This window comes from Pelodiscus sinensis, chromosome 4, assembly GCF_049634645.1.
Source record: "Pelodiscus sinensis isolate JC-2024 chromosome 4, ASM4963464v1, whole genome shotgun sequence".
NCBI lineage: Eukaryota > Metazoa > Chordata > Testudines > Trionychidae > Pelodiscus > Pelodiscus sinensis.
Genome location: NC_134714.1, coordinates 62,685,975 through 62,757,361, shown reverse-complemented (window position 1 = coordinate 62,757,361; position 71,387 = coordinate 62,685,975). Strand labels below are relative to the sequence as shown.

The 71,387-nt window shown below is 46.5% G+C and overlaps 2 protein-coding genes across 2 annotated transcripts; both read right to left on the bottom strand.

The window, feature by feature from the left end:
• Window positions 1-18,836: 18,836 nt before the first annotated feature.
• On the bottom strand, window positions 18,837-53,643 carry IVD (isovaleryl-CoA dehydrogenase). The gene is made up of 12 exons (XM_075927094.1): window positions 53,466-53,643; window positions 49,598-49,687; window positions 46,019-46,070; window positions 39,011-39,180; window positions 36,218-36,311; window positions 34,724-34,860; window positions 33,122-33,218; window positions 28,943-29,036; window positions 24,752-24,833; window positions 23,777-23,881; window positions 22,789-22,861; window positions 18,837-22,544 (listed from the first exon to the last, which is right to left on the bottom strand). The coding sequence occupies exons 1-12, from the start codon at window positions 53,607-53,609 to the stop codon at window positions 22,411-22,413; spliced, it is 1,272 nt and encodes a 423-aa protein (XP_075783209.1). The 5' UTR covers window positions 53,610-53,643; the 3' UTR covers window positions 18,837-22,410.
• Window positions 53,644-54,243: 600 nt separating this feature from the next.
• KNSTRN (kinetochore localized astrin (SPAG5) binding protein) lies at window positions 54,244-61,648 on the bottom strand. The gene is made up of 8 exons (XM_075927095.1): window positions 61,353-61,648; window positions 59,914-60,046; window positions 59,676-59,738; window positions 59,229-59,328; window positions 57,192-57,306; window positions 56,815-56,873; window positions 56,614-56,688; window positions 54,244-55,319 (listed from the first exon to the last, which is right to left on the bottom strand). Exons 1-8 carry the CDS (start codon window positions 61,633-61,635, stop codon window positions 55,188-55,190), a joined length of 960 nt encoding a protein of 319 aa, XP_075783210.1. The 5' UTR covers window positions 61,636-61,648; the 3' UTR covers window positions 54,244-55,187.
• Window positions 61,649-71,387: the final 9,739 nt, after the last annotated feature.

Genomic DNA, 71,387 nt, shown 5'->3' with positions numbered 1-71,387 from the left:
GGGGCCATCATGACTTGGTGCTCTTTCAATTCTGTCCTCTTCGTGGGACAATTCTTTGCTTGTGTGTGGTGTCAGCAGAAGTGCCATTTCTTGGAAGTCTGCCTATGTTTGTGCTTTTCTGCTGGGTTTTGGTACCTGTGGTTGGCAGCCAGCATTAGGGAATTGATGGTTTATTTACATCAGGAAAACGCAGAGTTGGGCACCTGACTGTGTCTCTGGCCCACCTCTGATTTATCAGGAGTGTCTTTCAGTCATTATGCTGAAACTTGAAAGTGAGGTATGTAATTATGATTTTTTTATTAGCCATAACTGGCCAGCAGTGCATCAGCCACACAGCACCCACTACGTTCCCTATCCTTGGAAATACTGGCTTCAAAGTAAAATGTGGGGCAATCCTTTTAGGGGCAGCTCTCTTTGGTTGTGCCACCATCCTCGTCAGGCATTGGGAGGGTTTTGCCCTGCACAATTCAAATATAAAATGGGAAGCCCAGGTTGGAACTGGGTCCTAACCCTAACTTCTCCTAAGTTCAAGGCTGTTACAGACCTGTGTTCCAGTTCAGGTCCCTATCAGTTATAGAGAAGTGTTAACACTGGTGCTTCAAAGAGTACCATTGCCACTTCTAGTCAGGCTGCTTTTCACCTCTCGTTCCTGCAGCTCTGTGTAGCTAAATGTTTCCCTTCCATGCTCGCTGCTTCTCCTGCTGCTGGTCCCTTCACTGAAAGTCTAATCCTGGGTTTATGACTTCCTAACCCGTTGCCAAGGGAACAGCCATAATGTCACATTCACCAGAATAACCCCACCGCCTGCTCAACAAGCAGAGCCTGGCTGGGAGTGGGTGTGTGCAAACCTACCCTTTTCACCACAAATATCCTTACCTACAAAAAAGGAAGTTCTTTAAAAGAAGGTGAAAGTCAATAGGAAAAAGATGCTTTAAATAGAACTGGAGCTGAACCAGGGCATTTGGGGAAGGGTCTGAAACTAACTTGTCCAAAGCTCAGGAACATTCAGACTTCATGTCTTAGTTTGGGCCTCTCTCTAATGCAAAGGTTTTTCAAAAAATGGCAGTTACACTTCAAGAGCTAGAAAGGTCTTTTGGCAGTTTGCCTGCTTGGCTCCTTATTGCTTTCCAACATCAAGCTCCTGGCTTCTAAGGACTCGATTAGCCACCTAAGACAGAAAGAGGGCTGAGTCTGCTTTCAGACCAGCAGGCTTTGCAGAACGACTAGTCTGAGAGCTGAGATGTGCTGCTTCAAACCTCTCACTGTGAATCCTCCATACTTGGGTTGGCCCTTAAGCAATCTCATCTGTGGCTGAGGGGAGATGGAGATAGGGAAAGCTCTGGTCCTTCAGTGGTTTGACCATACTGCTCTCTCACACAAGGCCATGCAGAGGCCTCCTCCTGTCTTTGGGTTGGCTAGGTTGCAGATTTTCATTATGTTCAGGCTGCTTGTGTCGACCATTTGCACTTTCCCCCACAGCCTGACTATTCCTTTTCCCCCCTCTGACACTGGTCATCTGCAGGCTATTTGATGAGGGAGAGTGACAACCAAACCAAACTTGTAGTCTCTTTTAATTTCTTATACTGAAACCCAAATGCCTTGGAAAGTGTTTAATAAATACAATGATTATAAATACAGTCCAGCTAGACACAAAGAAGTCTTTGCCACTGAGTGGATGTTATTGTATGCTCCATGTTCCGTCAGTGCATGCACAGAATGGCCTCTGATCTGGGATACTGTTGTCAACTTTAGATAAATACTTTATTATTAGAAGCAGGCCTGAAATCCAAATCCATGTTGATCTCAGAATTTGCTTTGCTCTGTATAATGCTGCTTCTCAAACCAATCCAAACACCCCAATACCCTGATTTTGTGGGGTGCTTGTATTTGGAGTTAGATTTTCATCCACAGGTATTAAGAGTATTTAGATTGATCCTGTCATTACTTAATGTGAATAAAGCTGCTCCTGTAAACTGATCTGCTCTTTCCCACCCTGTAAACTGATCTCTTTTTCCCCCCTTTTCCTACAGAATGCCAGATTCTGTTATCCATGCTGCAGTCCCTTACTCTACAAGCAGTCCCAGCAGAGCCTGTGGGTTTGGTCAGATTTCACCTACACCAGTTTAGCCTAGATCTAACCATACTGACTTCAGTGAGAGTCCACCAGCCTCTGGAAGATCAGAATGAGGCTGCCTGGAGCCGCTTGTAGAGCAAGGCACTAGTCAGTGTGAGGAAGGGTAGCAGAATCTGACTTACTCTCTTGAAAATGTCAACAGGAAGTAAGAATAGTGGTTTCTTTCTCTGACCACTGCACAAAAGGGATGGTGAGTCCCACTTAATAAGAAAGAGTTTCTGCATGTTTCCAGAGTTTCTCTGCTGTCACTGCTCAGTGAAGAAACTCTCCAGGGAGGAGATGACAAAAACAGTGAGCAAAATGACCCCAAAGTGCATCATTCTTAAGTAGTAGAGGTTGGTGGATTCGGCCACATACAGTTCTCAGCCCTTATTCTCTGGAAGGGAAAGGCATTCACAGGGAGAATACATTTATTTTAAAGGTAGAGGCAGCACAGCCAGCAGTTTCCATCAAAATGGGAGACGCCATTTCTTTGTTGGCACAGGAGTGACCTACACTGGCACAGCTCTGCTTCAGCGAGGAACAGACAGAAGAGCTTGTGGGCAGGATGTTTTCATGAAAGATTAAACAGCAGAGATGGATGGGGCAGTTTGTAGGAGCATTTACAGCAAGACAGAATGATCTAGAAATCTAACCCACTGACACAGGGATGGGATCGCACTACATTTTACACCTTGCAAGATGACAAGTCCAAAGAAAGGTGGGGAGTGAGGAGCTGCCTCAAGATCCCTCCAGCTGGACATATCTTAGAGTAGTGTTTCTCAGCCTTTTTTATATAAAGTACCCCCTATTAAAAAAAATTATAAGTATCCCAGTAGCTACAGTTTTCAGACACACAATTTTTTTTCCTACCATTGCAACACATTTGTTTAAACAACTTAATCATAGCCGGGCAGGCAGTGAAATTTTTGGGTGTAAAAAGTACAAAAATAATAAAGCGCTGTAAAATTAAAAACAAAAATTCCGTTTTCTCTAAATTTCAGTTGTGTTAACGTACCTCCCAGACTTCTCGAGTACCCCTAAGGGTACTCGTACCTCTGGTTGAGAAACACTGTCTTAGAGAATTCAGCCCGATAGGCGTTCATTGGCAATACCCTCCAGAGCAGAGCATTGCATTAATTCAGCCTCTGACATCAGGCTGCATCCTCTAGAAAACCTGGGCTGAGCTTTAGGCCAGGTGGATGCTCATCAGGGCAAAGGCTCAGCAGAATGAACGATAAGACATGGCAGGCAGTGAGTTTCCAGGGGATTGCTGCAGGCCTCAGGCAGTCTTACTACATCCTGTAGACTGCTCCAGGCTAAATAGCCTTAGCCACCCAAGAAATGAGCTGCACCAAGTGTCAGGTTTCCACTGGTAATGGGATTTGTAAATAAAGATATGGTGGTATCAGGCCATGGACATTCTGGCCATACCAGGAGGACTAGAGCACTAATTAGTGCTATCTTGGGTTCAAAGTTCATAATCCATGTTTAGCTGGTGGAGGAAACACTCAGAGTCACTCTGCTGCACATTCACACTGCACTGCAAACAAAAGACATGGCAGCAATTCTGCTAGAGACAGACTCTTCATGCAGGAGTTTTCCCAGAGACTGTAAGCCCAGAAGGGCCCATTATGACCATCCAATCTGGCCTGCAGTATAATACAGGGCAGAGCGGTCACCCAGAGAAATGGAACCATTTCCCAGTGACAGCCCTCAGCAGCAACCATGTGTGTTTTCAATATGATGGGAGCCATTCCCCTGTAAATGTTCATGAAGCAAAGCGGAGGGGAGCTGGAACTGCGCAAGAGGAGACAGCCACAGCACGAGCAGGAAAGTGCATAGGAAATAAACAAGGGCCACTAATGCACCACCAGTTCTACCTCAGGTGACCCTTTGCTATTGCTAAGGCTGCCTAAGGACCAAGACTCAATTGTTGTAACTCTGTGCCCCAGAGAGCAATGCCTGAGGCTGAAACATCAACCAATACTAGTCCGAGCCCCTAGGGATGCCAGGCTGCCCCATGGGAAGGCTCAGCTCAGGTAACACGTGATCAGAAAGGGCCACTTGATTGCAAAGGCTCAGCTGCTGCTGCCGGTCCCTGCCCTTGGGCTGTCCAGCCTGAAGGCACAGCTAACGGGGAGGGGAGTGGCTGGAGACTCCTGTCAGGAGGGGAGGCAGCGATTATTTGTGTCTGTAATCTCTCCCCGTCAGGTAGATTAGTCAGAGCCAAGCGAGGGAGGCGAAGGCCTCACTCTCCCGCTGCTCCTGAAAGGCCTCGTGCGATTCCTGTCGCTCCAGCCCAGCAGGACGCAGGGATTTTGACAGCAGTAAAGTGACTTCCTATGGAGATGGGCTGCTTGCCAGCTGCGCACGCTGCACAGCTCTCCTGCTGGGCTGGAGCCCCAAGCTCACGGCCTGGTGGGGCAGCAAGCCCCGCTCAGCATCTCGCTGCTTCAGTCACCGGCACTTCGTTCTGGCAAACGCAATGCCAGCAAACGGCTGGGGGAATTGACAGGGTAACGCCACCTCCACAATGACTCATGCAGCTCACTTTGGAGTCCTCTGCCAGCAGCTGCGCCTACTGAGGCTTCAGGGCTGGGTGTGTCATCCTCGCTGCTGGTTTTGCTTTGATGTTGCAGCTTCTTCCCTCTTACTCAGCACAGAGAGCAAAGGCAGCCGCCTTGGAAAGCGAGGGGCCAAGTAAAAGCTGCAATGCTTGTCAGAATGGTTAACCCACACAACACCCTACCACTCACACAGCAGCAGCAGCAGCTAATGGGAATGTATTTGGGATCTGCTCACCTGTAGCAAGGATCATTTCCATTCACCTCCTCTCCTGTCTGGTCTGCTCCGCTCCTCCCTGTGGCTGGGGGGGCAACAGGATTTAGAGGTTCAGGACAGGTCTCTAACTTCCTGCTCCTCTTCCTTCTGTGCACCTCTCTGACCAGAGTCTGGTACCAGGAGGCAGGCCAGGGGCCCTTGGCAATTTCCAGAGATGCCTGTTGATAAACTGTCTTCACTACAGCAGCTGGGGTGAGCCCCCATCATGCAGATCTCAGAAGGGAACAACCGTAAGCTGCTGTGCTGGTACTCCTGTCAAGTGCCATTAGAATTCAGAATGGAGGCTGGGAAGAGGTGCAGAATGGTATTCCTTCCCAGCACCCCTCATTGCACTCTCCCTTCTCTTTTCTGGAGGGAGCTTTAGTTTCTAAGCCCCTCCCATGCAGCTGAGGAGAAGCAAGCAAAGGTGGCTCCACAGAATCACTGCAATTCCCTGATCCCTGCAGCTGATGATGGCCACCTGGCATATATTACAGGATGTTCTGACATACCCACTACTGCCCTCAACCTTTATCCTGTAGGAGGTGAGGAGAGGGTTGGGTGGGGATAACATAGTACTGGCTGCATTTGCGCTACATTAGTCACAGAAATCCACAGCTGTCCCTTTCAGGGCTGTTTTACAACCCATTTGTGGTGTTGCAGCAGTCAAAAGGGTTTACAGAGGAAACCCAGACCTAATCTGGAGGATCTGATTTCTAAGAGAGCCTCAGTCCAGCCTTCTATTTTATAGATGCAGTTTTGCATTAGCAAATAACTCTGCCTTCAATTGGCACCTCATGTAATAAGGAGAGCAAAGTTGTGTCTGAAGACCAGGCCTGAAGGATTTTCCCTAAGCTGTCCATGCTACATACTGGCTATGTTGAGCTTTTCATCTGTCCAACAGGATTCTTACAGAGTAAATTCAGTGCTGGTAAAAGGTAGTGGGCTTACATCATGAGAGTCTGAAGTCTCCTGTTTATCTATGGCCCAGGCCTTACAGTAACTTAGAGTCCTTTAGACACCGATAAGGACTCAACTGGAGTATTGTGTCCAGTTCTGGGTGCCACATTTCAGGAAAGATGTGGACAAATTGAAGAGCAATAAAAATGAGTCAAGAGCTAAAAAACATGACCCATGAGCAAGGGTGAAAGCAGTACTGTTGTTGTTGCAGGCTTTTGGCAGGGAGCTGGGAGGGTTGCAATATGACAGTACGTATAAGAAATTTAAGTGTTGGGGGTGGGGGGCCCAGGGTAGGGGGTTGGGATGTGTGTGCTGGGGTGCAGGAGTCAGGGCAGGAGATGTCCATACCTCCTACAGTGCACCCCAGCCAGCCCCTGTAATCTGCTGCTTGCTGTTTAGTGTGGCATGCAGGGCCCCACCAGCACCAGCCTGCAGGCGAGCTCTGGAATCTAGTGAGAGCCCAGCTGGGAGCATGCTGCGCACTGCATCTCCTCCACCTGCAGTGGCTCGCTCCCGTGCTGGCCGGCTAGTTAGCAGAGCAGCACACCAGGGCGCGCTGTCTTACTGTCACCTCTGCCTATGACAGAAGATTAAAAAAAAAGTGTTAGTTTAATCTGGAGAAAACTGAGAGGGGACCCAACAGTTTTCACATAAAAGCTTGTTACCAAGAGAAGGGAGAAAAAATATGCTCCATAAACTCTGAGGATAGGGCAAAAGCAATAGGCTTAAATTAGAGCAAGGGAGGTTTAGTTGGACATTAGGAAAATCTTCCTGTCAGGGTGATTAAACCCTGGAATAAACTGCCTAGGAAATTGTGGAATCTCCAGCACTGGAGATTTTTAAGAGCAGGTTAGACAAACACCTGTCAAGGATGGTCTAGATAATACTTACTCCTGTTATGAGTGTAGGGGACTGGACAAGATGATGCCTCAAGGTCCCTTCCAAATCTATGCTTCTATGACTGCCAAATTTGGCCCACAACATATTATACAAGTACTTCAGCTATGCAAATTAGCAGCCTAGTGCAGGCGTAACAGAGAGGAGTACACAATTCTGTTGGTTCAATTTAATCAAAAGGGTTGTATCATCATTGTGGTGGTTATTAAAGACAGAACTATTACTGACTTGGCCAGCCAGACAGCTGGTGCTAAAAACAACCTCAGCTGGATCTGCCTGAGCCACGTCAGCAGATCAGGTTTGTCAGCTCTGAGCAACAGGCAAGGGTGGAATGGAGTTTATTTTATCTGGGTGTCAGTTTGACTCATGGGGGATTTGGTCTTATTTCCACAGATTTTGTGCATGAGAAAAAGGTTCCAAATTAGAAGCTGGCATCTTCTGTTTGCCCACACTCATTGGCTGCCTGAACACCCATATTGTAGGAAGGGTTTTATAACATGCTCATCTCTGTAGTAAGTGAACAGTGAGGGATCTCCAAAAGAGGCATTAGAATTAAAAAGGGTCAGTGAAAGGCAATAAAAGTGATTAGGGACATGGAACAGCTTCCATGCTAGGAGCAGAGCTGTCCTGTCCATGGGATGGTTTGGGACAAACATCCCAGGCCCTGTGAGGCCTAAGGGATTAGCAGGGGGCCTGGCATAGGCAGCGGGGGTTGGTAGTGGGGGGAAGTGGAGCAGCTCAGCCCCAGCCCTCTCCACTCTCCTTGCTCCCAGCCACATTGCTTGGGGTTGGGGGGGGGGGAGTTAGGGAAAAGGTTGGGACTGCCCCTGCACTCACCAGCATGGCAACAAGGAGTGGAGCAGCTGAGAGCTGACAGAGAGAGCTGGGTCTGGGTCACTCTACTTCTCACCACCAACGGTGAGTGCAGGGGCAGGCCCAGCTCCTGCTGCCCACACCAGCCCCACTCCCCCCACTATTCTCCATGCCATGTCGCTTGGGGGAAGGGTCTCAGAAGAAGAGGTGGAGTGAGGGTGGGGTCTCAGGCAGAGGGGAGGGGTGGCTCCTGCCCTGCACTCCCCTAGGGACAGCCTTGACTAGGAGACATTAAAAAGGCAAAGGTTCAGCTCAGAAAAGTGACAGCTTAAGAGAGGATATGATAAATCCAAAACCATGAATGATGTGGAGAAAGTGGATAGGGAAGAGTTATCTACCTCTTCACATAATACAAGAACCAGAGGAGGCACCTGAAATTAGCAGGCAGCAGGTTTAAAAGGAGAAGGAAGTACTTCTTCACACGGACACAGTTAACCTGTGAAACTCACTGCCAGGGGATGCTGTGAAGGCTAAAAACATAAGTGGGATCAAAACAGAATTAGAAAAGTTAATGGAGGACAGGCCGATCAATGGCTATTAGCCAAGCTGGTCAGGGATGCAACCTAATGCTCTGAGTGTCTCAAGCTCCAAGTGCTAGAAGCTGGGTCTGGATGATAGGAGAATGACCACTCTAAATTCCCTCTGAAGAATCTGGCACCGGCCACTTCTGGAAGCCAGGATATTGGGCTAGATGGACCATTGGTCTGACCCAGTACAGTCAATTTTAGGTTCTATTTGTCCATAAACAATGCACAACAAGTTAATTGGCACAACTGGCTGCCCAAGCATCCAAACTGTAGTAGTGTTTTACAGCACACTCATTTCTGTAGTGACTCAGCAGTCTCAGAAGTCTCAATCCACACCCGGAAGAACCAGTCCTAGGAGTGAGAGAGAGATTACATTTCCAAGGCTCAGTCAGGAAAAAGCGCCTGCCAATAAGAGCAGCGAGCCTGATAGTGCCTGGAACAACATGCCAACTGGGTAAAAGAAACCTAGCCTTAGCACTGGAATGAGGGTCATTTCCCACAGCAGTGACTTGTCATCACCACTGAACAGACCACATTGAAATCTGGCGAAAAGCTTTTTCTTACCAAACACTTGAGCCATCCACTAACCTAATTCCTTCGGCTCCTCTGAAGGGCAGTGTGGTGCAGTGACCCTAACCTCACACACATCCGCAAAAGGAAATGCTTCTAGTTGCCACCCGCAACAAACAGCCCTGATCAGAGGGGCAAGTCAGTAAAGCAAGAAAGAATTCTGCTAAGTTCCACTCCGACGGTTCCAGTACCCTCCATTGGAATCATCCTAAGGGATTTGTTCTGAGAAAGGGCCATTGCTGAACAAATACCAGGGAGTTTGAGTCAAATAGACAAGGCTCTGTGTGAGAACATGAAGGCCTAGGTGACTTGTGATAGTACTCAGGAGGTGTACCATGCTCCTCTGCTCTCCCTCTTAGTGCAGATGAGACGCCTGCCGTGGCCTTTGGTAAGTGCACTGATTAAAGGCGCCTTTTTTTTCCCCCATTCTGGCTGACAACTGGGCCTCAGCATCAGCTGCTTATGGCTCAGCATCAGCCTTTTCAGCAAACAGCAGGTGCAAGTGGCGAGACCCTGGCACTGCTACAGTAATCCCTGTTCTCCCTTTCACCCCCTACAATATTGTCCGTTCTGCTCAAGAATGTTTTTGTCTCCCCTTCACAGTTGCGAATTCTTTTATATTGAAAAGAAATCGCCTTCTAATCTTTCTGCCCAGCAATTCCTCGGGAAGAGCAGGCCCTGTCATTGTAACCAGGCCACGGGAGCACTGTCGGCACAGCTGTGCCAAGCACGGTCTGTCTCCTGAGCCAGGGATAGGCGCTGCTGCGTGCATGTCAGCTGCCACATTGTTCAACTGGTTTCCCTGGATTACGAGGCTTCACATAATAGAGAGAAGCAGTGTGAAAGTTTTGCCTTAAATGTAGGCTGCTCCTCTCTTTCCCTGCACCCGATGTTACTCTAGGGGCAGCTAGCTTGAGCATGCAGCTGGATGGCGTTTGCAAAACAGCTGCAGCGGTTTTTGGCGGCTCGCCTTCCCACTCAATATGTAGGCTGCATGATAGGCAAGAAGTTTAAAAATAAGCAACAGCTTTCTGCTGAGTTACCAATGTTTCACGCCATACCGGAGCCTTCTATCAGCGCCACTTAAATGGAAGCTAAAGCCAAAAGTCCAGACCACCAGAAACAAGCTGGATACAGAAAGCAAGGGCCCAAGTCTATAAACAGTACTGGACACATTACTTGCTATCGTGTGATAATCTCACCGAGCATGTTGGAGCTGTTCATGCAAATCTGTGCTCTGCGTGGTATTGAGGACAGGATCAAGGCCTAAACGAGACTCTTTCCCCCAGAGTTCCCACTATCCTGTGAAAACTAGCATCGATCATCCTTTCATTTTGTATCACGTTACATTTGAATTATGCAGTGAAATACCTTATCCACTACCACAAGCCCCTCCCTCCCCTTAATTTGCAGCTCAGCCTAGAAACCACATCCCTCACCACACACAGCTTACCCCACACAAGCCAACTGGAAGCATAGAATCATAGGGCTGGTAGAGACCTCAGGAGGTCACCGAGTCCAGCCCTTTGCCCAAAGCAGGACACCAACACTAACTAAACCATCCCAGCCAGGGCTTTGTCAAGCCGGAACTTAAAAACCTCTAGAGACGGGGATTCCATCACCTCCCTAGGTAACCCATCCCAGTGCTTCACCACCCTCCTAGTCAAATATATCAGAGGGGTCGCCGTGTTAGTCTGAATCTGCAAGAACAACAATAAGTCCTGTGGCACCTTATAGACTAACAGATTTATTGGAGCATGAGCTTTCGTGGGCAAAGACCCACTTCGTCATGCATCTGACAAAGTGGGTCTTTGCCCACAAAAGCTTATGCTCCAATAAATCTGTTAGTCTATAAAGTGCCACAGGATTTCTCATTGTTCTAGTGAAATAGTTTTTCCTAATATCCAACCTAGACTTCCCCCACTGTAACTTGAGCCCATTGCTCCTTGTTCTGCCATCCCTCACTACTGAGAACAGTTTCTCTTCCTTTCTCTTTTGAAGTTGAAAGCAACTATCAAATCCCCCTTCTCTTCTGCAGACTAAATAGCCCAAATCCTTCAGCCCCTCCTCGTAGGTCATGTGCTCCAGCCCCCTAATCATTTTGATTGCCCCCCACTGGACCCTCTCCAATGCGTCCACATCCTTTCTATAGTGGGGGGCCCAGAGCTGGATGCAATACTCCAGACGTGGTCTCACCAGAGCCGAATAAAGGGGAATAATCACTTCTATAGCTCTGCAGTCCTCCGTCCCTGGGGAGCATGCAGCAGGGATCTTTGGGAGTCCCGGCACTGCTGGTGGAGGATTAAAAAGGGGGTTGCAGCCAGAGAACTCTTAACCATGAGCAGGGGCAAGGCTTGCAAAAACTCTGTAGATCAAGAGTATCACAGGGCAGGAGGTGCACCAGTGAGGGCTCTCCAAAGGTGCATAGGAGAGGAAACAGCCTGCATGTCTGCCCAGACTCCATGGTGACAGAGCACCTAGAGTGCACCTTCAGGATCGCTTCTCCTGCCTGCCTTAGGAGCTCAGTGTGGAAACGGTGCCTGAACTGCTTTGTTCCCTCCAGCAGGACTCTGCAAAGCAAGCACCTGTGCCAAAAAGCCTCCCCTGCAACTGCCTATATTGTCTGTGGCCTCCTGGGCTGTTAGTAGGTCCAGTCTTCACCAACTATCCTGGTTGCCCATTTACAGAATGCAAAAAGGGTCAATGTGGCAGTTTTGCAAAGGGGAGAATTATGCAAGCATCTCTGTGGCCAAACAATGCCATAGTGACTGACCTCATGAAGGACCCATTTACAATCGGATAGATAGATGTATGGTTCAAGTTACAAACTGAATTAGCTTTGCTGTCATCTCCTGCCTGTGTGGTTCACGCAGTGGTTGCAAGCCCAGCTCCTGCCATGGACTGTGTGGTACTACAACACTTTGCTCAATGCACTCCCTGAATAGCCAGGCGGTAGCGGTTGGCAGGGATAGGACTCACACCTGCTGTGGAACTGACCTTACGGGCAGGAGCAGCTGCTCTGGCTTGCCCTGAGCCCAAGAGGGTCTGGTTATTTTCCCACCTAACATTTGTAGTTGAGTCCCATCTGGTTTGGTTTGGGTTGGAAGGCTCTATCTAGTGTGATCATGTCAATACAAATGGGACCAGTTCTTCCTATAGCCCCAAACCAGACCATAGCTGATGCACAGTTTGTAAATGCATGTCTGTAAAGCACAGAAACAATAAATATGGAGAGCTGGAAAGGACCTCAACAGGTCATCTAGTCCAGCCTCTCAGCAGAGGCACAACCAAATATATCAAGACCATCTTCGACAGGTGTTTGTCTAACCTGTTCTTAAATACCTCCAATGATGGTCATTCCACAACCTTCCTTGAAAGGCTGTTACAGAGCTTAAATATTAGACAATTTTCCTTACTATCTAATGTAAGTCTAGCTTGCTGCTGATTAAGCCCATTTCTTCTTGTCTTACTTTTGACAGACATGCAAAACAATGGCATGGCCCTCTTTACAACAGCTTTAATGTACTGGGCTACGTCTACACTGGCCCCTCTTCCGGAAGGGGCATGTAAATTTCACGAGTCGTCGTAGGGAAATCCGCGGGGGATTTAAATATCCCCCGCGGCATTTAAATAAAAATGTCCGCCGCTTTTTTCCGGCTTTTAAAAAAGCCGGAAAAGAGCGTCTAGACTGGCCCCGATCCTCCGGAAAAAGTGCCCTTTTCCGGAGGCTCTTATTCTTACTTTGAAGTAGGAATAAGAGCCTCCGGAAAAGGGCACTTTTTCCGGAGGATCGGGGCCAGTCTAGACGCTCTTTTCCGGCTTTTTTAAAAGCCGGAAAAAAGCGGCGGACATTTTTATTTAAATGCCGCGGGGGATATTTAAATCCCCCGCGGATTTCCCTACTACGACTAGTGAAATTTACATGCCCCTTCCGGAAAAGGGGCCAGTGTAGACGTAGCCCTGGTGTCTGTTACTGTGTCATTCCCCATCCCTCCCCGTCTTCTTTTCTCAAGACTGATCATTTGCAGATTCTTAACTTTTCCTCGTAGGTCAGATTTTCCAAATTTCTCACCATTTTTTTTGCTCTCCCTTGGGCTTTCTACAATGTCTGTATGTTTCTTAAAGTGTGGCTCCGAAAATTGGACACAGTACTCCAGCTGAGGCTTTACCAGTGTTGAGGACAGCAAGACATCTACCTCCTGTGTCTGATATACAACACTCTTGTAAACACCCCCTCAGAATGACAGTAAGTCTTTTTCATAACTGCATCATATTTTGGCTCCTATTCATTTATAATCCACTCTAACAACCAGATCCTATTCTGAAGTAGTATTGCCTCGCAGCCGCTGCCCATTAGTTCCCACTTCGTAGTTGTGCATTTGATTTTTTCCTTCCCAAAAATAGTACTTTACTGAATTTCATCTTGTTTATTTCAGACCAATTTTCCAATTTGGCAAAGCCCTTTTGAATTCTAACCTGTCCTCCAAAATGCTCCCCCTTTAGTGTCATCAGCAAATTTTATAAACATATTCTCAATTTGAAGTCATTCATGAAAATAATGAATAGTACCAGAGCATGGTACTGACATTTGTAGGTTCCTACTATATATGCCCGCTGTTTGACAGTGAGCCATTGACATTTACTCTTTCAGTATGTTCCCTCAACCAGCTATGGATCCAACCTTACAGTAATTTTATCTAGATCACATTCCTCTAGGCTACGTCTAGACAGCAGGGTGATTTTGGGATACCAGAAGTATCCCAAAATAGCAATTCCACATCTTTAAACATGCTCATTATTTCAAAATACATTTTGAAATAGCGGGCGCGCTATTCTGGCATACCTGTAACCCTTGTTCCACGAGGGTGAGGGGGCATTTCGGAATAGCACTTTATTTCAAAATTCCCTCAAAATAAGCTATGCAATTTGCGCAAAGGGTGCTGTGTAAATGCATTCCTAATGTGCTTATAAGAATGTCATGTGTCAAGTTCATTGCTTCCCCCCATCCAGTAGGCCAGTAGCCCTATCAAAGAAGGAGAACAGGTGGTATGGCATGCTTTGTTCTTGACAAATCCATGCTGGCTATTCCTTATAATCCTATTATCGTCTAGGTCCTTACAGACTGATTACTAAATAAATTGTTCCATTTAGTCTGACTGATCTAAGAGGCTACGTCTACACTGAGGCAGTTTTTCGGAAGAGGAAATGCAAATGAAATGCTCATTTGCATATCTCACGCTCTCATTTGCATATTCTCTTCCGATCCTTTTTGCTGAAGAGATTTTTGCAAGAAAAAGCCCCGTGTAGACAAGGCCATTTGTCGGAAAAACCTTGTTTTGTGCAAGATCCCTTATTCTTCACAAAAAAAGAGGTTTACAGGATCTTGCGCAAAACGGGGTTTTTCTGACAAATGGCCCTGTCTATACAGAGCTTTTTATCGCAGAATCTCTTCCGCAAAAAGCACTGGAAGAGAATACAGAAATGAGAGTGCAAGATTTGCAGATGAGAACTTCATCTGCATTTCTTCTTCTGAAAAACTGCCGCAGAGTAGACATAGCCTAATTTTTGGAATACTTTATAGTTCCCTTTTTAAAGAGAAGTACTATGTTTGTCCTTCTCCAGTCCTCTGGTCCCTCACTTCTTCAGGAGTTCTTAGAGGTAAGTATGAATGGGTCTGAGATTAAGGAACTAACTGAACCAAATACCCTAAGAATGGCAACTCATGGAAGGGACAGAAAGGGGAGTACAAGTGTGTGGGGGGGGGGCACACGACATCCCCACATGACTCCTTCCTGCCTGTAGCTTGGGACACCCCCCCTCCGCCCCCCACATGCTTTCCTCATCTCACATTACTGGGAGGAGGGGCTGGAGCTCTGTCCTCCCAGACACCCCCATACAATCAGCTCCTCCCACACAGCTGCCCTGTTCATGCCCTTCCATGCAGCTTCATCTCCTGTCTGGGGTCTGTTCAGCCCAGCTGGAGGAGCAGGACAGCCGTGTTGGAGAGTGGGTGTGCACTCTGGGGAGCAGCAGCCTCATCTTCTGCTCCTTTCACCACCATAGTTTCCTGCTGTATGTGTGCCCCAGACATCTTTGGGGGGGGGGGCGGAGAAGAGACCCTTCTTATTTCTCCCAGCTGTCATCTTGGAGCTAAATAGCCTTTAATCTGTTTTTTCCCCATTTTTTACCCCTTTTTATTAATATTGTGTTAAGCAACTGGTTACCTCTAAACTTTTTTGTGAAGACTGTAGCAAAATAGGCATTAAACAGTTCAGGCTTCTTGTTATCATCTGTTATTAGCTCTTTCCTGTATAAAACATCTTCGTGTTGCTTTTTATTTCCTTGCTGAGTGTAACTCTTTCTGTGCTTTAGCCTTTTTAATTTTGTCCCTACATGCTTGTGTAATTATTTTATATTCATCCTTAGCAAATCAGTCCATGTTTCCAATTTGAAATATTCCCTTTTGAGTTCCAGGTAATTAAAGAGCTCCTGATGGAGCCATACTGCCCTTTTATTAGTTTATCTTTCACATCAGGATAGGTTGCTGTTGGGCCCAGGGTCACTCCTAGGCGGGTGCAGGGTCTGGAGCAACCCGCTCCTGTGCCCCAGATGCAGGGCAACCCCCCAACCCTTTCCCCATGCCCTACCCCAGCTCCACCCCCTTGCTCAATGCCCCTACCTCCAAGTAAAATGAGCCAGGGTTACTGGGGACGAGGGAGGGTGGCTGCCCCTGCACTCACTGACACAGAAGGAGCCAAGCAACCTGGCATCCTGCTCCACTTAGCATTGTCTGCGCCTCCTAGCCCACTCCACTTCACCGTGGTGACAAGCGGCAAAGCACCCTGGGGCCAAGGTGCCCTGCTTTCTGGCACTGCAGCGAAGCAGAGCTCAGTGGAATGGGAGATGACAGGGCAGAGCAGGCTACTGCATCACTGGCTTTTGCCACTGCGGTGAGTGGGGGGAAGGCAACCCCTGCTGCTGCCCCCCCTTGTGCTTGGTCCCCCAAAATTCCTGGGCCACATCTATAGGACCGTAGAGACAGCTACCACCTGGTTCCCCAAAGCATAGGGCCTGGGGTGACTGTATAATGGAGAGGAAAGCTCTATGTAAGCAACCTTCAGCTCTCCTGAATTCCCCTTTCCCTTGGAATTTCTTCCCTTGGGACTTTAGCTACCTCTTTTCTGAGTTTGTTAAAAGCTATTTTTTGCAGTCAATTGTCCTTATGCTGCTGCTCTCACTACTTTCCCTTAGAATCATACAATTTATTCTTTCAGGACCATTTTAACCCAAATTATTTTCTATTTTCACATTCACTACCAATTCCTGACTCTTTTACCCTAGAACCAATGGGCTGTAGTCACTGCAATCTGCTCCTGGGTCATACTTGGAAGTACAGTATCACTAGTGCCAATGTGGAATAGCACCACAGAGTGGTAGTTACAGGGATGAATAAGCCTCAAGACCCTTCCATAATGTCTTAGATACAGGCTCTCAGCAGGCAACACCCATGCCTGTTGGCAGGTGAATGTGTTCACCCCCCTCTAAAAGGATGGTATTGGAGGAGGATCCCATGTTTCCTCTTGGATGTGATGATCCAAAGTTTCTTAGTCTTAAAGCACAGACAGATCTTCTTTGCCAGTGACTGGTGGCTGCTCCTCACCTCCTGTTGCCAGTAAGCACATAGTAGTTCTTGACCTGAATGGAAAAGGGACCTGAGTGGGGAATGAAGCACTGTCTACTGCTTGATGGGGCAGGAGCCATCTCTTCCCTGCAGAATGGCTGTGCTCAATTGATCTGTAGTGTACTCGCATCCCTTAATGCGAGCTTTATCCCACAGCAGAGAGCTAAACCAAACATCACATTACACCCCCCTCCCCTCCCACACACATGCTGTTTCCTAAAAGAGAGTGATTGGTTTTGTTTAAAGTCAGCTTTGTCTGAGGAACATGAGAGGAGTAGAGGTCCTATTAAACTCTCCATCCATGAGAAGTGGCAGGAGGCAGGTTATCATTCTGTCAGAACCACTCACATCTTCACTTTTTCTCTCCCCCACTCACTTAAGGCTTATTCTTTCTCACCCTTCTACCTTCCCTTCTGTGGCAGGATCTCCTGGGCACCAGGGTGGCCTAGTGGTTAAGACCGAGTTAGGTGGTGGTCCAGGATGTAAGCCCCTGTTGGCTGAGGTCTGGACCGAAGGGTTTGGCCTCTTATCACAGTCTGGTTCTTCAGTTTGGGGCATGGCCCCAAGAGTCCAATTTCTCCCTCCTCATCAAGGGCTCCTTCTGGTTCTTTCCCCATTGCACAGGGGAAGGGGTTGGAGGCTTACGTACTCCTGTGGCTGACCCAGTAGCCGGTTCCGGCTCAGGTCCTGAGGACAACAGAACCATCTTCTGTCTCTTCGTAGCCAGCCCCTGATTAGATTCCTCTCATATTCTCCCTCCAGGTCTGGCATCGGCTGCAGGTAAAAACCGAGTGGGGCTAGCTGGGCAAAAAGGCCTTGTTTAGCTCCTGCAGTGCCAGGCCCTCCTCTCATTTCCTCCAACAAGGTGTTCTGCATCAAATATGTCTCTGCATGTTCTCTTCTGTAGCACCACCTTCTAGCCACAGTTAATTAAACCGTGCACCGACACAGCTATTAACATAGCCAGCTTCTGGTCTAGAGGGAAAGTCCCAGTGGAGAGGAAGGGCTCTTAAAACAAAGGAGGATCAATCAGGGATAGAGAGAACAAGTTGCCTCCTACCGACAAGTGTTTATCACAATCCCGTTCTGACATTTAACAGCTGTAACTGCAACAGGCTGTGGGGCTTCAGTGTGGCTGGCAGGCAGATAGGAGTGCAGTACACTGGACTGGCTGCATGTCCAACATTTCAACATTCTGGTCCTTATTTTAAAACGCTAAGTGGGTTATAGCATTGGGTTGTGTCAAAGATGATCTCTCACTATATGATGAACTACAATCACAGCATTTGATTGAAACACTGAAGTTAGTACATCCTAGGTTCAAATTCGCCAAGAGTGGAGGTAGTGCAGTTTCAGCACAGAGCCCTCAGCTGCAAAATTCACCACTACCAGAAATTAATCTGAGCCAAGCCTTGCTACCTTTACAACCTGATGTCAGGACTCTTCTTTCATTGTTTTTACCTCAGGGACAAGGTTGCTGAACAGTCATTATCACACACTCAGATTATGTCTAGAGTATGGAGTTTTCCAGGGTACAAAACTCCTCCACCTCTAGGGAATGCATCTACAAAAAATGTTGGAAGAGCAGACACACTTTTTCAGAAGCCCTGTCTTCCTCATGCCACAAGGAAGAAGGGCTCTTCTGAAAGAGGTTTTTCTGAAATTTGTCCCAGTGTGCAATTTGAGTACTTTCTTCCGATAAACAGCAGCAGCATAGACATAAATAAGGCACCTGCTTTGCATTCCCCACAAGCAAGTAGCTTCAGTGAGGGGAGAGGGATGAGAGCTTGGCTTCTCTTCCTTGAAGAAATCGCTATACTTCTAAATGTGTGAAACCATACCCAGGTATTACAGGCATGCTTGCCTCAGGCAGACAGGCACTAATAACCACTGAAGTGTCTTGAAAACCATCTAGATTGCAGGTGCTGTTTCACTGTTGTCTCATCAATTCTTAATCCTTATTGCAGATCTACTTTTTCCTGACAGGATATTTCACTAATCCAGCTCCGGGATCAAGGGAACATCCCTTACTGGAGTAGAATGATTTCTATTACAAATTAAATGCAACAGATACCAGAAACAACATATGCTGGGGCACAGTGTCCTTCTACAATTTCTATTAGCTGTGCTCTCTGGAGGAGGCCAGAAGCTTCCGCACCTGCCACATCTACCACAAGCTTTTTAAAAAAACAATTAGAGGAAAAAGTGGTTAGTGGAGAAGAGGAGGGAGGGGAATAAAAGGCAACATCCGCTCCCAGACACACAAGCTCGAATCACACAGGATGTGCACATTGGGAGGAGTCCAGTTTTCTATTTAGGTTGTAAGTTAAGAACCAAACAAAGTCTATACCTGCCCCCTGCTGGGCAAAATCCAAGCAGCTGAACTGGCATGTGTGTGGAGAGTAGATATCTTTATTGGCATTGTACAGGTTAAAAAAAATCCAAAACCCTAATCATAGACCCATCACCACTTAGCCAGGAGATCCCCTGTCATTCACCACTGTGAGAATTGCTCAGTATGGGGAAAGAGCTCTTTGACCGATGCTTTTCGCAAGACAGATCACTCAGTATTCACCAGTGATGTATGGAAGTGTATGGAATTTGATTAACATAACCCTAAGATTTATGGATCTCTCCTCCCACCCTATCTAATGGTGCATTAGACACCAATTCATTTTGCCTTAACCTTGCGGTGCTGATCAGCCTAGAAAGTGGGATGTTATTTATTATTTGTATTAAAACAGGAAATGGCAGGGTCAGGAGGCAGGTTTAGAAGCCATATACACAGGTTCCATTCTGACTCAGAACATGAATTCTTAATTCTAGTCACTTGCAAGATCTAGAGGTTGTTTTGACATTCATTTCAGCGTGGTTCCTTTGGACTAAGACAGATTACAAAGCTATGATTCGATGCCAATGTGGGGTTTTGATTTTATTTTTAAATGAGTTTTCAAGGAAAACTCAAGGAAATTCATTCCCCTATCAAAAGAACATATCTGTAAAACTGAATTTTCAATTATTTTAAAAGTACCATGCATGCTCTCTGCACCTTCATTGCCACAAGTGATGCTATTGGCTTGCTCTTTGAGGAGGTGCCATTTTACTGATGCACCATAGGACTGGGCTAAGATGTTCAAAGCTGCCTACAGGATTTAGACACCCAATTCTTCATAAACCGCATTGGGAACTGTACATCCAATCTTTTAGGTCAGTGGTTCTCAACTCACTTCAGTCCATGGAACACTAGGCCAAACAACAAATTTTTGTGGACCACCACCTTTTTGAGACATGATAAAAAGGAGCAGACAACGAACATTTTGGTTTGAAATTTGTTATTTACTAACAGATTTTTGGATTCTCTTCTCATGGACAAGCTTTTAAGTGTTTGGAGTGGTACTTGATAATGCACAACAAATATCGCTTTCCACTGCAAGCCGATTCGTCTGTTTGACTTAACGTGCAACAAACACGAAAATCCAGTCTCACACATATAAGTTGATGCAAATGGCAAAAAATCTGACTGCGTGTGCTGACAGAGTTGGGTAACTCCCGGTCACGCTGGCCCAAAATTTCTCTATGGTAGGCTACTGGTACACATCTTGAGCTGCAAAAATCATTTTTCAGATCCAAGAATTCCTCCTGCAGGTGACGCTATGGATGACGCGCCGCGTGCTTGTAAACACAGCGTAAAACAGCCTAGTGGCAGCGCCTGCTCACTGTGTGTGACTTTGGACAATGTTCCTGTGGACCACTGAAAAAGGCACCAGGGTGGTCCATGGACCACTAGTTGAGAACCACAGTTTTAGGTAGTGTTGAATAATCCCATCCAAGAGCTTTCTTGAGACAGCAGGTGGCACTGCAGTGAATGCAGTTTGAATGTAGGAGAGAGGATGCCATTCATGATTATTCTGGGATAACATTTAAGTAATACTCTCATCTAAATAAATAAGAACATATTACATTTCTATTCTCAAACTCAGTACATAAAATATACTGGTGTTTCACAATTGCAGCATATTTCACCTGTAACTCCAAAGTTTGCCCTGGATTCCAAGTTACATTCAAGGTGTCAGCCTTGATCAGTAAAGCCCTTTGTGCTTTGAGCCCAAGGTATCTCAGGGTACATCTAGACTACAGAGCTTTTCCAGGATACTGGAGATATCCCGGAAAAGCGCTGCCATGGCCAAGGTACGCATCTGCTTTTCCGAAAAAAATGTCAGAAAAGCAGACACATTTTGTCAGCATTCCATAAACTTTGTTTCACAAGGAAGAATGGATGTTCGAAAAGAGGTTTTTTTCCCCTGACATTTGGCCCCATGTAGACCAGCCAAATGTAGAAAAGCCTCTTTCGGAAGAAGAGCAGAAAAAGATATGCAAATTGCAAACTGCAATTTGCGTATCTTTTTCCGACTTTTCTTTGTAGTGTAGACATAGCCTCAGAGGTCTCCTTTCTGTGTGCTTTTCATGAGTAAGGAAGCCCAATTAGGATGACTGAGATAACAGTCCCCTGCATGAGGGTTGGGGTTGACCATTTTAGGGCAGAAGCTGCCTCTCCCCTTGGGTTTAAGAGACCTCCTTTTGTGCATACTGCAAGACCTATATAGCTATCAGTTTTTTCCCCCCGCTGGGGGTCGGGGGAGGAAGAGTAAGGTGAATTTTAGTTTGGTCTGGGCATTTTAATGTCTTTTTATACTGATGGCTTAGATTATTAAATGGATGTTTGAAATACTAATGTGTGTGCTGGCTTAAAGTCATCATATAGACAAAAAGCAAATATATAGAGAAAATAAATAAAATTACAAGCTGTATTTTTTTATCCTACATGAGACTGTCAAGATGGCAGCTGTTTAATTCATTGGTCTATTCAAAAGATTTATTTTTTCCCTCTGTAATTCAATCTTTGAAGTTGTATTACACTGCTGTCTTCCTTATTAAAAACAAACCAAATAAGATTTAAACTTCCCCATATAACATTTCCCTAAACCCCACTTAAAACTGCTCATGTTTTTTCCACTGGGCTTTCTCCTTATGGACAATTACATTTAGGAATCCAAGTGCATACACTCACAAGAGCACCCCTTAAAATATGTCAACCTCCTCTTGCCTGATTCATTGATGGATGTTACAATACATGATTTGACATTTTAAAAGCTTCCAGAATGACGGATAAGGACATCAACAAATGAATCAGACAGCAGGAGGCAGCCAATCAGAAGAGTGAAGACTTCAGATTACATTCACATATCTTGGTAAGCAGCAAGAATAAAAAGGGAAAGGGCAAAGAAAAATACATGACATCTTAATGGGGCTTTAGGCAATTTCCACCCTTCCTCCCCCACAGTACTGCTTCTGTAGCTGCAATCCTGTGATGTTAACAGCAGACAGTATCAACAAAGTCCAGCTGGCATTTGGATTCCCAAAGCTGAAATTGTTATTGGATGGCACCAGAAGGTTAACACACTGGTGAAATTACATCTTCCAGCAGCAGCATGTTAAAAAAGTTACTTGTTCATGGTACTCAATTTTTTTAAAGAGGATAAAATTTCATTCCCACTGTCCATTCTTTCTGGATTGACCCACTGTCCAGTCTCTCTAGATTGATCTATAATGCTCAAGTAACTGATGTCTCCTAATCCTATTCAATAGTTCACTTTGCAAGAAAAATCCTGCTATGACTGTCATACACCCTTGGCAAAAATTTCACCTGCAACTCCTTAGATTTTAGAAATTGAAATGGCTGCTGAGTATGGTGAAGGAACAGTCAAACTGATCACATGAACATGTTTACTTCTGTTCTCTTGCCCAATTCATTCTGTCAGCAGAGCCCAGTTAAACCTTGCAGCATTTGTTCATCAAATGGATAACAATCAACCAGTGGTGACCCTGATATGAGAAGAGTTGTGCACACCGCCACTATGATCAAAGGCTTCTTGGTGTTGAGAAAGTGTCTCGTTGAACGATGGGTGTTAATTAAAAGCAGCATTAAATGCCCGGCCAATGACAAGTCTCCGCACCTCGCTGGTTCCTGCTCCTATCTCATACAGTTTGGCATCACGCAGGAAGCGACCCATAGGATAATCATTGATGTAACCATTTCCACCTACAACCACAAAGGGAAGAGATGAAAACCAAAACAGAACAGGATATGGGGTGAGTGTACAAGCATTCATAAAAAGCTTCCCTGTTGTTCAACAGGGGGTAAATAGTTAAGTCATGCTGCAGAAGACATTTCTTGCCTACTGAATTCAATGACTAGGAGAGGGAAAGCAGAGAGCCTATATTCCTGCATGTTTCAATGCACTAGGGATAACCTTTTTTCATGGTGGAAGAAGCAAAATTCTTACCAAGACACTGAATTCCATCCAGAGCTACTTGTGTAGCGCATTCTGCCGAATACAGAATCACTCCTGCACAATCCTAATGGAGGGACAAGATAATTTACATGTACAACAACAGAATCAGCAAAGATTTCATTTGCACTGGTCAAATCATGCCTACTTCTTACCAAGTTTATATATTTGCTGACAGGCCGAAGCTGGTCCCTTCTCAAGCACATAAGATTTTTCAGGGCTATAACCAGGGAGAGACTAGCAGGACAGGCAACTAAGGAACAAAGCGACAGGAGCAGAAACCCCCTCCCCCCAAAAAAACACAGTAGGGGGCAACAGTGACATGTAACTGGTGGCAGCCTGGGGACACAATTTAAGGGGTTGGGGGCCACATGACCACCCCTTAGAGGATTTCAGACTGAGGGGGGCACAAAGGAGCACTCAGGGAGGTGAGCCAGGCAGTTCAATGGTCCGGCCCCATGCAACAGGGCCAGGGCTCAGGAAGGGAGCATCACTTCCACTTGAAAGACTCATTCCGTTGGTTACCCCAGTCTTTCTTTCTCTGTGTGTGTGTGTGGGGGGGTGGGCGTGTAAACAAAATAATCGGGGAAAAAACATGGGAGCATAGGTGCACTCCCCCATCACCTCTGATAGGGGGAGCAAATCTACTTGCTCACCCTGGCTGCTAGAAATGCCTAGTTATTGTTTGGCTCCATATCTTAGAGCAAGGGTCCCAGTGGAAAAACAGAACAGTTTGTCTGTGATACAGAGACCCAAGCTTTCCATCAGATCTCACTGTATCAGTTCCATGAGGACCATGGGAAGATACAAAAGAATGCAACAAGGAGAATACACTCTCCTTCCTGAATTTACATCATGCCTGTGGACGATCTTCTGTAACTGATTAATGGACACCTATGATGTAGAATCTCCGTCCTCTCAGGATAACAAGGGTAAAAGATACATGCAGTGGTATAAGCAGCCCATCAGGAACCATGCTCACCTTTGCATTGAAGTGTCCTCGGTCACAAGCTTTTGCCACGTTGTATACATACTGCCGACATGCCATCAGCCGTGTGTACATATCTGCCATTTTGCCCTGCATGAGCTACATACAACAACACAAAACAATAGTCTTAAATGCAACAAAACATTAACAGTTAACATGAAATAAAGGGGAACAAGGAGAAGAGGGCAGAAAAGACCTGGGTGGAAAGCCATGGATGAGACATTGTTTTAGTTGGCTGCTTGATGTTACCTACTGAAGGCCGGACAAACTAGTGAAGCTGGATTCACAAGTCACATGACTGAGCCTGTGTTACTCTTGGATCATATGTTCATATGAGTCAGAACAGAAGAGACCCAGGACTTCAAATTCATGCTCACTCCAATGCCAGCTTTGGTTTACCACGCTGACTAAGCCAGTGCCTTTCACATTCTCAGTAGTAGTGCCACTAAGAACAGGGCTGGATTTCCAATTAGACATAGTAATGTGTGACTAGGGGCACCATCATGGTATGGAGGCCCTTACCTCTCTAAAGCGGAGTGCAACATAAAGGTGAGCTGTAAGTGGGGAAGGAGCTGAAGATTCAGTGCCTACAGGCCTCTAAGGTGTAAATCGAGCCCTGACTAATAACTGTAACTTCCGAAAAAAATATCACCCTAAGCCCCTTAGCTACAAATGTGCACTGTTCCATCAGCATTAGACTATGGTCTCTAGTTTCTTATAATAAACCAGAAGACAAAAACTACTTCAGAGTTAAATGTTCTCACCAGACTTTGGATAAATTGCAGGACAATTTTGCATCCTGGCACAGAAGTACATAGCGCAATCATCATAATGGGACAACCCCACACTATAATAAAGACAGTCTCAAAAGCCTATTAGGAACACTGAAATAAGAGTACAGGATTGGACCAAAGATGAAAGCAGCTTGTTCTGTAGGTATCAGTCACAGTTCTTTCCCCTCACTCTCACCTGGAAGTGGCCAATTTTCTGCCCAAATGCTTCTCTCATGTGTAAATATGGAAAAGCATGGTCAAGAACAGCCTGCATGATCCTGAGAGGAAACAGACACAGGGGTAAGGGAGTGGAAGCAAACAGAAAAAGGAGTAAAACAGAATAAACAATCATTCAAACTCTGTATCTCTAGTCTAAGGCAGTGTCTAGCATATAATGCAATTATGCAGTCATTAAATTACCCTTCATAAATGTACTGTAGAATTGTACTCCAGAATCTAAGTTTGTTTAAAAAAGCGTCAACCCTTATAGTCATGTAGAAAATCCTCCAAATGTGGAGTGTAATAAATGCAAAAGTGTCTAGCTGAGTCTGCAGATAGCTGAAACAGCAGCTCTGAACTTCCTCATCCATTCCAATGACCCACTGATGCTGAAGACTAATGGGAAAACATTAAATGGCCACATTGTTAATTACTTCACTGTTGATGATTTGAGCAAAGGTAAGCTACTGCTGCTGATTTGAGCAAAGTTTAATCAGCATCAAAGACGCTGCATGTAGTAGCTCATATTGAAAACATTTGCCCCGTATAAGGAGGCCTTAGATGTTTGCAGGGGGATGAAATGAAGCCTTCAACTCCCTCTCCAAGTTTCTAATCACCTCTTATCTTGCCTAAAAGAGAAGCTGCATTTCCCTCCTTTATCCAAAAGCCTCAATTAGCTCTAGGAATGTCAAAAACCTAACCCAACTTCCACTCATTCCTAGGTGCCTGAAGCTCCTCCCCAGATGTTAAGGTGCTTCCCTCACCCCAACAACTTCTACACTGCAGGTCTGCATATTCAGTCCAGATGTCTGCAGGTTGGGGCAGCATAAGATACATTGACTTTATCAAAAGTAATAAACCACTCGTGTTATTAGTGCTGCATTGGTGGGATTTAAAAGAGTTGGGCAGAAAGTGACAGTTCAGGGGTACTTGCCACACAAGACAAGGTTAATGTGTTGTAGAGAAAACAAGGGCTTGGTTTTAAACATTTCACATCTGCATGTGCTGAGCTGTTCCTTGGAAAACAACTCTGATAGAAAAAAGGGTGCAAAACATCTGTTAAGGACAAGTCTGGGTTGGTAAGATATGTATTCCACCATCATTCGTGGTATTCAAGACATTGCTGCATTAAGTTTATGGCAGGATAATAAGTATTATATTCTTCTCTTGCTCCTCCCAGAGCCCAGAATCTCCACAAATGCAATGAGAATTTTAGCTCACAGGTAAAAAGGGGCATTGAGAAGTTAAGCTCCCTTCCCAAGATTACACCCAAGACAGAAGCAAAGCTAAAATAAAACTCAGCCTTAGGGACTAGACAACACCGCCTGTCAGACATATGCTAGCGCACAGCTTTATCTTGCTTGATGCAACGAGTTGAACTAGTTCCTTCTCTGAGCAGAGTATAAGAAAAGAGTGGTATTGGGTCAAGCCTCCCATCTGAAGAAGTCATTCTTATTGGGGAGTTTTCTCCTACACATCAATGCTGAACTGCCACTAGGAAGCCTGCACAGGAAAACTGGAGACTAGTCCCCACTCACACCATGCCACTTGTTTAGAAATCACCTGGGGGGAAGGGGGGGGGGGGGAGAGAGAAATCCATATTCTGGTCCCTTGCACAGAGAGAGGTCTCTACTTAAAATTTGCCTTTCCTAAGATGTGGCTAGTGTCTGATGTTCATGATTATCTCATTTATTATGAGCATATGAGAAAATTGGGAGATTTAAAAAGCAAATATTACTGAGTGAGAGAATACAGTATGGAAACTGTTAAATTTAGAACATATAGCAGAGAACAGGAACATGAAGAGAATTCCAAGTTGTCAGAAAGAGAGTTGCTAGAGCTAGTGACACACTTCGCTGGACCCATGACAACTGTGGAGGGGAGGGGCTTGGCTGGGGGTGGGGGGAGCAGGGCTGGGGCAGCTAGCCCTCAGTGCCTCCTGGATCACATTGTACCTCCACCAGCCCTCTGTGCCACCCAAGGCTCTGGCAGAGATTTAAAGAGCTTAGGGTTCCAGCTGCTGTTGCAGCAGTGCCGGCAGTATGCCAGAACCCCAGGCCTTTCAAAAATCACTGAGCTACAGGACAACTACCCCTCATCTGCATTGTCAGCAGCCCTGGAGGCTGCTGTGCAATGAAGTTTGAGAACACCTGAAACTAGAGCAGGGATTGGCAACCCCCAGCATGCGTGCTACAAGCAGCTCATGAGCCCATTTCCTGTGGCATGCAGGGTGGGAGCTCGGTCCTGCCCCAACCCTTCACCCCTGCACAGCTTGGAGCTTGTGCTGTGGCTCCAGCCTCCACCACAACAGCTGCAGATTGGAGCACTAGCTCTGGCTTCCTACTGGAAGGAGGGGGCGGGAGAGGCATGTGTGTATCCCTGGGGCTGCCTCTACCCAGCCAGGAGCTAAGGGGTTAACTGCCCCCCTTACTGGCTACAGGCTTCTTGCTTTGGGAGGGGGCAGGACTGGGCCTACTCAGCTGAGCCAGGGCTGGGTGGCCAGCACAGATGGCATGTCAGGGCCCAAGCTGCTCTATGGGCAATGTGCAGGGTCAGGGAGCCCCTTCTCCAGTATCCCTCTGGGTCTGGCTGGGCTGGAACCAGCCCTGGGTAGTCCTGAACTCTGCCTGCCCCAGCCCCAGAGCCGCAGCCTGTGGGCAAAGGGCTGATCTGGGCAGGGAAGAAACACTGCCCCCCCCCCCAACCTCTCCTCACCCCAGGACTGCTGCTCTGACTGAACACGCTGGGGGCACAGGGATGTGGAGGCAGGATGGGAGGGAGCACAGGGGTTGCACTGAGGGATATGGGGCGATGCAGGGGATCTGGCTGGGAGAGGGAAGCGAGGCTAGAGCAGAAGGAAGATGTGAGGGGGATACAATTTTACTTTGCAGAAGCTGCACTTTCCTTTACTCCGCACTTCTTTGCTTCCCTCCCCAACTAGCTATTTGGCTGCATTCTCACCCTCACCTTTTGTGCAATACTCCCCCAACCTCTTACCACCCAAACTAATTGTAGTATCAACACCCCCACCATCTCCTGCCATCAAACTCCCTTTCAGACCCTGCCCTCCCACCCCATCCTGCACCCATATCCCACTCCCTGGCAACCCTGTCCTGCACATTGAACCCTTCATTTTTGCTCATATCCCAGAGCCTAAGGGAATCCACAATTAACTAACTGTGGAACCCAAGGAAAGTAAATCTGACCTATGGGAAGCCCTGAACCTCAGTCCTCCCTGTCATATCCCCTCACCATGTAGGGGCTAAAGTGACAGAAGAGTGAAGTGTCTCAGTTGGGGGCCACATCACTGAGGGTTGGGTTGGTTTTTTGTTTTTGTTTTTTTTTTAGGAGTCTTTTTGCTTCTCACTTGTGTGGTCTCCAACTGATTTTTCTGTGGGTCAGTGACCCTCCAACCTAAAAAAGGGTTCCCTACCCCTGCCATAAAGAAAGAAAACATTAAACCTTGTGTGTTGGACATAGTATTTTACTTTATTTAAAATGAAGTTTGATAAACTGACATGAGAAAGTTAAAACATTTAATCTGTTTAATAATTTAAATTAAACCATTCTCCCCAGCTGTAGAACTAGCAAAATGGCTTGGGCATAATTATGTAATTAACAGTGAGTGTCCATTAGCAACTCAGTTTGCAGAAAGGTTTGCATCGACCCAAGTGGTCTACAGGGCGTGCGGTGGAGAGCGCCCCTTCCCGCCTCCCAGGACAGCAGCATGGTCCAGGGCAGGAGAGTTAAATCTTGGCACACCATTTCAGAAAGGTTGCTGACCCCTGAACTAGAGGATTCAAGAGGTCCTTTACAATCTTAGCTAGGATTATTCTATAGTTCTGTGCATCTCATTCATTAATTGAGCAGCATAAACAAGCCCAGAACTGAGTAAGAGGAGGAACTCCACCAGGATATCTTTCTAAATAAAGGTTATCTTTGAGCCCACTAGATGGAGACAAAGATTCAAGATAAGGCATCAATATGGAACCAAAGGATGGAATGAACAAGAAGCAACTACTCCTTTCTCTCAGGCAGAAGCACCTATCTTGTAAGGGGGACTTAGGTTGTGATGCTGTAAAGAAATTGGGACCCATGGTTAAATCAGATGAAAGGATGGATATAAATGGAAGAGATGTGACTAGTAGAAAGTTAAAAGACCATTTACCCCAGTGGTCCACCAGACAGCACGAGTCTCTCCAGATCCAAGCCACTCATCAGAACGTAGATACCTTTACTCAGCTGCCCCAAGACGTTCTCAGCTGCAATCATCAATGAAAAGTTACTTACTTGTAAGTAGAGCTCTCAGAAGGCAAGTTGTTGTCTATGGCTCTATATTTTATGGAGAGAGGAGTCAAACCTCTAGCAGTATTCTCCTTTTGCCTTGGGGAACAACCATTAAGGCAACGTATACTGCCTGCCCCCACAACAGTTTTTTTTCTTTCCAACCAAAGCTATAAAACACAGTAGAGTGATCTAAGGTGCCTTTACAGCCAGCATTACTCTGTTCTCTCTCTTCTAAAAACGGGATTCACATGGACAATTACAATAATTTCAACAATGGAGTAGTATGTCTACACAGCAATAAAAAAAATCCACGCATCTCAGAGCCCTGGTCTCATGACCTGGGCTTATGGGGTGGGAGCTGCTGGGCTAGCAATACTGACATACATGTTCAGGCTCAGCCTGGAACCTAGGTTTCAAGACTCTCCCACCTCACCAGTGAGGCTTGGCAGCTTTACCTTCTAGAAGAACTGAAGTGCCAGGTCTTCACTGTGTTTTTACCTCAGGCCAGCTCATGTGCATTAGTTACTCTGAAGGAAAGCACACCCCTTATTATTAATGAAGACAAGGCCTTAGTTGCTAGTTCAAATCTAGCTGAAGTCAATAGTGACTGAAAGGTGTTACTGGCCAATGACTATTACATAACCTTTGCTAAAGCCATGTGATTCCTGCTGTCTGATACCCTTTGTGATATGGTTCTTGTATCTCTAACACAGAGACCAAGAATTAAATGTATAGAGAGCCAGAACTCTCCTCTTACCATGCAGGTCAGGATTAAGTTCTACTGGCAAGAGGATGTTGAAAAATGTGCACTGCCATTACCAACGTGCTCTGTGCAGGACCATCAATCCATTAATTTGCACAAGTATTGCACATTGATTTTTTTCACAAAGTTAGTGTTAGCTCTATGAAGAGGAAACAGCTGACCCACTAGAAACAATGTTAATGAAAAAAATATTACAACTTCTATATGTTTACTTAGGAGAATGAGAACATGTAACAAAGCCTGTTAATGAAGACAAAGAAGCAGGAAAAGAAAGATTAATCCCTTGATACTGTACTGTGATAAGTTCTTCCACTCTTAATGTCTTTAAAACCAGGTCTGGTAAGATGGAAGGAGATTGTCCACTAATGCTGCTGTAGTTCAAAATAAGTAAGTGCTAACTGCTCCTCAGGCTTGAATCCCATAAGAATATAACTGTGTAAAATTCAAGCTGTGAGCCAGACTTGAATGGAATTTTTGGACATAGACTGGGATCACCTGAAGCGAAGACTCTGGGCTCTCAGCTGGTCTCAGAGCTCCTGCCAGAGCCTGAGTCAAATGACACAGGTCAACAGTGTGTTTTTAACTGCCAGGTAGACATACCCCACACAACTTCTGTTCATTGTGGATAGGAACTGAAGGCCTGCTAGCTCTCTAAAGCTCAACCAGGAATTGTGCTGATAGGCTCTACGGAGAAGTGCAACTAATCCTTCTCCACCAGGTCAGTTGTCATGACATGGGACTTTGAGAACAAGCTGAAAAAAAATGCAGGAGAAAGGAAAAATACAAACATCTTAAACATCTGGTCAAAGGAGAAATATCCTCATCAGTCACAGGAAGCTAACATGACAAAACTGCTCACAAATAAAGGAGTGTCATAGCTAAAGGAGAGACTGAACAGACACAAATGCCTCCTTTGCAAATGAAGAAAAGGAACAGATGATTATGCAACAAGTTGAAATATATACGCATTCAGTGCAAAAGGGGTGCAGAGCTAATGGCTGAGTCTCAGGACAAAAACCTGAAAGTGCTGTGAATGGCTTCTCATCTCATACCACTTGTTCCAAGAATGTGGATCCACAGAAGGCATTTACTATGACACAAAAACCCACAAAATCCATTCTGTGAAGCACTGCTGACAGTGAAATCATGTACTTTAGAGTGGATGGAATTGTTGTGCGAGAGTAGGGGGTGGCCAATCCGCAGCTCAAGCCACACGCAGCTCTTTGCTTAAAGAAATGGGACTCTTGCTAGTTCTGAGCCGTGTGCCTGTACTGCTCATGGCCAGCCGCTCTGTGCGTGCACCCCAGCACCTGGAGGGAGAAGCATGTGGCAGCAGCAGCCGCTCTGGGATCCAGGCATTGGTTAGAGCGGGGGGGCTGGGACTGCCTGGCTCTGTGGGAGGGCACTGGGTTAGAGCAGGGGGCTGAAGCACCTTAAATTCAAAATTATTCATGGATGCAGAATAAGGCAGCCAACATAGATGTCATTTAAATTTCAGGGCAAAAAAAGAATCAGCGTATACCTGGTTTACACTGTGTTTCTTTAAAGAAAATTCAGAGGCTATTGTTTGCTAGGCTGAAGCAATTATTCTGAGATACAAGTCTCTCCCTTATTCTTTTTGAACCTCTCATATTTGTAGTCTGGGATAGAACTATAAAAAAAAGCCAGAGTCTTCATGAGTAAACCATACCTAAAATCAACAAGCTGGAGTGAAACAGGCACTTCAAATTGTACTATTTATTTCTCAGTTCAGTTTAATTTAAAAAACACCCCACACTCACAGGACATAATAGGGCAGTAGTGTTAAATTTAAAATACATGGTAGGGATGCTTTTTTTAAGTGAGAGAATATTACTGTATTTTTAAAGGTTTGGTTTCTTTTAATTTGATGTCTGTTCCTTATCAAGTTCTCTGAAGATTTATGGACTGGCCGTGAATTTTTTAAGTGACTAGAGACTTTTTTTTTTTAAATTGATTTGTCTGAAATGTCCTGTTATGTTATTTTTATCACTACATTTTGCGTATGCTATCTAGCAATCTATAGATATATACAAATAAATACATAATATGTGGCTCTTTGTACTCTATCCACAGCTATTCTGGCATTGTCTCTAACTGGGTGGCCACCCCTGTGCTAGAGGACCCCTTGATCTATATGGATTTGTCTACACAGGCATAAAACAACTCACAGTTGACCCAGATCAGCTAACTTGGGTTCAGGCTCACAGGCTGAAAAACTGCAGTTTTGACATTTGGGTTGAAGCTGGAGCCTGAGCTCCAGGATCCTGCAAAGCTGGAGGGGCTGAGAGACTGGACCAGAGCTTGGGCCCAAACATTTACACAGCAATTTTCGGCCCTTCAGCCCAAAGCCTGCGTCAGCTGACCAGGGCCAGCCATAGCCAAGCTACAGGGCTTTTAGCCTCATGCAGACGTACGCTAAGAAAAAGATGTTCTGATGACATATGGGAAGGTACTAAATTGGCTCAGTCTCCAAGACTAGAGATCAGGAGCAGAAACAGTGGTATACATGCAAAAAGTGTACAGTTTCTGCACTATCCTGATCTGCTTCAGTGAGTGATCAAAAAACGAATCCTGCTGCCATAAGAACATTGTTCTGTATGAATCAGAGAGCACACATGAAATGTTTTGGAAGACAGAGTCTAGGTTCATTAGCCTTTCTGACCCCAGATTGTGGATCTGGTAAAGTTAGAAATGGTGGCAATTTAGGCTCTGAATCAGCCCCTGAAACTCTTCTGAAGTGATACCAAACCTTGCCTTCACAAATGAGATTTTAGGAATCAAGAAAATGATGATCTCCATGTACTGTACACCTATTTTTATTTCCTTCCATGAAAAGAGTGGACACAGGAAATGAACCAAAGAAAGCATGTTGGCCAATGGCCACAACCTTTCACCGGGAGTTATGGAGAAGAAGAACTCAGTGACTCAGTTGAGTTGCTCTAAAACCCCATTCCCACTATCCAAACAGGAGGCTCGAAGAGAAACAGTGCAATCAGCAGTTTCTTCTCAAGCTTCATCCAAGTTTCATAAAAGCTAATGGTTAAATGTCATGTCCTGTGCAGCTCAACCCAGAGGGTGGAACAGAAGTGACCTATTACTTCATGCACAAGATAGTAATCTCTTCTAGACTCCATATCTCATCTGCAAGATAGTCACTGAGGAGAGAAGCGTCTGGAAAAACTTCTCAGAATCTGAATGCACACATAAGTGACGTTTCTGTCTACATGAGTGAGGAATACAGTAAGGGGCTCTGCTCAGATCTCATAAGTTACTCACCAGGAATCTTACAATCCTCAAAGATCAATTCACAGGTGTTGGACCCCCTCATTCCCAGCTTATCAAGCTTCTGAGCAGTGCTGAAGCCAGGCATATCCTGCAAAATCAAAAAGACAATCAGGTTACAAGCTTCTCTTCTGGAAACTGAAACAGACCATGACAAAGACATTAAAGAAAAGCTTCCCCAACCTAACAAGCAAGCAGGAGGAGTTGCAACAAATGAAGTGTGCTGGTGTACCTCCAGTCTCAAATTTCTGCTGTTGAAACAAATATAAGTATGAGCATTAGTGTGGGGGAACAAATGCGCATCAGCAACCCAACACACAAACCTTCAGGTGGAATTTGTTTTCCAAAGCACATTAATTTTGAATGAATACCAATTAGATTAATCAGAACACAGGACCAGATTTAAATCAATACATGCAAAGATAGCTACATGTGTCCCGTGATTTTGTGGTTTCAGCCACTAACACCAGAAAGTCCATCAAGATTGAATGATCTGAACCATTCTTGTCAAATTATCATTATTAGTCCAGATAGGCAGGAAGCTATGCTAAAGTAGGGCTGTGTCTACATTAGCAAGATTTTGCACAAAAGCGATGGCTTTTGTGCAAAATCTTGCCACCTGTATACCCTGGCCGTGAGTACTCACGCAAGAACACTGACGTTCTAATGTAGGAAATCGGTGCTTCTTGCGCAAATACTCTGATGCTCCCACTCACGGATAAGCCCTCTTGCGCAACTATTCTTGCGCAAGAGGCCAGTGTAGACAGGCAACGTTAATTTCTTGCGCAAGAAAGCCTGATGGCTAAAATGGCCATCGGAGCTTTCTTGCGCAAGAGAGCGTATACACTGGCACAGATGCTTTTGAGCAAAAGCACATCTCTTGAGCAAAGGCACATGCCAGTGTAGATGCTCTCTTGCGCAAATACTTTAACACAAACTTTTGCGTTAAAAGTATTTGCGCAAAATCATGCCAGTGTAGACATAGCTTAGGTGTCTTGTTATTTTTTCCATAGTGCAATAGGTTTACATGGCACTCTACAGTCAAATTAAAAAGAGAGACGGGCTCCTAACTCCAAGTGGCTCACAAACTAGCAGCATGGTTCTGCTCTGGCTAAAGTCAATGGTACGGTATTGGGCGTTTTGGACCAAGATTTGTAATGCATGACAGAGCATGGGGAGCACAGACATTACAGCAGATCACAAGATATGCTTTATACATGTTTTGTAGGTTCCTGGGTTCTGAAGGCAGGAGCTGCAGTGGGCAGGGTAGCGTTAATAATGGTGATATACTGAAAAATTTGAGGGAAGAAAAACAGGCATGAAGGTAGCAGTGCAGGTCAGCAGAGAAGACTAGTGGAAGTGAGGCAGCACAGTACATAGGTTTCGGGAGGGCATTCGACTCTCTGTCCATATAGAGGAGTGGGGTAACACATTACTTCTGTTAATATATCACAATGCTCCTCTGAGCAAGCTGCTGCTAATTATCAAGATAGAAGTACTTGGCCTTCTAAAGTAGTGAATTTGGGGGAAAAGCGTGTAGCCTCAAAATAGGATAAACAAGACAGGGTAATTTACTTCTAGTGACTAAAAACTTACCTTCTCCACAATGAACGCTGTTATACCCCGGGAGGCTGGGACTGCACTGAGATCTGTTTTAGCATAAACTATTAGAACATCAGCATCTGGCCCATTAGTGATCCAAAATTTGTTCCCATTCAAAACAAAATAATCTCCTAGAAACAGAAGAGGCGGACTCTGTTAGTTCACAACAGACCCAACAAGGGATTCAGAAACAATACCTCTCTTCTGCCTCATGACCCAATAAACTGCAAGCTGGTCGCTACACAACAGCGGAGTTGAGCAGAGCGCACACTCATGTAGAGAGCTCTGAAGAGCGACTGAACACTCCTTATAAGCCCTCTTGTCTCTGGGCAGATTAGAGCGTCAGGTGACGCACTTTTCCTGCTTTTTTGCCTTTTCCCACCCTTTCCAGGCAGGGGATGGTGACAGGGAGGCTAGCCACAATCTTTAAAGGGAAAAACAAAAATGGTGGACATAAAGGCTATGTCTAAACTACACCCCTCTGTTGGCAGAGGGAGTCAAATGAAGCACTTAGAAAGAGCAAATGGAGCGGAGATTTAAATAGCCCATGCTTCATTTGCATAAATCGTGTCATGGCACTGTTTCGAACAAGCACCATTTCGAAACTGAAACTGCAGTTTACACTTTGAAATGAGTACAGAATCTTTCGAAAAATTGTCAAATAAAACAAACAAAAAAACAAAAACAAAAAACCAAAAAATACCCCACACATCTAAACTGCAGTTTCAGTTTCGAAATGGCACTTGTTTGAAACAGCGCCATGACGTGATATATGCAAATGAAGCACAGGATATTTAAATCCCCACTTCATTTGCGCTTTTGAAGTGCTTCATTTACATCCCTCTGCCAACAGAAGAGTGTAGTCTAGACACACGCAAAAACTGGTGCCTCTCCCCCAACACCAGGCTTCCTAAAGTCCTCTCAGAAGCCCACAAAGTAGCCCTGAGTAAACTACTTCCCTAGATGCTGGATATTTGTTTCCAGAAATTCTGAGGTCCAAAGGTTAAGATGAATAAGTCAGTGTAGAACCTACCACAGGGCACTTGATTGATAAGGCTTTTATACAGTTCTCACACAAGCTATCCTTCCCACCATAAAGAACTCTGTGAAGCAACAGACTAGAGATGCTTCAGGTATGCCAATGCAATGGTTCATCTCTTAGCCCTCCACAGATCTGAGTGCAGTCCAATATTCCATATTTACATTTTCTAGGTCTGAAATCAGTCAGTCCCTTCCATCCTCATCAATAATGTGCTTGGCCTATTCCCCTCTACAACTTTTCTGTAATATCCTTGAGTGAACCTTGTGATTGCCCTCAAAGACATGGCAAAATCAGCCATTTGGAAACCCAGCCTGCCGTGCTCTGGATTTAACACAGTTAAATGTTCTGAGAAGGTTAAAGCTAGATTTCAAAGGAGAAATACTGAGGGTGGCCAGGAGAAGAAGTACACAGGCAATTTTTTCCAGTTGGCACGAGACGCATTTTACCTTTTCTATCTGCCTTCAGCCTCATGGAAACAACGTCAGAACCAGCATTGGGTTCACTCATTGCTAGGGCTCCAATGTGCTCCCCATTGATTAGCTGGAAAAAATTGAAGAAGAAATGTTTTTGCTGCATTCTTTGAGGAGTGCGGAGGAGGGGAGGGGGGCAAGGTCTACTGAAATTCAAAGTTCACTGTGGTCCATATAAGCTACAAGTAGGAAACTTTGTCCCTGGAAGAATTCTAAGCAGCTTATTTGTGCTGCTGAGGCACAGAATTAGAACCAAACCAGAGCAGGACTATACAGATGAGTAAATGCACATGTCAGTTACTGTTTTAAAAGCAGAGTTTAGTCCATCCATCTCCAAGAAGGGGCCAACAGAACCACGCTGACAGCCATATGTCTTTCAAACTCCATGTTCCCCAATTGCTTTTTAATATGGTTGATTGGCATATGCAAAAGTCGGCTCAGCTTGTTTAAAACTAGAATTGTAGAACACGAAAAAGCCAATGAGGAGGAGAAAGATTACAGCACGTTCAGCACTAGACTAATGGCATGATTCCCCACACACTTATGAGGGAAGGCAGATGTACACCTTCCTCCTGTGTCCTCTAATGCCATGTTTGCCACCTGCTGCTGTGTCTCTCCTGTCCATGTTCTCGGGTCCTTTTCTCCTTACGTAAGAGCATATATAAAAACATAAGAACAGCCATGCTAGGTCAGACCAAAGGTCCATCTAGCCCAGTATCCTGTCTTCAAACAGTGGCCAATGCCAGATGGCCTAGAGGGAGTGAACAGAACAGATAATCATCACATGAGCCCTCTCCTGTCATCCATTGCCAACCTCTGACAAACAAGAGACTAGGGACACATTCCAAACCAGCCTGGCTAATAGCCATTGATGAACCTAATCTCCATGAATTTATCTAGTTCTTTTTTGAACCCAGTTAAAGTCCTGGTCTTCTCAATATCCTCTGGAAAGGAATTCCATAGGCTGACTGTGAAAAGAAAAACTTCGTTTGGTTTGTTTTAAACCTGCTACCTATTAATTTCATTTGGTGACCCCTAGTTCTTATGTTATGGGAACAAGTAAATAACTTTTCCTTACTCACTTTTCCCACAAGTCATGATTTTATAGACCTCTTTCATATCCCCCTTTAGTCTCCTCTTTTCTAAGATGAAGTCACAATCTTTTTAATCTCTCTTCATCTGGGACCCGTTCCAAACCTCTAGTCATTTTTGTTGCCCTTTTCTGAACCTTTTCCAATGCCAATACATTTTTTTTTTTTTTTAAGAGGAGGCAACCACATCTATACGCAGTATTCAAGATGTGGGCGTACTATGATTTTATATAGAGGCAATAAGATATTCTCAGTCTTATTCTCTATCCATTTTTTAAATGATTCCTAACATTGTTTGTTTTTTTGACTGCCACTGCATGGATGTTTTCAGAGAACTATCCACAAGGACTCCAAGATCAATCTCTTGAGTAGTTATAGTTAAATTAGTCCCTATCATATTGTGACACACACACACACACGGACTCCAAGATCAATCTCTTGAGTAGTTATAGTTAAATTAGTCCCTATCATATTGTGACACACACACACACACACACACACACACACACACACACACACACACACACAGTAAAACTCCGATGGTCTGGCACCATCAGGAACCTGGAAGTGCTCCAGGCAACCGGCCCATTGGAGCTGCTCTGCCCCCAGCTTCCCCAATTCAGCCGCTGCTAAAACTGACCAGCGGCTGACTCCAGGAAGCCCAGGGCAGAGTAGCTCTGCCTCGGGCTTCCTGGAGTCAGCCACTGATCAGTATCAGCAACGGCTGACTTGGGGACACCTGCGGCAGAGCAGCTAGGGTGCTGCCGCGTTGGTCCCCACAGTGCCGAGGAGCGGCGCTGCGGGACCAACCCAGCAGCATCCCAGCTGCTCTGCCCCAGGCATCCCCAAGAGCAGCTGGGGTACTATCGGGTTGGTCTCACAGTGCCAAGGGTCGACGCTACCGGACCAACCCGGTAGCACTCCAGCTGCTCTGCTGCAGGCGTCCCCGATTCAGCCGCTGCTGAAACTGAGCAGCAGCGGCTGAATCAGGGACACATGGGGCAGAGCCGGACTATCGGCAGGAGGGGCTATGAGGGGTCTGGGGTGGGGTGGATGCCACCCCAGACCCCTCATAGCCCCCCCCTTCCGACAGTACAGCATATCTGATAATCCGGCACCCCCTGGGTCCTAAAGGTGCCGGATTATCAGAAGTTTAGTGTGTGCGTGCGTGCGTGCATGCATGTGTATATATATAGTTGGAATTTCATTTTAACCTTAAAACTTTTCTCTTATTACAGGATCAGATCCTGTGCCCACTAGCTTCCTTATTTGTTTAATATATATATATGGCATTCCTGCAGCAGGAGCAGTTTGTGGCAGCAGTTTCTGTCCTGGTTGCAAGACTGAAATGGACATAAAAAGTCAATCTTCACCGTGCACCATTGCTAGGAGTCCCCAAGCCTTTTAAATTAAATATGAGAAGGGATATGGATACTGAACCAAACTTCCACTGGGAAGAGATACTAATTCTAGAACTTCTATACTGTCCCATTCAATGCATGCAGCTGTTAGCCACACAAGGAAAGGTGAATTGCTAGAGATCAGTTCAGCCATGGGATATCTGTAGAACTCTATAGCTACTTTCAAGGTTGTAAAACATGTAGGGTTATACTATAACTAGCTCTATAACACCACACCAGATATTCTCTCAGGTCTCCTGACTCCACCAACTACATACCTTGGGTAGGTATTTTTCTCTCTGTGCTTCATTGCCATTCCGCACTAACTGGTTAATACAAAGGTTTGAGTGGGCACCATAACTGAGTCCAACAGCTGCTGAAACGCGAGAGATTTCCTCCATCACTAACACATGGTCCAGATACCCCATTCCAGATCCACCATATTTCACTAGCAGAAGAAAAAAAAATCATTATCAGCTTAAATGAATAAGCCCGTGGTAAATAAAACTTACACAATCTCCTTGAAAACTGAGCCCCAATGCTGGATTCAAACTTCAATGGATGTCTCAAACGTACATTTCAGCTTTTGCTTTGAGCTGGTTATTTCTGGGTTCCCAGTTCTTCCTGAATCCTAATTCTATCTTAAAGGCACAGTACTTTATTCAGAACAATTATTAATATTTGGTGCATATAAAGCATAATTACCACACATACATATGAATAAAAACAACATCGAGGCATCAGACAGCTGCACAATGCTGCATCTCTCATACTAACTATAACCCAAAAAACAGTATTAATTTAATAAGTGAGTACACCTGTAGCACTTCAGAGACTAACAAAATATATATGTGTATCATGAGCTTTTGTGGATAAAACCCACTTCATCAGATGAGCTCATCTGATGAAGTACATTTTAGCCATGAAAGCTCATGACACTATATTTTTCTGTTAGCCTCTAAGGTGCCACAGAACTACTCGTTTTTAAAGTTAGACTAACACGGTTACCCTTCTGAGACATTAATTTAATATCACAAAAATTGAACAGATAAAAACAAAAGGTACAGAAAAAGGAGAAAAGACTTTTCAGAATAGAATTGATGCATGATGGAGAATCAGAGGAAAAAGGAACAAAAAAGTTGATCGACTTATATCAGGAGTGGCAAGAGAGAAGACTTTCACATATGGCCAACTGGAGAAGCAGAATGACACTGAAGACACAGTAGAATAGGTGAGAGAATAGTAGAATGAAGAGATACAAAGGCTATGTCCAGACTGCAAGCCTCTTTTGAAAAAGCCTCTTTTGAAAAAGAGCATCTAGATTGCATTACGTGGATCAAAAAAAAAAAAAAAAAAAAAAATCTTTCAACAAAAAAAAGCAGCCAGAACTGCTTCTGGCAGGGCATGGGGGTAGCCTTTACTTCCCGGTGTGGCTGCATGCCCTTTGCAGAGACGCATGCTTAAAGGGATCCCCCTGGACAGCCGTTGCTCTGCTCCTGTGCTTGCTCTGGTTACCCTGCTTTCTTGGACACCACAGCAGTTTCTTTTCTGGGGTTTTTTTTTCTGCTTTTCACTGTGGCTACGTCTACATTGGCCCCTTTTCCGGAAGGGGCATGCTAATTTTTCAGATCGTAATAGGGAAATCCGCGGGGGATTTAAATATCCCCCGCGGCATTTAAATAAAAATGTCCGCCGCTTTTTTCCGGCTTTTAGAAAAGCCGGAAAAGAGCATCTACACTGGCCCCGATCCGGCCCGATCCTCCGGAAAAAAGCCCTTTTCCGGAGGATCTCATTCCTACTTCAAAGTAAGAGATCCTCCGGAAAAGGGCTTTTTTCCGGAGGATCGGGCCGGATCGGGGCCAGTGTAGACGCTCTTTTCCGGCTTTTCTAAAAGCCGGAAAAAAGCGGCAGACATTTTTATTTAAATGCCGCGGGGGATATTTAAATCCCCCGCGGATTTCCCTATTACGATCTGAAAAATTAGCATGCCCCTTCCGGAAAAGGGGCCAATGTAGACGAGCCCTGTGTTTTTGGCCATGGAACCTGAGCTGCCCCTGGGCAGGCGATGGCCCCTTGCTGCCATACTGCAGCTTCTGCTGCATCTTCATGACACTGTCATGAATCTCCTGCCCCACGTGGACCCAGACCAGATCTTCAAGACCTTTGTCCAGGATGCAGGAGCTCTGTCTTTGCCCCCAAACTTTTTTGGGGGACAAGCGAATTTAGAGGCATGAGACGAGTTCAGACTGGTGGGACTAGCTTGTCATGGACCTCGGACGACAACCATTGGCTCCGCAACTTCTGGATGCGGAAGGCCACATTCCTGGAGCTGTGTGCCTAGCTCACCCCTGCTCTGGAATACCAGGACACCCACCCGCAGCCTGCCATCCCCCTGCAGAAGCAGGTCACAATTGCCCTTTGGAAGCTGGTCACCCCCAACAGCTACCACTCCATGGGACACTAGTTTGGCGTGGGGAGGTCTATCCGTTGGGGCCATTTTGATGGAGGTAAGTCACTTTTGGGGGACAGGCCCTGATGAGTGTGGGGGCTGAGAAAGGGGGACTGCCAGGCAAGGGCAAGAGGGAGTGGGGGAGGGAGTGGCACTTGGAGGCAGCTCCTTGGCCAACCCTGCGCTGATGTGGGGTAGGAGGGCATCCTGACAAGCGGGGGGGGGGGGGGGGGTGGATGGAGGAGGGGCGGGGGGAAGGGAAGAAGAGAGTTCTCCTCCCAAGCTCTGAGGTAACCTGTCTAACTCCCTGGTTTCTGTCTATTTATTTGTCTCTTGCTGCAGGTGGTGAGGGCCATCAATGTGGAGCTGCTGAAGAAGCTTGTCTGTCTCAGGGACCTGGACAACATCCTTGCCGGCTTTGCCGCCCTTGGCTTCCCGAACTGCGGAGGAGCCTTCGATGGGACACACAGCCCAATCCGTGCACCACCCCATCGAGCAGCCCAATTTATAAACAGGAGGGGCTACTATTCCATGGTGCTGCAGGCCCTGGTCGACCACTGGGGACATTTTATGGACATGTGTCAGGTGGGCACATGATGCCCGCATATTTTGCAACTCCTACCTGTACCGCAGATTGCAGGCAGGAACATTTTTCCCCAGTGGCACCTCACGCTCGGGGAACGTGCAGATGCCGATGCGGCCTACCCCCTGATGCCATGGCTCATGAAGCCCTACACTGGCCACCTGGATGCGAGCAAGGAGCTTTTCAACACGCATCTTGGCCAGGCTTGCATTCAGGTGGAATGCTCCTTCAGCCATCCGAAAGGGAGGTTCCATTGCCTCCTCACATGCCTGGAGATGGGTGAACGCCACATCCTGGAGGTGGTGGCCACACAGTGCACCCTCCATAACCTAGTAGAGAGGAACGGGGAGGCCTTCCTGCCGGGGTGGGGGACAGGTACTGATGGCAAGGAGAGGCCATTTGAGCAGCCCCGGAAGGCTGCCATCCGCCAGGCTCACCAGTCTGCTGTCCAAATCCGAGAGGCCCTGAGGGAGAGATTCTCAGAAGCAGCCTGCTGACTCTCCCCAAGGCTTCCCCCATGGGGGGGTTTGGCCTGGCCCACCCCTACCTTTCCCTCCACAACCCTCACTCTCTTCCCATAGAGAATACAGACACACCCAGTTTTCTGTCTAAAAAAACCAATGTGTGTTTACTAACACTAGCAGTCCAGAAAATGTGCTGTGTATAAGCCACCTTTCTCTTGTTACTGTTCAACTGTTTATAAACAAAGTAAATTGTCACTCAAAAATAAAGATTTTGTTACATAACTGAAATGTCCTTTAACTGGGGTGGTAAGGGACTAAACCTTGAGGGGGCTCAAGTAGGCCGCTGCTTCCCTGATCGCAATGTCCTGCCACCTTCCTGCGTCCTGGCACCACCACAGCCTTGGGCTCGGGTGGACCGAGAGCCAGTCCTGGCCTGAGCAGGGGGAGGGGGGGGGGCCAGCTGTTGGGCCGGTGAACAGGAGGGGCTGGGGAGGAAGGGGGGCTAGAGGGAGGAAAAAGGGGGTTGGGGGGGAGAAGGGGCTTGGCATGCAGGAAGAGTGGTGCCCATGACAGGGGCAGGCAAGGCTAGGACTTCCCACATAGTGGCACAGATGGAAGTGCACTGCTGGACCAGCTCATCCAGCAGCCTGTTTCACCACTCAGCCTCTGCCCTCTCCTGCGGGGCCACTACATGCTCCTTCAGCAGGTCTGCATAGACATGCCAGTGCCTGCGGATGCCATAGGTACGGGATGGTGGTGGGGCGGGTGTGGTGCTCCCCTCTTGGGTAGAGGGTCTGGCTGTGGAGGAAAACAGGAAGAGACAATCAATGTCTGTGTGTACCCCCGCTGTCCCCAGGGGCATGGCATCGCTGTCAGGGGCTCTCCTTTGGACAGGAGACTCAGGGGTGTTACACGTGACACTGCGTGAGAGTTGGGCAGCAGCCTGACAGAATCACAGGGGGCCCCCCAGGGGCAATGGGACTAGATGGCTCCCCACACTGCCAACCCGCCTGTGTGTAGTGACCCCTCAAAGCACTCACCTGATGATCCCTACTCGATGTCCACAGATGCCTGTGAGGCCTCTGAGGTCTGGAGGACCCAGCTCCTGGGAGAGGGTCCCTGCTGCTGCCTCTTCTTCCCCCTCCTTCAGGTGCAGCTCTCCCACCTCTCCTGCCTAGTAGTCCTGTCTCAGGGGCTGGTCCACGATGTGGTGGGGTGACCCGAACTACACCACATGGAGCAGATCCTGAGCAGTAGAGAAGCCCAGACTCCACTGCAACTCCTGGTAGTAAGGGCAGCTCTGGTCTCAGCATATCCCTGCCGCAGCTCTTTCACCTGAGCCCTCACTTGGTCCATGGTGCGGAAGTGATGCCCTTTCTTGCTCAGTCCCTGGGCCATGCGCCAATATATGCCCACATTCCTGCAGCGTAACTGCAGGTCTTCTTCCTGGGACCAGGGCTCCAGGAGGTTTTTAATTTCTGGCCCTGACCAGGCTGGTCCCGTCTTTTGGTGCCCCTGGGTGGGTTCTCCTCACTGTCCCGAGAACAGCCAGTGGGGCCTTGAGGCTGGGACATGGCTAGCACGGCTGGCTCGGGTGCTCTGGCTGGCTTCCTGACAGCAATGCCTGTCTGGGTACCTGTGCCTTTAAGAGGCTGCGGACAGGAACGATAGAGGTGCTCAGCATGTAAAAGATGGACTGTCCACCAGGGCTTCTTCAGGGAGGCCTGAAAGAACAGGCTCCCCGCACCCACACCCACCTTTTTCAACAAATCTGTGGAAAAGGTGTTCTTCCTCATGAAATGAGATTAACTGCTGTTGGACAGAACGCGGCAGCAGTCTAGATGCAAGTACAGTTTTTCCGAAAAAAGGCCACTTTTTTCGAAAAAACCCTGTAGTCTAGACACACCCAAAGTGGGTAAAATCTACTGGGGCAAATTCCATGGATGGTTTTCAAAACAGCAGCAGCTTTCAATGGGATCCTGAAATGAATGTGAAGCTAGTGGAATTGCTTACCGATGAGGGGTGATATGGTCAAGCTTTTTAGAAGGATAGAGAAAAAATAGTTAAATAAAAATATTTTTAATCAACAAATGGTAACTGAAGGGGTGGCTAAATATACAGAGATTGTCTTGCTGAAGTGGTAGAAGAGTAAAGCTAGAGAGAAACAAAGAGAAGACAGGAAAAAAAAAGAGCAAAGAATGACAAATATATTTTATTTGATGAAGTGAGTTTTACCTATGAAAGCCCATGATTCTATATATTTTTGTTCGTCTTCAAGTTGTTATAAAACTATTCATTGTTTTTGAGGAACATATATATACACACACACACACACAGTAATAGAGGTCTTGGTATGCAGACAGAGTGATTATATAGGTAGCAACAGAACTACAACAATAGGGTGCCTGAGATACCTGGAGGGAATCCAGGAGGTGTGAATGGTCAACACTGATTTTGTCCTATGGAAGCAGCCGCCACAAGAAAAGAGAAGCCGTGCACCATGCTGAGCACAGTGAATGAAAAAGAGAGTGAGCACATAGCCTCCGATTCCAAGAGCACAAGTACACGCTCATTTTGGTGGCAGCTGAGCAACATGTGCTTTGGATTCTCATGTCAAAATCACATATTCCCACAGGATTTCATTATCTATGGTATACTCCCAAAGTTTGGGCCCTTCACAAAATAAATTTATAGGCAAGGCCCAATCTCCCAGAAAACTTCCACTGGGATCCCACCAAAAAAATCACAGGGCATTAAATAAGACAAAAGGGAGTATGTGAAAATAAAACAAAGGAACAGTCAGAAATTGGGAAGAGCAATGGAAGTGAAAGCAAGAAGAAACTACAGCAGAGAGACTCACTCAAGCAAACACAGCTCAGACAACTGAAATAAATGCAGGTGCTTTTTATTTAAATGTGTAGCTATACTAACCTGCGCACTTATTTGGAAACATACAAAATTATTAAGGAAAACAGACTGCTTGGCACATGCCAAGTTAGCCATTTTCATTCACTAAGGGCTTACCTTCATGACAAAATGTTACCTTTCACTGATCAGTGTCAAAAACATTATTCCACTCTGAAAACAACATGTATTTAAATGCTGCATCGCTGAGATAATGTCTATACAGAACTGTATTTGGAGGTGTGACTGCAGCATGCATGGAAGCATCACTCGAGTACATACCCAGAGTCTTAGCCAGGGTTTTCTAGCCTATGCTGCTGCAGCTTCACTATTGTTATTTGAGTTATCTGAGCTAGCTTTGATCTAGCTAAGTCTACACATGTTGCAGTCACCCGATTGCAATGCAGACATAGGAGCACAATGCTGAACAACTTGTCCTGGTTTACAAAATGCTAAGTGGTAGTGTCCGAACAACGTCCTTAAAACTGTAAAAGCCATTTTGAGGTTCTCTGGTAACGTAAAAAGGGATAGAGATATTCTTCAAAGTTTCAGCAAAAAGAGGCACCTTGAGAAGTTTCAGCACAAACATGATTTCCTTGCATCTCTTCAAAAGAGAGGTTTAAAATCACACTGAAACAGGAGTTTTGGGTGAAAGTGGCCTCTCTTCCCTGATGTTGCAGGAAACATCTTGATCCCACCACAAAAGATCTGTATAGCAAACTCTATCCCAAAATGAAGAGCCAGTCTGCTTAGAGATGCGCCAAGATGGTGAGGTATGAATGAATGTGGACTAGCTTATTAAGGGCTGAAACGGATGGGCATAAGTGACGAGTATTTCATGGAGGGAATAATTCATTAAGGGTAAGAGAGATGAGAACAGACTCACCTGGAGCTGTGATTCCCAGAACTCCCAGTTCCCCAAGCCTCTTCCAGAACTCCTATGAACACAAAAAGGCAATTAATTTAGCCTTTCCCCTTCGTGAAGCAAGAGCAAAGCTCCTTCCAACAGTTCCCATGAGCGTATTGAGATTTCCTGCATAAAGACCTTGAAGATTAGCTCTGGCCAGTGCATAATATTACACATACAAGTATAGTCCCATCCACTTAAGCAAAACTAATCAAACAAACAAATAAAACACACACATAAACACACTTAAATAAGTGCAGGATCACAGCCTATGGCTTATTCATTTCCCAGTTTAAATCCAATTTTGACAAAAACTCAACCTGCACTTCCTCAAAACTTCTTTTCTGCCTAGCTTTTCAAATGTCACCTCTTGCCTTAGATCAGTGACCTCCAACCTTTTTAACCACAAGATCACTTTTTCAATTTAAGTGGAATGTAAGATCTACCTGAAGCCCAAATACCCTTGCCCCACTTCCTTCCCATCCCTTCCTTGAGGCCCCACCCTTGCTCCACCCCTTCTCCCAGGCCTCACTCCATCTCCCTTCCTCCCCCAACCTCACTCATGATACGGCTAGAATACATAGTTTTTCAAGGATATCCTGGAAGAACTGTTCCACATCCAGGGAACATGTTTGCTCTTCTGCTTTTTTGCAGAAGAACAAACGTGCTCTTTTGGAAGCTCCTGTATTCCTTGTTCCACGAGGAATAAAGGGGGATTCTGAAAGAGGGTTTTTTCCAATATTTAGCCTAGTCTAGATGGGCCAAATATTGGAAAAGCCTCTTTCGACAAACGAATAAAAAGCAATGCAAAATGTGGGGTGCATTTTGCGTAGCTTTTTTAAAAAAAAAACATACCTAGTGTAGTATAGCTGTACCCTCACTTTCACCAGGCTACGGTAGGGGTTGGGGTGCAGGCTCTGGTCTTGGGCCAAAGAGTTCAGAGTGTGGGAGAGGTTCGGGGCTTAGACCAGGATGGAGGATTGGGTTCAAGGTGGGGTTTCAGCGTGCAAACTCTGGGAAGGAGTTTGGGTTCAGGGGGACTCATGTCTGGGGCAGGAGGTTGGGTACAGGAAGAGGTTCAGGGCTGGGACAGGGGTTCAGGAAGCAGGCTCTGGCTGGGCACCATTTAACTGAGACAGCTTCCAGGTGGGGGAGTAGTGGGGTTAAGGCAGGCTTACTCCTGCCCTGGCCCTGCACCACTCTTGAAAGCAGCTGGCATGTACAGCAATGGCTCCATGGCACCATGTGCTGCCCCTCATCTACAGGCACTGAGCCCACAGCTTCTATTGGCCACAGTTCCCCATTACTGATCAATGGGACTGCAGGAGCGGTGTCTGCAAGCAGGGACAGCATGTGGATTGTGGAGATCCCCTGCTCTGCCTCTCTCAGGGGCTGCAGGAACACATCAACCATGTCCAGGACCAGCAATTACCACAGGGATAACTACTCCAGGCATTGCAGGTTAGGCATTTTAGAACTCACTACTCAATTAAATTTAAGCATAAGAAATGAAAGTTATGAAATGCGCAGACCAGTCAAAACCCAAAAATACTACTTTTACTGCTTGCAAAGTGTGATAATTTCTCACATGTTAAGTCAGGAGATGAGTGAAGGACAATGTGTGTTTGTGAGAATGACAGTCACACACATAGTGTGTGAGAGTGACAGATTTGCATTGCTAATCTCCCTCCATCCCCTTCTCTCTGTGTGGAGATAGAGTACAGAAATGGGGGGGGGGGAGGGAGACCCTGACATCAGCACCTCCCCTCTTCTCCCTCCCACACCCTGCACAGGAAGCAGGAAGCTCCCAGGGGGGCAGCTCCAAAGCAGAGGGCAGGAGCAGCATGACATTGGGTGGAAGGGCAACTGAAGTGCCAGCGCTTGACAGCTTCCTGGCCAAACCAGTCAGGATCACCTGTCAGAGGCTCCAAGATCTTCTGGTAGATCCCCATCTACTGGTTGGTGACCACTGCCATAGAGGATTTCCTATCACATCCCCCTTTTGTGTGAAAAAAAATGTCAGGCTTATTGGCCAGAGCATTTTTTGGATACCAGATATTGAAAAACTCTGCAACTCTCATTTTTGAGATGTTGCCATTTTTTGGAAGTTGAATCCCCCCCAAAATGGCTTGCACTAGACACTGTAGATCACAAAAGCCCTGGATGACATCCGAGGCCCTGGACTATATTTATATAAACTATAGGCAAAGTGTTGGAGTTCATTATGAAAATGTAAACAGGGATCTGTGAGGTCTGAGCAGATAACACAACTTCACAACCTTCCTAAGACTTGCGGAGCTTATAATCTACAGTTATGTGAAAATTTCATAAATCAAAAAGCTCTTGGTATGTGAAGTTTCATACTGGAAGTGAAACAGCTGTTTGTATAGCATCTGTACAGAATATTGTATACAGGCAGTCCCCGGGTTACATACAAGATAGGGACTGTAGGTTTGTTCTTAAGTTGAATTTGTATGTAAGTCGGAACTGGTACATACTGTACCCCAGGTGTCCCCGATTCAGCCGCTGCTGAAACTGACCAGTGGCTGACTACAGGAAGCCCAAGGCAGAGCTGCTTTGCCCCGGGCTTCCTGGAATCAGCCGCTGATCAGTTTCAGCAGCAGCTGACTTGGGGACACCTGGGGTAGAGCAGCTGGGGTGCTGCCAGGTTGGTCCCCGCAGCGCCGAGGTGCGGCGCTGCAGGGACCAACCCGGCAGCACCCCAGCTGCTCTGTCCCAGGCGTCCAGATTCAGCCGCTGTTAAAACTGACCAGCAGCGGCTGAATCGGACACGCCTGGGGCAGAGCAGCTGGAGTGCTGCTGGGTTGGTCTGGTAGCGCCGACCCTTGGCGCGGTGGGACCAATCCGGCAGCACCCCAGCTGCTCTTGGGGACCAGCAGCGAGAAACTGCAGAAACTGACCAGCAGCGAGAAAAGCCTGGTCTGCTGGGGGGGGGGGGGGGGGGCGCACTAGCTGCCCCCCCCCCCCCAGCAGACCAGGCTTTTCTCGCTGCGGAGGACAGGGGCGGCGGGAATGCGGCGCATCTCGGCGGCCCCGGCGCCCGCGTCCTCCACGGCGAGAAAAGCCCCGTTCGTAAGTAAGGATCTGATGTAAGTCAGATCCATGTAACCCGGGGACTGCCTGTACAACAAAAATTTCCACAGAGAACTCTTTAGTGTCAGAGAGCCTGCAAAGAGTTCCATGCCTCTTATAGCCAGGAGAATGCATAGCTCCAAAGCCATGAGACAACAACTAGCCAAGAAAGTCACAAAAGACGGAGTATCTGAGAAGCAGCAAGCAAGCGGCTTTATTACTGGGCTCTCTACCCATTTTAAACCTAACCAGAGGCCATTTATCTCCCAGCCTTACTTGAGCTTAATAACTTTTCGTGCCCTGTATATTTCTTACTGTAACGCTTTCTTTAGGGCTTTGAGAATGGAAAAAATTAATATAGTCTTATGTCATGTAATACAGTTTCTCTTCCAGACACAGCACATAGCAGAGCAGAGAGGGGACTCAATTGCCACTTCATTCCCAGATTACACAGCAACAACTTACCTGCATGCCCTTGAATTCATTCGCCTGATCTATTTCTTGTGCCTTTGAAGCCAAGTGTTCCTGACAGAACTTGACCATGGTCTGTCTGAGCTGTAAACGAGGTAAAGAGTGAGCAAAACACACACACTATATATATATATATATATATATATATATATATATATATATATATATAAATAAAATCATAGCAGAGAAGATAATGAACAATATACTGTTAAGTCTCCAACATTCCCTTCACAGGATACTTCCTAACAGTCTCCCTCCCTCAGCACAAAGAACAAGGGCATATCTAGACTACATCCCTCTTTCAAAAGAGGGATATAAATTAGATCGAAATTGCAAATGAAGCCGGGAGTTAAATTTCCCACGCTTCATTTGCATAATGGCAGCTGCGCGTTCTTCCAAGAAAGGGTTTTTCTAAAGTAAAACCACCATCTAGACAGGGTTATTTCAGGAACAAAACAAAACAAAACACACCTTTTTCAAAAGATCCTGTACTCCTCAGGACAACATCCTTAAAACTATAAAAGCCATAGGAGTACAGGATCTTTCAAAAAGGGATTCGCCCCTCCCCCCCGAAAGAACCCCATCTGGACAATGGTTTTACTTTCCAAAAGCTTTTTCAAAAGAATTCACAGCTGCCATTATGCAAATGAAGTGTGGGAAATTTAAATCCCAGCTTCATTTTCAATCGGTCTAATTTACATCCCTCTTTCGAAAGAGGGATGTAGTCTAGATGTGTCCGAAGAGAGCAGAGTGAAATCAATCAGCTCTGATTTTCAGGTACAGGCAGTCCCCGGGTTACGTACAAGATACGGACTGTAGGTTTGTTCTTAAGTTGAATCTGTATGTAAGTCAGAACTGGCGTCCAGATTCAGCCGCTGCTGAAACTGACCGCCAGTTCTGACTTACATACAGAATCAACTGAAGAACCCCAAGCGTCCCCAAGTCAGCTGCTGCTGAAACTTCCTGTAGTCAGCGCTGGTCAGTTTCAGCAGCAGCTGACTTGGGGACGCCTGGGGCAGAGCAGCTGGGGTGCTGCCGGGTTAGTCCAGTAGCGCCCAGAGCGGCGCTGCGGGACCAACCAGCAGCGCCCCAGCTGCTCTGCCACAGGCGTCTGGAGAAAAGCCTAGTCTGCTGGGGGGGGGGGGGGAGGTACTAGCTGCGCCCCCCCCCCACCCCAGCAGACCAGGAAGACATGGGCGGCGGACTGAGACACACCGCGGTCCCGCCGCCTGGGTCCTCCGCGGCTTTGCTCCCAGTCTCCCTGGTCTGCTGGAGACCAGCAGACCAGGGAGACGGGGAGCAAAGCCTCTGAGGACGCCAGCAGCGGGACAGCCGCGGGGCGTCTGGGCTGTCCCGCTGCCGGCTTCCCCCGAGGCTTTGCAAAGCCGCGGGGGCCTTGGGCAGCGAGGCAGCCCAGGAGTGCCTGGGCTGCCTCGCTGCCAGAGCCCCTCCGTGGCTTTGCTCCACGTCTTCCTGGTCTGCAGACCAGGGAGACGCGGAGAAAGCCCCGGAGTACACGGGCGGCAGGACCGCGAGGTCCCGCAGTCCGTGTCCTCCGGGGCGAGCCCCGTTCGTAACTGCGGATCCGACATACGCGGATCCGCGTAAGTCGGGGACTGCCTGTAATACTGGTTGGACCTCCCAAATCTGGGACTCTCTGGACTGGACCTCAGATATTTCTGGACCAGAGTGTCCTGACTTGGAGCTCCAGTGGCATAAGGGCTGGTGGCTTCGAGCCCAGTGGGACTGCAGCAGCCCTGGTAGTGAGGCCAAGGCAGTACAGGCTGCAGCAACACAGCAAGGGAAGAAGGGGGAGCAGCTGGGGACAGTAGCAGGCAGGGGACATAGGCTGGCAGGCCAGTAGCAAAGGACCTCCCCAGTCCAGCAAATTCCCTTGTTCAGGACTGGTCAGTTCACCAGGGAGCTACACCAAAAAGGTCCAACCTATAGGAGTACTGAAAGAGAACCAAGGCTGTGATCTTTTAGACTTTTAAGGGAAGATAACTATGGGGGCTGAATATGTATCATTAGCCTGCAGATGAGAGTCTTATATTAAAAGTGTCCTCATTTTCATATCTGGGAATTCTCTCAAATTTTCCTGTGCAGAATAAATTTTGTTATGTGCACCAAGGCACATTCAGATGTGCACTACCAGTAGAAACACATGCTACTGGCTGTGGGCACTCTGCTAATAAGTTGGACAGCATTTGAATCTCTCCTGGGTGGCAACCCAAATGCTCAACTTACAGGGAACACTGTCTGGAAGGGTTTGTAGCTAGACCAGTGGTTCCCAAACTTTTTGGCATCACGCCCCCTTTTTGATTTGAGAAACCAAAATCGCAGGAAAACTCGGGGTGGGATTGACAGGGGTGTGTGGGGCTGGGTCACCCAGTGCCCCTCCCTAGAATTTCTTCACGCCTCCCTTCATGGCCCCGATGGGAACCCATGAGCTAGACTATTTCCAACACACCAGTTTCTTCCCTACCAAGAAAGTTTGATACCTGAGAGCAAAGACTAAACGACTCCGCCTGGTCGGCACTATTTTCCAATAGATTCATTTTTATAATGAACAGAAATGTACAATAAGCATGCATATAAACCAGATATTTATATTCTTATAAAGCCAGTACTGAAACCAAGAGTGCGTCACAACTTTTATACTCACAACACTGCAGTGAAGTAGGGAAGTATTATACCTCCCATTCTTCACAGATGGGAACCGAAGCACAGAAGATAAGAGACTTATCCAGGGCTACATGGGAAGTTTGTAGCAACAGAGCAAAGAATTGAATCTGGGTTGCCCAAACTCTTGGCCCAGGGGATGGGGGTGGACTGGAGCACTAGCATTGGTTCCCCAGTGCTAGGGAGGAGCCTTGAGCCTCAGGGGCCAGATCCAGGCTAGGGATGTAAAATATCGGTTAACTAAATAGTCGATTAACCTAATGAATTCTTATTGGGTAGTTGACTATTCTATAGTCCCCGGGCAGCCCCTGTCCGGGGGGAAGGGCCTGAGCTCCAGGACCTGGCATGAGCTGGAACTGAGCCTGGATGCCTGCCCACCTGGTTCCTAATACACTTTAAATGCAAAGCCGCAGGGGGGAGGAGGGGAGGTCCAGGACCCAGTGCAAGCCAGGACTGAGCTGGGCTGCTGGCCAGAGTGCTTTAAAAAAGTACTGGCAAAGGGGGAGCAGGGAAAATATATGTAGTCTATAGCATTAACCTAGAAGATTTGGCATATTGGTTAACTGGCTACACTATTACATCCCTAATCCAGGCAAGACTTCAGTTGACTCAGGTTGACAACAGTAAACTAAACTGTTGAGGGAATTAGACTAATAATGACTTGTGAGCAGTAGTGACTTTGGGACAGATAGAAACTGGCAACAGTAACAACTTTCATTAGTCACCCCTTGTTTTGTAATTTAGTTCTATGAGTTGCGGGGGGAGGAGAAGGAATACACACATAACTGAGCCCAACCACCAAAGTGCAAGGTCTGAGCTTCCTTCCCAACGTCAAGGCCCGGCACCAGTAGTTTAGTTCAGTTTCCAGGAGCCCACGACCAAAGTAACGCGGTTTCCTGGTGGAAGGAGCTTTACTGCTCGCCAGAGCTCTCCCCACTAGATCTCCCCCCGCCAGGGCACCTGTGGCCTCTGAGCAGCGTCTGGGCACGCGGGGGAGCTCAACCTCCTGTACCGGAGCTCTGAGGCTGGCGGGCCTCGGCGCGCCGCTCTGCAGATCGGGACACAAGCTGCGCGGGGCGTAGCTGCAAAACAGCAGCCGGGCCAGGGCGCTGCGGAGGCGGGCACAGCGGGGCTACACCGCCGGCCGCGCCAAAACCTCTCGGGGACGGCGCCGCTGTACCTGGCGCTGCTCCTCGCTCAGCCCATTGACCGTGTCATCCACCGCGACCCCAGCGCAGCCCCGGCGCAGCAGCCCGAGCAGGAGGTGGCGCCGGGCTCTGCCCGCTCCCGCCCCGGCCGCCGCTTTGCCCAGCGCCGCCGCCATCTCTCTCGGCCTAAGCTAGGTCCGCCCCCGCCCCGCCGCGCCCCCACCCATCGGCCAATCAGCCGGCAAGACCCCGCCAGCTGGAGTGGGGGAAGGTCACGTGCCCGCGCCGCCCAGCACAAAGCGCAGCCAGCGGAAGGGCGGGCAGTGCTCAGCCAGACACTGACCCGCTTTAAACAGCGAAGCGCCGAGCGTGGCCACGGCACAGTGCTGCCTGGCAGAGAGCTCGTGTGAACTACTAAACCGGGACGTAGGTCACAGCGTGGGCAGCCCCTTCACAGCGTGTAACTTGCTGTGCTCAGAGGGTGTTTTTCTACATCCCCTGCGACAAAGTAACAGGCCAGTAACTTGCTGATGTTGACAAGTTCTCAAACTTCCTGCAGCTGTTTGTGTGCAAGCTGCTGCTGGCAGCTGCCAGGTCACTATTCAAAAGGGAACCAGTGAAGGCCTAATGTCCCTGTCAGCTGCCAGGCTAAGTGGCCACACAGCTGACTAATTAGCACTCCCCAGCCCCAAACTAGCCTGCCCAACAACCAGCTGAGTCACAGGACTCCAGCCTGGACCCAGCCACAGGCAGTCTGGTCCTTATCTAGCCTCATACCTGTACCCAATTCATCCCCACCAATCTTGCCCCAGATCCCATCCAGTCTTGGGCTCAGAAACCCCCTGAGTATTCCCACACACCTAAGTGCTGCTGCAAGGAGAAAAAGAGCTGGGCACTGTAGGGAGTCCACAATTTGCTCTAAAGCATTTTCCTTGACCCCAATCCAGCCCCACAGCCTGTATCCTCAGCTGGAGCCTTTACAAGCCAGCACCCCAACCTTCTGTTCCAGCCCTGAGTTTTTCATCTCTGGTGCTACCCCAGAGCCTTTGTACCCCAACTCTGTTCCACCCTTAAGTGCCTCAGTCACAGCCCCACTATGGAGCCTCCCCTAGTCTTGCACCTCGTAGGCCTGCGCCTCCTCCCATTCTATGAACCCCTGACCCCACATTATATTTTTATGTGCAGTAATGTGAAAGCGATACATCACACCTCACCATATTAGTGCAGTATAAAATTCATTCTGCTCAGGGGTGTGAAAAATGAGAGGGAACACTGGTGAGGGCTAGAATTGAGCTAGAAGGGCAAGGACTGCAGCTTGAGAAAAACGATAAGTGGTGGATTAAGTGGAATTTAAGTTAACAGTAATAAGTTTACTAAAAATATGAAATTACAATTGAGTAACATTAAAACAAACCCAAACAAGAGCGCTACCCCCAATGGAGACAAGTCTGTTTTAAAGTATGTCTTAGCAATATAGATAAATTCACAAGACCTGAAAGATTTTTAAAAGATTACATTTACAAAAGAGTAAAAAACAGTTAGTTATGCCATGAAGGGGAATACAGTGGAATAACTTTAAAACCTCTATTAGGTTTATCAGTTTGGTTAAAAAGGGACTTTGGTGTACTGTGACCTAACAGTAATAATAATATTATTTAATTCCTTTTTTACAGTAAACAATGGTTCTGGACCAGTTACATGTGCAATGAGATGTTGATAAGGGCACAAACATGACAAGGATTAGTCCTTACTCTTCACGTATCTAAGAGGAGCTCCACCTGACCAGCAGTGGCAGCAAACTCCTTCAGTTCTCTCTGAAAGAATGGCTGCTTCTCCAGGAAACTGTTTCGGTCATTCTCTGCCTGTTTCCACATAGCTGTTGCTGTCTATATTGAAAGAAACAATTAGTGCCATTGTTTTCAAACTTCTCATGACAGAATTGAAGAAAACTGTTGTTGCTTGCAGCCCAACAATTTGACTCGAGTATGGGCTTTGGGGAGGGGCTGAGGATGAGCGCTTGGTGGTAGCAGGGGCTTACCTTGAGCTGATCCCAGTCAGCAATGCAGCAGGGATGGGAAAGCAGGCTGCCTGCCTCTCTTGGCACTGCATACCACACTTCTCAGAAGCAGCCAGCAGAAGGTTCCCAGTCAATAGGAGTGCAGACCTAGTGCTTGGGGCATGGAGCCTTGTGTGTTCTCCTTCCCCACTTAGGAGCCGGGCCTGCTATCAGCTGCTTCTAGTGCTCAGTGCAATCTGAGGTGCCAAGACAGGCACATACCCTGCCTTAGCATCCCCACTGGTCACCTGATCCCCCTATAGCAACGAGACCCAGTGGACTGTAAGGCACAACCCAGTACTGGGTTGCAACCCATAGTTTGCTGGCATAGTATAGGTTTTCACCCTGAAGAGATACTTGTGCAGCAGTGATATAGGGGTTGCTGAAATTTGCCTAGGATGCTACCTGTCAGCTATATGAGCATTATTGTAACATCTGAGCATCTTACAATCTAATTTATTCTCAATACCCCCATGAGAAAGGCAAGTACTTTTCTCCTTACTACATAGATTGGAAAGTGAGGTACAGACCAGATGTCATACCCAACAACTGTGATACAGAAGACAGTTGGACCCAAGTCTGTGTTCCAGGCTAGTTCTCCAATTACTAAGCCATTCTTCCTCTCATGAAGTCTAAATAATCATCTGTTGTTAATAGGGCCATGAGATCTTTAGCGACACTAAGTGCCAAGAACTTTTCAGCAGACACAGATTTGCATTTCCAGAACACTGCTGCCCCCTCCATTCTGGGGCATTGGTTCATCACTATGTACAGAATCATTAGCTTCCCAACGCACTCTTCATTTTCTCCTGGAGGCCTTTCATTTGAGTTCTGCACTACACTTAATCCTGATTATCTTTGATTATATTGGATCTTCCAAGTTTAGTTGGCGATTAATTTCAGTGACATGACAGATTTTAGCTGTAATCCCTTCCCATCTCTTTGGAAACTTAATACCACCCAGAATCCTTACTACATGAATATTTACATCTGAAGACAGGAGGCAGAATAAAAAGCCTGCTAGAGTACATTAGTCTGTGTGAAGAGAACTGAGGACAAAAATAACTCCAGCTAACTCTGGGTATTCAATTGCTTGTTTGGGATGAAGCAAGGGATAGTCTTACCTGAAGCTCTTCCTTCTGTTTTGCAGCCATTTCGCTGAATAGTCTTAGTTCTTCTTTAAGCTTCTCTGTCAGCAACTGAAGAAAAGCCCAAAGCAACTAGTTTATCCAGGTTCTGCACCACACCGCAATTGCCTTCATCATAAATTCAAACTTCTAGAAACAAAGTCTGTTTAACCCCATTCCCCTCTGACAAGTTCTCACCGTTGTTTGCTTCTGACTCTCCTTCATGTGTTCTTCCTCCAAGATTTCATTACCTGTAACTAGTTTATAAAATATTTCCATAAGCGTCTTTATTTTTCATTACTGTTAGGCCTCACCTTCACCTGCACCAAATCAAGTATGCTAGGAAGCTCCAAATCTGGCTCTTCTGCAGTAAGCAGAGATCCAGATGGAACAACTTCTCTTTCAGCCCAGAATAATTAGTGCTATGCTAGCATCTCTGCTACAATGAAGTCAAGAACAACCATCACATTCACATGAGTTCCATGGTTACCACATAAAGTCACACCTTAAGAATGAGGGTACCAATCAGCATGAGTGAAAGGCTTATACTTAGGACTGAAATAGTTAGCCCTTACCTGGATCAATATTTCTGCTTTCTAAAATCATCATGTAGTTGTTTTGAAATTTCTTTAGCTTTTGAACTTCTTCTTCCAGAACTTCATTCTTTTTTCTCAAGTCTTTTATAGTGCCCTATCATTAGGACACAAGTTAAAAATTAATAGAACCCCTAAAAAGATTCTTCCTACTCCTTCCCCTTCTTCCCAATTAGCACCCATACCTGCTCACAATGCACTGGAGGTAAGTTTATAGATGCTGATTTAATCCACTTTTTAATGTGGACAGATTTGGAGCTGCCTGTAATAAAAATTACTACTATCCCTTGACTCAGTTACTGTATACATACGTTGTGTTAGTTCCTAATTATGCTACTGAAATGCATGTCAAGGTTGGGAGGTGAAGAAAGGCCTCCCTCTTGGCAGGGGCAGCACATGAGGGGAAGACAAAAGGATTCACATGCCCTAAATCCCATGGGCAGAGGGGGCTGGCCAGCTACTGGGGGAACAAGTGACGGGGGGAAGCCTGGCACCCGCAGCAGGAGTCAGCACTGCTCTCCCTCCTGCAGTGAGAAGCGGAGTGATGTGGCCGAGAGAAGTAGACTAAACTGTGGCTGTGTTGCTTGGCTTGCCCCGCTGCAGCTGGTGAGTGCAGGGAAGGACATCCCCACAATGCTGAAACTACCACCCCGGATCACCTCAGTTGTGTGTAACCATGACAGTTAACCGACGAGCCCAGGCTCATCAGTTAATCGTGCAGATGTTCACATCCTTAAGGTATACTGTCATGTTTTACAGCAAAGGATTCCTAGTATAGACACAGCTTATATCAGTAAAACCAAACTTTTGCTATTATAGCTTACTCAAGAACCGGCCTCTGTCCCCCAGAAAAATAAGTTATACCAGTAAAAGCCCACTTTTGCCAATACAACTGCATCTACACTAGAGATTTTTGCTTGCATAGCTCTTCAGAACATTGACTGACATAGCTTTGATGACCAACTTGGATGACCAACTTGTAGTCAAGGAAGTCAGAATGGTAAGGGGCAGGACAAGAGGAAGAGACTGAAGCAGAAACTGTGGAGCACAGACAACGGATTGCTCCCAAGTAGATTAGGGAGCTTAGGGCAAGATGGTCTACTTAAAAACAAAAAAAGTCTGTCAACCTAAATGTTTAACAATCAAAATGTATTAACATGTTTTATCATTTCTGGGGGAATTATGCACTAAAGACATTAAATTGCATTTATCTGGCTAATTGTATAGTTGATACAAATTGTGTAGTTGATACAAATTGCCAGCCCAGATGTTTCGGCGGGCGCCATGGCGCCCACGGGCACCGCATTGGGGACCGCTGGCCTAGTGGATCAGCACAGTCTACTGACCACTGTTACTGAACTTTGTTTAACAATAAACCTGGCCAGGCACCTTCGCTTTGTCATCTTTGGGGGCTGTCTTAAAGACTGCTTTGTTAACTAAATGTGCAAATCTACATTGCATACATCTCTGAGTACACATACAAGCAGCCTTCTGGTTCTCATAATTGATAGAGCCAGAGACCTGTCAGGAACTCATTGGGAGGACCCCGCCCGACTAACACCACCCATCACATCGGGGCTTTAGAGCCAGCTCCCCGATGCTTCCTCCCAGTAGTGGGAACTGGAACTCATGCTCCAGACATGCAGTGGGCGTCAAGGCTCAAACTCACTGCAGGGCTAAAGTGCCAGCTCACCTCGCTGCATGGGGAGAGCTACAGGCCAGTTCAAGGCAAGTCAGGGGTGCCAGATTCCCCATCCCTGACCTAAAAGCTAGGAAGACCAAGAGGGGAAGAGGGATGCAGCTAGCCCTGGATCTTGACAAACTCATTATCTTCTCTTCCACCTATCATACCTTAAAGCTGTGACTGAAGCCCGCTAGTAATAAGTTAATTAGGAGTGTATGGGAACAAAACAGATCTGATTTGGACTTCATGTGCTACAGCGCTATTCCCCACACTGCTCATTAAAAGATTACCTGGTGTTACTTTTAACAAGATGATCAGTTAAGAACTGCTTTTACCTGTGCGCCTGACAGCTTTGACTGCAGTTGCTGTTTGGCTATTTCCAATGACTGGTTTTTCTTCTTTAGCTCAGTCTCCAATCTGTACCGGCTCACTGGTCTGTAGACACACATACATCACTGAGGATTTATTAAATACTAGTTTATGGCTAGTATTTATATAAGGATATGATTAAAACATGAAAAGGAAGGTGTGTGTTAGGTTTTTTTCCCCCTGAAAGAATGTCCACGTCTGCCCTGTTCAGCCAGGAAGTGTCAGATAACATTCAGTGCACCTCTTGAAAGATGGAGTGTGCATTGAACTGTGTTTTCGGCTCCACATATTCAAAGTTTACCATTGGCCATCAACACATGAACAAGATCATGCTGTAAGTTATCATGCAAGGATGAGGCACACCAGAACAGTTAACAGTAATATTGGAGAGAGGTTTTTTGGTACCAGCTTACCCTCGTGCAACCGTTGCTGTCTTTTTAGAAAGGAGCTCTGCTTTCTTGGTAGATCTACAGAGACTGAAACCACAGAAAGAATCATTATTGTCAATTATGTAGCATTTTGCCAAACCAACCATCAACTTAACAAAAGTCTGATTTTCTATGCATATTTTTGCTATGACTAGGTTTTTAGTAATCTAAAAATGTCTGAAAGATGCACTAAAGTTTGTCTGTGCATGTAGCTTCCAGTTACCTTTGGTTTTTAGCTTTGATTACACCATCTTCTGGAACATTTGAGCTAAAAGTGAAATTGGGATCTTTGCTGAATTCTGGCTCTACTGTTTTGTTGATATGTTGTTTCTTTGATGGAAATGAAGTCTGTGCATCTGCAAAAAGATGAACCACCACAGAGCAATGTAAGGAATTAACAAGAGCAAGCAGTTCTCCAGCTTGTGCATGAAAAAAAAAAAATCTTGAACTTAGGCAGAATTAGGGACATGAACATGTACCCATATACACCGTTAACCAATGAGGCTGGGCTCATTAGTTAACCATCACAGTTACGTGCAGCCCCCCCCCATCAGAGGCAGCTTCATTGGAGGGGGGAGGGGGAGAAAGAGAGGGAGGAAAAGGAAATAGGAGGGATTCCCTGCAAGCACCAGCTACCACCTCCCCCTTCCTGGCATGTAAATGTGTAACTGCTCAGTAGTTACACATTTACAAAAACAAACACATTTTATCATCTGTAGGTAGAATCACTTGCACATTAACATTTCCTTCTAACAAGATGCGAATAGCAATAACAAAAAAGCATCCTAACCCCTCCCCCCCATTCCTATAATCTCCAAAGGGGATACAGGCTCACCTTGAATATTTTATGATCTTTAACTTTTGGAGGGGCTATGGTAAACAATTTCAGAATGTAGTTCACCATTCCAGCACGGAGTGGGAGGGCTTCATGTCACAGACTATCATTTCAACATCAGGCAGGTACAGGAACACTGCTTTGATAGCCAATGCGGCGCCATATTGAGCAAAGAACAGAACGATTTAAAACTTTTAGGCTGTCTCTAGACTGGTCAGTTTTTCCCAGAAAATCAGCCGCTTTGCCGGAAAAACTTGCCAGCTGTCTACACTGTCCGCTTGAATTTCCACAAAAGCACTGACTTCCTACTGTAAGAAGTCAGTGCTTCTTGCGGAAATACTATGCTGTTCCCGTTCAGGCACAAGTCCCTGTTGCGCAAAGCTTTTGCGCAAAAGGGCCAGTGTAGACAGCTCAGATTTGTTTTCCACAAAAAAGCCCCGATCGCAAAAATGGTGATCTGGGCTTTTTTGTGGAAAAGCATCCGTGCTAATCTAGACGCTCTGTTCCAAAAATGCTTTTAACGGAAAACTTTTCCGTTAAAAGCATTTCCAGAAAATCATGCCAGTCTAGACGCAGCCTTCGAGTAGGAGAAACATCTCGTGTGATTAAATCACATCCAGAGTGGGCCCATTCACCCTAAGAACGGGAAGGGCCGTATTCCCGCCTGCCGCTCACTCAGCACTAGAGACACTGACTGTCTGGCGCACACCTGCTCCCTGCCTAGGCTCTGAAACCAACAGCGGCTCGGGGGACTCTGGCACTGGGACCACAAGCTGAACCCCCCCCCCCCCCCCCCCCGACAACGCGCTCGGGCGGGCGCCGCGGACCTGTGGGGAGGCGGTGGGAGGGCGCGGGGCGCTGGCGGGAGCCATAGACCGGGATCCTGGAAGTCTCGCGCTCCATGGCCCCATCTGTCGGCGCGAGACACCGCGAGGGGTTGCCCGGCCAGCCCGGGGCTCTGCGCAGAGCCGAGCAACAGACACGGCTCCGTTCCCGCGGCCGTTTGAAATGGGGACGGCTACGGAAGGAGGACTGGGCAAAGAAGCGCGCAGGCGCAGAGCCGGCTGGCGGCACCTTCCTAGTGCGCAGGTCCGGCCCAATGCTGCACATGCGCGGTGGGGAAAGTGAAGCCCCCGCACGGCTTCACTCCCTGCCCTGAGCCGCGAGGGGTAAATGGGAGGGGCGTCGCCGGGGAGCGCACGTGACCCCTCAGGGAGTCTCCCTTGGGCGGTGAGAATGGGCGGGCAACATCCTGCCTCCAGGGGTCTGCGTGACGCTGCGTGGCTTTGAGGTGAGGGAGGCGGAATCCTCTCTAGGCGGTGGCTACCAGCTAGCCAATGGCGCGGCAGAGCAGCCACCCCTCAGCCAATGGCGTAGCAAGGCAGCCACCCCAGTCCTGCCTAGCCCTGCTGCGGGACCGCTCGGGCGTGTAGGCGCCGTCTGCCTGTTCCACCTACGCGTGAGACAGCGCGAGTAGTGGAGTCCTCGCGCTTAAGCCCAGTGGCAGAGCCCGGCATAGGCAGACCTAGCAACTGTTCAGTGCCGGGCTTAGTCTAGGCCCCTCGATTTTGAGGTGGGGGAAAGTTTGCAGTTAGTCGCTTGTAGGGGAAGAGGGGAAATATTCCTGGACGTGCTGGCTCCCAATGAGGAAACCGGTAGCACCTGTTCAGTAGCTAGCACAGGCCCAATATGCAGGAATTGCGAGGTGTGTGTGCACGTGCACTTTTTTTTTTTGGTAAATGTGAACTGCAAGGGTGCGAACACTCCTCCCCCTCCCCCACCGTGGTCCCTCCAGTAAGCGTGCTCTGGAGAGGAGACTAAGCGGGGAGGGTTATGATAGGTATATATAATAACGGCTACGTCTAGACTGGCATGATTTTCAGCAAATGCTTTTAACGGAAATGTTTTCCGTTAAAAGCATTTGCGGAAAACGTCTAGATTGGCACGGACGCTTTACCGCAAAAGCACTTTTTGCGGAAAAGTGTCCGTGCCAATCTAGACGCACTTTTGCACAAAAAAGCCCCCATCGCCATTTTCACAATGGGCTTTTTTTGCACAAAACTAATCTGAGCTGTCTACACTGGCCCCTTTGCACAAAAGCTTTGCGCAAAAGGACTTTTGCCCCAACGGGAGCAGCATATTATTTCCACAAGAAGCACTGATTTCAGACAGTAGGAAGTCAGTGTTCTTGAGGAAATTCAAGCGGCCAGTGTAGACAGCTGGCTGGAAAAACTTGCCAGTCTAGACACAGCCAACAGGTACGGAGGAAGTGAGTAAGGAAAAGTTAATATACTTTTTCCCCACACCATAAGAACTAGAAGTCACCAAATGAAGTCAACAGGTGGCAGGTTTAAAACAAATGAAAAGAAAAAATGTAAAAAACAACAAATAGTCTAGTAGCACCTTAAAGATTCTGCGGATGTCCAGTCACCTGAAGAAGTGGGTTGTATCCACAAAAGCTCATGATACCATCTACATATTTTGTTAGTTTTTAAGGTGCTACTAGACTATTCGTTTTTAAAGTTTTTCTAGTACAGACTAACTCGGCTACTCCTCTGAAGCAAATGAGAGGAAGTTTTTCTTCATGTAGCACACTGTCAACCTGTGGAACTCCTTGCCAGAGGATGTGAAGATCAGGACTTTAACAGGGTTCAAAAATGAACTATATAAATTCATGGAGGTTAGGTCCATCAATACTTATTAGCCAGGATGGATAGGAATAGTATTCCTGAGTCTCTGTCAGAAAGCTGAGATGAGATATTGCTACTCTGTAAATAAGCTACAGAGGGAAATACCAGGGAGGGTGAAGAGCTATGTATGCTAAAGAATAAAGTGTGCACAAGAACAAATAGATATAAACTGGATATGAACAAATTTTGGCTGGAAATTAGAAAGTTTCTCACCATCAAAGGGGTGAGATTCATGCAATAAAATTTGTGAGGATAAAGAATTTAATTTCAAGGAAATGGACAAATTTCTGAGTGCAGTTATATGAGTGGATTGCTTGTGATGGTAGCAAGGAAGGCTTACCAGTTCTGAGTCTCACTTTGTTTATGTCCTAGCTCTCTAAATGCTCATGCTTCTGGTTTTCAGATAGCTACTTGCAGGGATCTGGAAGGGAATATTCTAAGCAGTGGTGTTTTTGTTTTAAAAATCTTCATCCAAGCATCAGGAATAGCCATGGCTGGAAATGGGATATTGGATAGGAGGACCAGGACTAGATTCCTTGCTCACATGCCCATCACATGTTAGTCAAGGTGAAATTTTCCCCCATCCGATTGGCAGTAACTTTAGAGGCCTTCCTTTGCAGTGAGTGGGGTGCAGGTCACTCACTGGGCTTATCTGGGTATATCTCATAATTTCCCTGCCATTATGAGGGTCTCAGGCACTACTGGTACTCCTCAGTCTCTTCTGTTATTTGCCTGTGCCACATAATAGTTTAGCCTCCTGTAATCTTAGTGTTTTCGTCTAACTTTGGCTTTAGGTTTACGGTGATGGTGTTCTGTGATATACAGGTTTGTTGAGATTAGTGGTTTTAAAACATATTTGATCAAGCCCCCCCCCTTTTGTGTCTGTAGTCATTTATGCCCCTCATATACTGCCACCCAGCAAGACATGCAAGCAAACTATTGGCCTCTGCCTTGTTTTTAGGGTCCCATTTGACATTCTGGTAGGCTTCTCCACATCAGTCTTGATTAATTCCATGAACAATTAGTTCCAAAGCTGTAATAATAAACAGGTGTGCTTCATAGAAGTGTTGATACACAATATGTCTTTTTACTGACCTTGTCCTGAACAGGTCAATTTATGCCTTCTGACCCTATGTCTCTGATAACTCTTTGCTGATGATGGACAAAAGCAGACCTTCATACTTTGGACTTTTCAGGAAAAATAGGCAGCAAGACAGCTTGTCCATAGTGTTTCGTACATATGGCAAACCACAGGAATGAATAATTACAAGGCTGAAACAATGTGAACTGCAATGTACATATACTGCTTTGTGATAGTTCTCTTATGCTGCGCTGTACTCCAACATTATCCCTTGACATGTTTACTGCACCATCATAGCCTTGTCCTTATTTTCAATACATCCAGTCCTAGTTCGTTTAGAGTTTTGATAATACTATTACCAATATATTCACCAAATTATTTCCAAATGCAAAAAGGCCACGAAGTCTTCTTGAATATTCTTATTTTTGTCTTCAAAACGAACGCACAATGCCAGCTCTTCTTTGTTATGACTGAAGAAAGATGCAACCTTTATCTCTTCAGGTAGTTTTTGGCAAATAATATCATGATCAATTAAGTCTATTAGTTCTTTCTGAATTCTTGGTGATGTATACGGTAATTGGCATTGTGGTTATTCAAACCAATGCTGAATATATGATCATGCAGAATAGGGTCGTGTCTGGCTACCATTTGCAGTGCTGCTATGAAGTTGCCACAATTGCCTGCTACATCTGCATCTGAAGTTTCTGAACATTTTAAAGTCTATTCATCTTCATGATCTCCATGTAATACTATACAGGGTGTCCCCGCTATATATCCAAGATATCATTAAAAAAAAGTGGACGTATCGTGAAAGGACGTAAAATGGGGAGTTTTTTTTCCTGTGGCTGACTTCCGTTTGCGTGAATTGGTCTCTTTTTTTCACACGATGTAAGAGTGGGGAATGGGAGGACTTAAAATGGAACAATTCCCACAAGCATCAACAACACTAGTGTGGAACCAATGTATACTGGGGTGACTTATAGTGGGAATGCCCTGTACATTTCTGTGGGAATGCCACAGAAAAGGATGGCTTCAGACACAGACTTGTTAATGTGTCTGTTTCAAATTATGTTTTATATGATCGTAACGGTTATGGATGCTTTTTACTGGCTTCATAATAGACTGTTTTAGGTATACCAGCAATCATAGAATCATTATGGTATTTTGTTTGCTGATGATCTTTAGCCTCCTCATCAATTTTGTGCCATTTGATAATGGGAGTGTTGACAAATTGCCCACATTTACTTCTTTTATCTTCTGGAACCGTAGCTGCACAATAAAAACAAAAAGCAGCATCTAATGAGGTACTATATATTATCCACTTGTAGTCATGCAGATACCAGTACTTGAACTTGCGATTACATGTATGCAGAAACCTGGAAGGAAAAATGTAGTCCCTTGGCAGAATGTAGTGTTCAGTAAACAGGTGGTACTTTTGAGTTGGGAAGAATGAATTAACAACTTGGATTATCTCTTACATCATTGTGGCATTCAAAATAGTACCAGTACCATCCATGGAAAGACTATCTGCTTCTGTATTCATCACTCTTTACATCTCTAGTAAATGACTTTCTTCTTCTGCAGGACAATCATTGACTTCAAATCCTGATTCTACATGCTCTGATTGCTGATAGACTATAGCTGGTTCTTGATTTTCATCTGTATTCCTATCTGTCTGAACAACAACCTTCCTAGCCTTTACAAAAGCATTTATCTTTATGCAAGACTTGACTGCAGCTTTTTGTTTTCTTTCCTGCTGCTCTTTTCTCTTCATACCACATTTAAATCTGTTTTGAATAAAAACCAGCACAACGGGAATATACGGGACCAATTTTTAGAAAGGGCTTTTATTTTTAAATAATTTTCATTTACATTTAAAATGGTCCCTTATTTTCCACATATTCTAGTTGTGCCTAAAAACCCATTTCAAAAATACATACTAATTTAAACTAGAATAATATTAATACAAGGAATCAACCCAGTTTCAGTGAAATTTCCTTATACGGCCATTAAAAAGACATACTGTCAGTAATGGAAAGCTAACGCATAAGTTTAATCAGTTTGTCTACTGTTGTTTTATACTGGCATCCTAACTGGTAGCCATCTTTGTAATGAAAAGAGCAACAGTCTGCTACCACGCAGCGCTAATCCCCCAACACCTGTGGGATGCGCAGTAGGGCCCAGTTATAGTCTAATTATATCCTATATCTGGGGTGCCCAAGACATCGATCGTGGTCGACCAGTCACTTGCAAGTGGTCAACTGGTGGATCACAAAGCAGAGGGGGGCTGGGGTAGAATAATCTCATCTGCCTTGGCAATGGCTTCAGTGGCCCAGCCTGAGCCATAGGAGGGGCTGGTGGTTGCCCTGCTCCTGTCACAGCAGCCCATCCTTGCCCCCAACCTTAGTTCGGGGAGGGGAGAAATCAGCCCCAGCTTTCCCCCAGGTGGCTGTAGCATGGAAGAAGGAGGCTCGGGCAGAGCCCCACTCCTGCCTTCCCCTAGCCAACCCTGCCCCAGCCTTCCCCAGTTCAGCTGGAATTAGCCCCAGTTCACTGCCCTACCCCTACCCTCTGCCTTCTACCTGCTTCCTTTGCCTCATCCACACATAGCGAGGAGACAGTCTCCGTATCGTGCCACTCACCTAAGGGCACTGTCAAGTGACTGGACCCTTCCTCGGTGGCCGGTATAGGGGAGTGGCTGATATCTGACTCCCCCCTCATGGTTACTTGGGGGACCATAGAGGCTGCGTTTGCATCCTTTGCACCCCCCTTGCAAATGGACCTGTTGGGCTTTCTATTTCACAGGAAAATGAGCGTTTTGAAAATTGTTTTCATCCCAGACCAAAAGGAAACCCACTACTTTTGCAATTTCCTTCACAATGGATATTCCAAAAATCTTTTATTTTTAAAACATTGCAAATGTCAGCTGTAATTTTTCAGTTGTATATTATTTAATATTATTTGGACATAAATTCATGATGTGTTGAGGTGTGCATAGTAACAGTAGTTCATAACTTGAATGTCAGCCTTCCTTACAATACAAGCAGGACCTGAAGAAGATCTCTGGGCTTGTCTACATTGGCAAATGCGAGTTTTTGTGACAAAACTCGGAGAGCATTCACAGTGCAGTGCGATAAACCCTTCTTTACCAATAAGCATTCACCCTATATGTGTGACAATGATTGAAAAGGATCGATAAAAACAAAACTGATGAAGTGGTCAGTGAGTTTATTTTGTGTGACACAACCCATACCAATGTTTCTGGCCCCTGTGGAAGCATGTAACATCCCTTGGTTTTATGGGAATGCCTTGTTCAGGATGAGTAGCAGGGTGAGGCAGGAAAATAACCCCAAAACACATAAATGTCAGCTCCCCTCATTGTCAAATTACTCAGAGCCTCCCTGATGTTGATGGCCACCCTATGAGCTCCTCTGATAGCCCAAATATCTGGCTGTTCAAATTATGTGCCTAGGCACTGTTCCTCAGTCTTCCACTCACAGGCAAACACTTCACCCTTATTCTTACACAAATTATGTAAACAACAGCATGTGGCCACCACCATGGGAATATGATCCTCCATAGGGTCCAGCCTGCCATAGAAACACCTCCATCTCCTTTCTCCCAAAAGCACATTCAACAACCATGCTGCATTGGCTTAGCCTGTTGTTACACCATGCATTACTGCTGTCCAGGTGTCCCGTTTAAGGCTTTATTAGCCAGGGCTGTAAGGTGTAAGCTGGAACACCAAGGATCACTATGGGCATTTTCACATCCCCCACTGTAATTTTGTGATCAAGAACAAAAGTCCCTGGCTGCAGCTTTCTATACGGGCTACTGTTCCTGAAGATGTGTTCATCATGCACCTTTCCAGTCCACCCTGCATTTATGTCTGTGAAGGACTATTGAGAAGTTCCTCTTCCAATTGATATACTCTATGGTAAGGTGGGTGGCACTATAATGGGAATATGTGTGCCATTGATTACACCACCAGGCTGTGTCTACACTGGCATGAATTTCCGGAAATGCTGAAAACGGAATACTATTCTGTTTTCAGTTTTTCCGGAAAAGGAGCGTCTACATTGGCAGGCTGCTTTTCCGGAAAAGCCCCTTTTTCGGAAAAGCGTCTGTGGCCAATGTAGACGCGCTTTTCTGGAAAAGAGCCCCTACTTCAAAGTAGGAATAAGAGATCCTCTGGAATAGGGCTTTATTCCAGAGGATCGGGCCAGTCTAGACACTTTTTTCCGGCTTTTTCCCAAGCCGGAAAAAAGCGGCGGACATCTTTATTTAAATCCCGCGGGGGATATTTAAATCCCCCGCGGATTTCCCTGTTCTCAAGTTGAAAATTAGCATGCCCCTTTCGGAAAAGGGGCCAGTGTAGACGTAGCCAGCCAGTTTGGAAAGCCCATTTCTGCAAAGCCAGCCACTACATAATCCACGTTTCCCAGAGACACAGTCCTACACAGCTTGCATAAATGGTGCCTGAACGGTCGACTATCCTACTCCACACTGGTTTGCAACTGAACAGTAGCAATTGGGAGTTGCCAGCTTCCACAAAGCAATTGCAACACACTTCTCTATTAAGAGAGCAGCTCTCATTTGGGTGTCCTTGTGCCACAGTTCAGGGGCCAGCACAGAATCCAGCTCCTGGAAGTTTGCTTTATGGATCCCTAAAGTACTATAGCCACTGCTCTTCATTCCACACCTGCATGACAGTGTGATGGTTTCCTTAGCCTAAAAGTGACATGCTACTGTGCACCGCTGTTCTGTGATGACTAAACACAATGACAAGCTGCTGTTGTTCGTGTCACTCAAACTGTCGTCTGTATCCAAATCTTCCTCTGACACTAAGTTCAAAAGTAGCTCTGCTGCAGTATGTGATGTCTAAATCACATTGAACACCGCATAGGACAGCAGTCTGGAACCTATGATTTCTCACAGCAGATGCTGGATTGCACAGCAAGGGCTGTCAGTTTCAAATGGTGTGAAGTAAGCCAGAAGCTCCAGGAAGGCTGTGAAGCAAAGAGGTGGCTGATGGGATGTTTTTCACATTCCCAAAATGTCTTGTACTCCATTGTACATTCCTAGAGTGCCTAGCATCTGAAGGTGATGCCAGGCACTGTGAGATGCCTATGCACATTACTTTGCTCTTTCTATTGATGGGGGAGCTAGCAATGTGGCCATAATATGTTGACAGCGGGTGGCAATGTAAACATGATTTGGCAACTTCCATTTTGGTGACTTTTGAATGTTGACATTACTTCCATTGCCAAAACTTTCCAGTGTAAACATAGCCTCTGAATATCTCAGAAGCTTTCACCACAGAAGTTGGTCCAATAATACACTGATGCTCATCCAAGGATATCTGTACCTTTGGGGCTATGTGGAGACCCTGAGAGGTCAATGACCTAGCCCCCAGTCAAGCTCATGGCCCTCTGCCTTCTGCCCCCCTTTCTACCTCCCATTCTCCACAGGAGATCAAAGCACCTCCCCCCATAGCTCCTGACCACAGCACTGGATGGCGGAAGGGGGCGGGTCATGCCCCAAGCCACTGTGCACTGCAGTTTCAGTGTCCACAGCCCTTAGGCAGTGTGGCCACAGAGCCTCCAGCTCTGGTACTGCAGGCTGCTGGGCAGAGTGCCACTCCATCACCTGCCCTAGAGCTCTAGGTGGTCCCCAAACCCAATGGCTGAGCAGCGAGACAGTGTGGTCACTGCGCCCCAAGCTCCAGAGGACCCCACTACTGGTGGTTGGGCAGCCAGCCCTGAAGCACTAGGCTGGCAGCATGGTCCAGCATCAGTCACCAGACAGCCAGGAGGCCCTGTGGAGAGGCACACTGACCTGGGGGCAAGGTCATGGTAGGCTGTTTGAAGAGGCACAGCCTCCCCCTTTCTATGATACCCACTGCCCACGGCAGAGGTCTGCCAGGGGACACATTAATTCATCTAGATATTTACTTAATTTTACAACAGGCTAATTAAAATTACTAACAAAGTTAGTACAAAGTAAAATGTCATACAATGAGTTGTTTATACTGCTCTATATATGGGTAGTGAGTGAACACACTCTTTCAGGAAGCTAGCCCCTGGCCCCCCTTCCTTTTTCTGAGACCCCATTTATTCTGTCTCCCTGCAGCCCAGAGCGCACACACCCTGTGGCCGACAGCCTTCTCTTGTGCTCCAAACCCTGGAACACCAAAGGGCAACCCCCCAACCCCGGCCACTGGGCAGGTGGCACAGCTGGAATGGCCTAGCACTGGGTAGGTGGACAGCACAGCTAGAGCATCACCATCCCTGGGGCACTAGCTGGGTAGAGTAGTCCCAGTGCTGGGTAGACAGGCAGCACAGTGCAGCCCCAACCCTAGGATCTTGTGTGCACCTGCTGGCCCCAGCCTTTCTGACCACAAAGGGAACAGCAAGTGGGAGGGGACCTGAGGGCAGTGCCATAACAGGTTGTTGGAGAGGGCACAGTCTTCCCCTGCCTATATGCTACCCACTGCTTCTGGCTCCGTAGACACTGAAATATAAATTCAATATTTATATTCAAATTGATTCTATAATCATATGGTAAATTTGAAAAAGTAGCAATATTTCAATAATAGTGTTCTCTGACATTTGTCTTTTTGTGTCTGATTTTGTAAGCAAGTAGTTCTTAAGTGAGGTGAATCCGGGTATACACAAGACAACTCAGGTACAATAGGTTGAGAACCACTTCAATAAAAGATACTATTTTGCCTGCCTTATTACTCCAACCCAGGGTGGGCAATAATTTTAGTGGGGGGGAGGGGCACTCCAAGATTTTGGTAAGTGGTCAAGGGCTGCACTTTTCTATCAAAGGGGTGCAGTGTCTGGGACTGAGATTGGGTGCAGAAAGGAGCTTGGGGTAGAAGACTGAGGGTACAGGAAAGAGTGTGGGATCTGAGGAAGTTTGGATGAAAGAGGGGATTGTGACCAGGGGCAGGGATTGGGATGCAGGGTCCAAAAGGGGTAGGGGAGGGAGTTGGGGCATGGGAGGGGGTGGGATGCTAGAGGTAGGCTCTGGCCAGGAGGTGCTTACCTAAGCAGATCCTGACCAGAAATACTCTCAGGCAGGCT

Excerpts from the sequence above, each read along its gene's own strand:
- IVD (XM_075927094.1), bottom strand. The coding sequence starts at position 53,609 with ATGGCGGCGGCGCTGGGCAAAGCGGCGGCCGGGGCGGGAGCGGGCAGA. Across the intron at positions 46,071-49,597 it reads ATGAATTCAAGGGCATGCAG|GAGTTCTGGAAGAGGCTTGG; the intron begins GTAAGTTGTTGC and ends TTGTGTTCATAG. Across the intron at positions 22,862-23,776 it reads GAGGACACTTCAATGCAAAG|GATTGTGCAGGAGTGATTCT; the intron begins GTGAGCATGGTT and ends TCCCTCCATTAG.
- KNSTRN (XM_075927095.1), bottom strand. The coding sequence starts at position 61,635 with ATGTGCAGCATTGGGCCGGACCTGCGCACTAGGAAGGTGCCGCCAGCC. Across the intron at positions 60,047-61,352 it reads CTCCCACCGCCTCCCCACAG|ATGCACAGACTTCATTTCCA; the intron begins GTCCGCGGCGCC and ends ATCTTTTTGCAG. Across the intron at positions 59,739-59,913 it reads ATCAAAGCTAAAAACCAAAG|TCTCTGTAGATCTACCAAGA; the intron begins GTAACTGGAAGC and ends CTGTGGTTTCAG.